We start from the raw sequence: 72,089 nt of genomic DNA on the forward strand, positions 1-72,089 counted from the left end.
AAGTTTCGGCTCATTTCAACATTGAAGGAAATGACGGTACAGGTATTTGGATTCAAAGTAGACATGAAATTTGAAACTGAGACTTCACTATATTTCTGTCATCATTTTAATGCACACTGTAAAGTTCTTAAATGCTAATTAAGTCAGGATTTTACACCCAAATTAAGTTGCAACATAATAATTGTTAGAAAACCCGAATCGGCAATGCGAATTTAAGATTAGCCGATACTTTAGATAGCATGGAAAAAAGGTGAAGAGTGTAACCTAAGTGTGTGGCCAAGTAGGTTGCCAGGCGATTTAATAAATTGCATGTCTTCTACTCACCAGTGTCTACCTCAACCGTTTCATTTTGTTTTAAAACGAAACACTTTTATCATGAGTTACATTAGCACACATTACATGAGTGACAATTTATATTATGATAGAATATACTATGATCTTTAATAGAAAAAGTGCAGACACTCGAAGATTTCAATAGATTCAGTGCTTGATCGTGCCGTGTGTGAAGTAATGAAATATGAATTGGTTTTAACAGGCGCGGATCCCAGGGGAAGGTTATAGGGGCTATAGCACCCTTCCTTTGACGCTCTGCTATACAGATAAAGTCCCTACTTTGATCATATTCTGGTTCGGCGGCTAGGTTTCAATATTATGATCAATGATGTTAATGTGTGGTCAGAACTTGCTGTTCTAGAATTCTCAAGTTCATAGCGGATAAAATAGTATTTCTGCACTTTTTAAAGCTATTTTCAATATTTGTATGTATCTTGAGACAAATCCTCCTCGAAAAATTTGCTTTATTGGATACTGTATTTCTGACGATGCTTCCATTATCAAATAGTGTATGTAGTTTTATTTAACATACAATTGCATACGCAAAACAGTTAAAAACTTTCTCATTGTTTTAACTTTTCTTGAGTTGATTTTGAGCTTAATGTCCTTTTCAGCAGCGAAGCTATATGAAATGTGGACCTACTAATTAACGTTGAATCCGAACCACATGAACTCCCACCGGGAAAACCTTGGTCTTCCATGCTTTAACTTTACTCGAATCTGGACTCAAACACTCTCAAGCAGATTTAAGAGGGTGCACTTGCTATCCCTGAGTTTTTCAATGAATGTATTTTTTAGTAATTATATTAATTTTACTTTTGAAAAGGTGTAAGTATTTCGCTTTTTTTTAAATTTCCTTGAATTATACGTAGTCAGTGTTGAACAGAGGTTTCATTTTTATACGTGGCAATAGTAACTTCCATGGTCCCCTCTCTTCTACCTCTAGACACAGAAATATTGCTTTTAATAACTGCCAAATTCCGATTTTTATCAATAAAGAGAAGCTGTTCTAGAAAGGACATACGTTTAAAGAATCATTTTTGCTTCGGTAAAGCGAGGAAAGTATCTTTAGCTGTGCTTCTAAAATATCAAGGTGCATGTCCTTTGAATACATTTAGATTAAATTGCGGATATGTGAACAGATTTTCCATTAGTATTTTTAATCAGCAACTGTTAAATATCCTACAGCAGAAAGAAAATATAGTTCTCAAATCTTCTGATCATGGTGTTTAAGACCAAGTCGAAGGCTTCAAAGTATTTTCCTGAAAAAAAAAAAGAAAAACGTTTAGGTGGGACAAAATCCCCTCCAAAACTGATCGTGAAATATCAAAAGTGCTAATAACAGTATGTCAGAAGTGCTTGAAGGACATGAAGAATTGAAACGACACATTGTATAGGGACAATACGCAAAACATAAAAGAATACGGTTTTTTATTCTGCGGAAAAACGGTTTTAGGAGGCAGAAGCCCACATCTAAAATTTTGAAATTTGAGCCCCAAAAGGCAAAAATATATTGTCATATCATTGAGATAATATATTGTCACATGACATGGACTGATTGCAAAGCCTAGCTACCGAAATATACGTTCTTCTATCACGCTGTAAAAGCTACAGATGCCAGACGGAACAAACGCTGTACGATGCTACTATGATAACCGTAATGGGGTTAGCCATACTGAGAGCTTTATACCGTTCTACCTGAGTTGAAGCGGCAACGCCGAAATCTAGTTACAATGAAGAATTTATGGTAGGGACAAGTAAACCCTTAGATCTTGACCTTCGAGGAAAAAATTGGTTATGTTTTGTCGCGTACTATACTAAAATTATCTTCCTCTCTATTCTTTGAAATGTTCGAACGGTAAAATATTTTTGTTCTCCTTCTTTATAAGAACAACACCAATGAAAGTAAAATAGACTACCGATACCACTGCACTTGTAGTTCACGTAATGAATGTATTGATTTGGAGCTGTCAAAATCTATGACAAAATCTTCCAGGTGGTTGCAATCAGTACACGTGATTTCTCTGAGGCTTTTCTCATCTTCCAAAAACTGTGTCTTCCCGTTTGGCCTATTCCCATTTTGCCTCCAGATCTTCCAGCAATTTATATAATTATCTCACTGTCATCTTACCTGTAAGCAAAACGATTATTTCCGTTTCGCGTACGCACACTAAACGAGAGATTTTTAGTGTTGTTGGTGTTGTTCTTATAAAGAAGGAGAACAAAAATATTTTACCGTTCGAACATTTCAAAGAATAGAGAGGAAGATAATTTTAGTATAGTACGCGACAAAACATAACCAATTTTTTCCTCGAAGGTCAAGATCTAAGGGTTTACTTGTCCCTACCATAAATTCTTCATTGTAACTAGATTTCGGCGTTGCCGCTCCAACTCAGGTAGAACGGTATAAAGCTCTCAGTATGGCTAACCCCATTACGGTTGCCAGCGTTTGTTCCGTCTGGCATCTGTAGCTTTTACAGCGTGATAGAAGAACGTATATTTCGGTAGCTAGGCTTTGCAATCAGTCCACGTCATGTTTTAGGGATGACGTCCCTCGGCGAGCACACTATCTGGGGAATGGGAAGGAATAAAAGACAGGGGAAAGAAGAAAGCGGCCTGGGACTTGTTAGGTCCCACCCCGGCATTTGCCTGGTGTGAATGAGGAAAACCCAGGAAAGCCTCATTCAGGATGGCTGACTTGAAAAAGCTTTTTACATTTTTCGACCGATTGCTCCCACCGGGAATCGAACCAGCGACCGCTCGCACCAAGTTTTTTAGGCTAAAGGAGACGGATAATTAATAAAAGTTAGCTAGCTAGTTAAAATTTCAATTATTTTCTAACGGGACTCGAACCCTTCTACATACACCAAATGCACACACGCTAGCCACTAGACCAGCAGGAAAGGATAGAGCTAAATTAACAATGTCATACAAATTCTTCCTGTGTATAATGTTTTGTTTTCTTCAGATTTGTTCGAGTCTTACCGAGTCACATGTCTGACTGATTCCAGGTCACAAAATTCTTAACCAGTTTCATCCCTACTTACCAATACAACGTTTGATCCAATCCCGACAGATGAGAATTGACTGTAGTGAGATAGATATTCTTTTCTAAAACCGGAGTTCAATTTTCAGCGGAAGCCCCCCATGCGGTTCGGTTCCCAGGTTAATGCTGCAGCTCTATGTCTCATATGTCTTCGCTACAGAACGGAACGCTAAACTCAAACCAACTACTACAACCAATAACATATATTCTAGAAAGGCTCTTCATACCATTTTCTTCATAATAAACTTATCTTCATGTCAAACAGAACAAACATTTATACATAACAATAAATATTGAGTAAAACCTTCAGCAGTGTTCAAAAATTAAAAAAAAAATTAATATATGGGCTTCCACCATAAATAGGTTCTGGCAAGCCAAGTGTGCTATTTTTGACATTTTATTTTGACACTAAAGATGAGTAACATTTGTTAAATGTTGACGTTACTTTTCTTCCTGAGCTATATACAAAGGAAAAAATATTTCTTGGCCTAAAATAAAGCATGTAGTAATAATGTAATTAGATATGGTGATTTATAGACAAAACAGAAAGCAGGAGCTTGTTCAATAAAACACTCCCTGGATTTATTATTAGTTTGGTCATTTGTAAGGACAATTTTAAAACCATGGAACTTGAAACTTGTGCTGAGTTCTCCAAGATTTAAAGTTCTTAATATATATATTTCAGATTTTGTCGATAATCAAATTCAAGTTATATATTTGAAGGTGGAGTGTCCCTACCTATTGAATGAATTTGTGTTTTAGCATATAACGACAAATATTTTCCTTACCTTTCAATACCTTGCACTTCATTGCAGTTTACTTTATTATAAACTATTATTTAATTTACTACAGAGTTTGTCACATTATCTTCTACATTTACACGTGTAAATATATTCGTTTGTTTCAATTATTTATGTGAAGAAATGTAGCGTACTGACATTTTGAACTGCGCTCTCTGTTTTGTTTAGAACTAAATATGAGTATTTTATATGTAAAGAAAAAATTAATTTAGTTATATTTAGTTTCAAAAATAAAAAAATTATAAAGGACAATGTGCTGACCACACTCAAAATAACTGAAACCCATCTCGTTGATCATAGCCGTTTATGGATTAAAATTGAAAATAATTCAATATAGTTTTCAGCTGTAAATCTCGTCATAGTTTTTATTAATATTAAAATTTAGAACGGTCGTTACGTTTCTAAAATTCTACTTCATCTTTTTCGCTTAATAACAACAAGAACAAAATTTGCAGAATGTCGAATCAATTACAATTGTAATCATATTTTTCTTTTAACACAAGCAAAGCACGAAGTTTCGAACACAGGTCATCTGGGTGGTAGTTCTGCACGGATCCAATGAACTACGGAATAACGTAGCAGAAACTCCCTACTCTGTAAATATATATTGCTAATATTCGTAAGTTTCAAGCTTGTAAAGAAACGTAGCTGTTTTATCTTTCTATTAAAGTTTACGATATTTCTATCGTGTCTTGTCTGAGCTGCAAAACGAAAGATAATACATTTATCGATTTATGGTTAGGGATTGGTCCTTTAAAACATTTAATTATTTAGATAGGTGATAGAAAGATACTATCCCCTGAAAACCATGCATTGTCTTTTGTGACAGATGATAATACTACTTCAAGTTTGACTATTGAATTCATATAGTTCGGAAATCTTCGTTTCACACTGTGAAACGATACTCACTTCTTTTAGTTTGGTATTGGTACTGGTAACTCGTCTAATATATGCAACAAGTTGACACTCTTAGTCATAGATTAGAAACTTGTAGCAATACACGTTGAAACCGAACTTGGCTAACTTCAGCTCCTTCTGGTTTGAATAGGAATTGGTGGAAAATATTCTTGGGATGCTGAATTCTTGGAGGAACACTTTCCTACGATCCTGAATTGATTGTAAAAAAGTCGTATCTTGATATCTTTTATTGTTTTGGTTCCTGGAAACAAGAATTGAAATGGGAAATAATAGTTAATTTGAACCACTTCCTCTTGATCGTAAAAAAGCCGTATCCTGATATCTCCTATTGTTTTGATCTATGGAAAAAAGAATTGAATTAGGAAGCAATAGTCAATTTGAACCACTTCCTGTTCCGGTAGGGTGTTGACAATAATTATGGTATATTGCATTGAAACGCTAAATCGTTTGGACAAAGATGTTATCGCTATCTGTTACTGTTTTCGTTCTATGGCGAGGAACGTTCAAACAGAATATGGCTAATTTTAACAAATTCTGCTTTGATCAAAGCTGCCACGGAGAAGAAGGCTATTCTTGAGACGATGAATCGATTGCAAAAAGCCACTTTTTAAAAATCTTAGATCATTTTTGATCTACGGAAATCAGTATTGGAACCGGAAGTACTAGTAAATTTGAACATTTACCAGTTCTGGTAGAGTTATACGGATAGTAACGATATGTTTGTTGAGAGGCTGAATTGTTTGCTTCAAACTGCTTCTCGCTATCTGTTGTCATTTTCGTTCTATAGCAATAAACGTTGAAGCCGTTATTGAAACCAGAAGTTATAGTAAATTCTAACTACAGCCGAATTTATTGGAGTATTGTAGACAGTCATAATATGTTATCTTTAGACTCTAAATCGTCTGCAGAAACCACTTCTCAATATCCTTTATAATTTTCTTTATATATCGACAAACGTTCAAACCGGAAATGGCTAATTTGAACCAATTCCGGTTTGAGTAGAAGGTTAACGAAGGAAATAAAATCTATTCTTTGGACTCTGAATTAATTGCAAAAGACCACATCTTGAAGCATTTACTATTTCTATTAGGCGGAAATTGGAAATTGAAACCGGAAGTAATAGTAAATTTCAACCATTTATGGTTTCGGTAGAATACTTTGGATATTCTTGATATTGGCTCTAGATGGTAACTCGTTTTCAAAAATCAGTTCTCACTGTGTTACCGTTTCATGCTATGATGATAAAAGTTGAAACTGTTGTTGAAACTAAAAGTAATAATAAATTTAAACCTTTTTCAAATTTAGTAGAGTATTGTGGATGAACCTATACTCGCGCAATTGTTTACAAAAAAGTTTTCTCCCTGTATGTTGCCGTTTTCATCTATGGGTTAAATGTTAGAACCGGAAATTGCTAATTTGAACCACTTCTGGCTTGAATATAGAGTTAACGGATGAGATGGAACCTAATCCTTGGATGCAGAATCAATAGCAGAAAACCATTTCTCTATATGACTTACTGTCTTTGCTCTGGTATCTTGCACGGGCCGGAAGCGCCCGGTTCGGCTCGGAATATGCCCGGCCCGGCTCTGTCCTGCCCGTTTCAAGTAATATATAACTGGACCGGGCCCTAACCGGGTCAAACCGGGCCGAACCGGGTTGGACACATTCCGAGCCGAGCACAAATGCTATAGGGCCGAACCGGGCCTGGTCACTCTGAAAGACAAATCGGAAACTAATGTTGTCAGCCTTTTTTTAATGTCCTCCACTACCCCTACATTTGCCGTGTTCATTCGTACGGTCATACTGTCAGCCTATGTGAATCGTAATATGTTTGGGAAACTGACTCTTTATTCAAGACTGCAAAGTACTCTAATACTACTACTATTACTACTTCTACTATTACTACTTCTACTATTACTACTAGGACCACTGCTAATACTACTACAACTGCTACGACTTCGCGTCAGAGTTGACATGTCTGGTGGTACCGAATTTACCTTCTAAGTACACAAAAAACGGAGAAATGCTAGTTATTATGGCCGGTCTGCATAGAATGTGAACCAAAGCTTGATCTACTTCTTCTTGCCTTTCGGGCGTCAAATTTCAAAATTTTGGGTGGTGGCTTTTGAAACCCAAAACCGTTTTTATGAAGAACATAAAAAACCCGTATTCGTTTATTTATTTTCGTATTGTCCATATGCAAAGTTATGTTGCAATTCTTCATGTCCTTTACACACATCTGACATACTGTTACTAGCACTTTCGATATTTTGTGATCAAATGTTTGGAGGAGTCCGTGCCCACCCAACCTTTTTTTCGAGGAAAATACTAAACCCGTATTCCCTCATTTGATGTCCTACAATATCTGTGCAGAATTTCATTCACTTCAGTTCACTTCATTTTGCCTTTCGAGCGTCAACTTTCAAAATTTTGGGTGGAGCTATTGCCACCTAAAAACGTTTTTCCGTAGAAAAATAAAAATCCCGTACTCGTTTATTATTTGCGTATTGTCCGTACACAAAGTTTCGTTGCAATTCTTCATGTACTTCACACACATCTGACATACTATTATTAGCACTGTAATATTTCGTGATCAAAGGTTTGGAGGGGTCCGTGCACCACCCAATCCTTTTTTCTCGGAAAATACGAAATCCGTATCCAAACGTCTGCAATAACTATGGACAATTTCATCCACTTGATTCACTTTTTCTTTCCTTTCCGGGCGTCAACTTTAAACATTTTGGGTGGGGATTTTTGCAACCTAAAACCGCTTTTACGCAGAACATTAAAAATCCGTAATCGTTTACTCTTTGCGTATTGTCCATACACAAATTTCGTTGCAATTATTATATCCTTTACACACTTCTGACATACTCTTACTAGCACTTTTGATTTTTCGTGATCAAATGCTTGGAGGGGTCCGTGCCCCACCGAACCGTTTTTCCAGAAACATAGGAAACCCGTATCCTCATTTTACATCTGCAATATCTGTGCACAATTTCATTCACTCCGGTTCACTTCTTCTTGCCTTTCGGACGTAAACTTTCATATTTTCGGGTGCGGGCCTTTTCCCCCTAAAACTGTTTCTCCGTAGAACAGAAATCCCGTATTCGTTTATTTTTTGCGTATTATCAAAATACAACAGTACGTTGTATATTTGTATATTTTTACTACTTGTAAATCCTTATTTGGGCGTAAGATATTTTAAAATATGTACTAGGCTGATTATGTAATTCGAAGAAGAGAAAGAAATATGTTAATTATAATATCGATATAAAAATATATTTATGTTTTATAAGTTTAAATAATTGGACTTTGGAATTTCGTTGTCAGACAACATTATAAATAAATGGATTTTTATTCAACGGAGTTTGACATTTTAATGGCTCAATAATCTTAAAAGAACCGTTTTAAATTGGTGCCGAAACCCGGGAATAGGTTGTATTGTTTAGAAGTAAAGTAAAAACGAGCAACATTGAGCCTGATATTAATTGTACCATCTTAAGAAGTGGCAAGATAATATCTCGAAATATCATGAGTGCTACAGATAGCCAAAATATACATACTGATATGAATTTTCCAGAAAACATGATGGATGTTTTAAAGGGAATATCGGAACAAATAAAGGATCAAGCTCGTGATCAAGCTCAACAGTTTGAACAGTTAGATAAAAAGATGAATCTTCAAGCTCAACATTTTGACGAAAAGCTAGAGCAATTGCATAACGTAACGATGGTAAATGGGATCAAGTACAGCAGCAGTTGATCCAGATGAATCATCAAGTGGATGCAAATTTTGAGCAATACCATAATATAGTGGAACGAAAGGATCAGCAAATGAAACAGGTTGAAGAAATGTCGTCTCAGGTTAATATGAGTGCTTTAAATGAATCTGCACCTTGCACAAAAACAACGGAGAAAGCAAATTTTGAATTTACTTTAGTGAAATTTACTGAGTTTTCACAAAAACATACTGCCGCATTGCTTGGAACAGACTATCCTAACTTTTCTTTTCAGTCGAATGTTTTTGATTGTCTTGTGGATGCTGCGTGTAATGATGATTTTGGTATGCATCAAAGTGTGAAGTTACAATCCTTTTCGTCTTGTGAATGCTATTGACTACTTGAATTTACAGTATCATGTTGAGTATGTATCATGTTATGATATTAATCCTGAAGATGAAGTAATGATAATAGAATCATTTAATGGTATGTACATGATATTAAAAGCAAGAAGAAAGTTAATTCCAGTATCTGTGAAATTCAGAAAGAAGACGTGTGTTCCCACCAATGTTTGTGTTGATTGGCTGATTGAGTTGAATCTGTTGAACTGTACATTTAATAACAAGACTAATATGATAATAGTGAGCAATCCGACAATGTCCTTACGGAACATAATACAGTGCGTTGATTTCAATCATCTAAGCATGACATTACGAGATTTTGAAAATCCTTCAATGGTCCAGTACAGTGATAACTTGAACCAAACTAACATTAATCGAAACCAACTTCGATACATTCATGTGAAATTAAAGAGTGATCCTAGTGTACAAGATAATGTAAAATACACATGTACTGGTAAGTAACCAAACCTAACAACAGAGATGGAAGCCAAAATGATTGGCGAAGAGAAGATTGGATTGACAGAAAGAAAAGGAAGTCAAACAGAAATTATCCGCCTGACAACAAAGCGGCTACTTCTAAGAAGCAAAAAAGAGATACATCGGATGCTTCGAGGGATCTTCGCGGAACAGAAACCATGGCAGGTCAGACTACCGTGGATGTCATGTAAAGAACAAGTACAGATCCATTAGGAGACACGATATTTCACCAGCAGTGAAACGAAGGAGAACTGAACCTAATTTTACCGATAATACGACACAGTCTAATCACAACAGAAACAATATTCATAATGGGACAGATTATGTCGCACTGATTGAACAACATTTTGGAGTTCAAATTAATGGAAACAATGAAACTGATTATTCACATCTTGTGACTGATTCATTTTCGCAAAATGCAGAAATTCAAGTCCCGGAACTTGAAACTTGAAGAACAGCAATTTGGTAAAATTAATATTCAGACTAATGATTTGGTATTCTTAAGATTACATCCCCAGAGTGATGCATCATTGAAGAGGAAATTTTGTGATTTGTTTGCTGGACCTTATTTATGTACGAAAAAAATTAATCCTAAAGTATTTGAACTTATGGATATAAAAAGGGGGAAAATTTTTAGGATTACGAAATATTGATGAAATTAAATTATGGCAACCTACTGAAAACACTAGAAAACGATGGATGGATTTAGTCAAAACTTTAGTTCATCCAGAGATTATAAGGAAAGTTAATATAAAGAATACTTAACAGAGGGAACTTAATTTTCAAATAGAAGGAAAACGAAGCATTTCATGGATATGTAAGTTTGTTTAATGTATTTTATTTTATGTTATTTAATCTTTTAGTTCATGTCTATAATCGCAGTTACTCAATTTATGTCAACAAATGTCTTAATATGTGTTTTCTTTAATATTCGTATTTCCTAATATTCATGCGTTTTCCTATGGTTGCAAAACGCAATATTAATCGCATTATTCATGCTTCATGTTATAGAGTATATTTGAAAGCATCTTTGCAATGCGAGAATATATATTGAAATTAATAATTTATGTTTTCTATAAGGAATTTATATTCGAAATTAAATATTATTATGGATTCAATTTTAATTTGCCTAGAATACATATATATTAACATCTTTAGTTATTATGCCTAAAGTCAATGATTTAAATTTGTTATCAATTAACCTTTTTATGGCCTTTAACGGACTTAAATTAAGTGACCGTAATTTTTTGTGTGCCTTGTAATCAATTAATAATAGTGTTTTTACTGTAAAAATAAGAAAATGCATGTGTATTATGATATGGTATATTTTGTATGTACGAGGGGCACATAAGAAGTACCTAAGGGTAACGGTCCAGAGTTCTTTTTCTTTTTATTGAGCAAATAAATAAAAAGGAAAAGTCCGTCGAGCGCCATAATATACAACAGTACGTTGTATATTTGTATATTTTTACTATTTGTAAATCCTTATTTTATTTGGGCGTAAGATATTTTAAAATATGTACAAGGATGAGTATGTAATTCGAAGAAGAAAAAGAAAACGAAATATGTTAATTATAATATCGATATAAAAAAATATTCATATGTTTTATATGTTTTAAATAATAGGATTTTGGAATGTCGTTGTCAGGACAACATACATAAATAAATGGATTTTTATTCTACGGAGTTCGACATTCTAATCTTAAAAGAAGCGTTCTACATACACAAAGTTATGTTGCAATTCTTCATGTGCTTTACACACATCTGACGTGCTGTTACTAGCACTTTTGATATTTCGTGATCAAAGCTTTGGAGGAGTCCGAGGCCCACCCAACCCTTTTTTCCAGGAAAATACGAAACCCCTATTCCCTCATTTTATGTCTACAGTATCTGTGCACAATTTCATTCACTTCGGTTCATTTCTTTTTGCCTTTCGGGCATGAATTTTCAAAATTTTGGGAGTGGGATTTTGCCCCCTAAAACAGTTTTTCTGCAGAACATAAAATACCAGTATTCGTTTATTTTTGGCGTATTGTCCATACGCAAAGTTATGTTGCAATTCTTCATGTCCTCTACACACATCTAACATACTGTTACTAGCACTTTTGACATTTCTTTATCGAAGGTTTGGAGGGGTTCGTGCCCCACCCAACCCTTTTTTGCAGGAGTATACGAAACCCGTTTTTTTGCCATTTTACGTCTACAATATCTGTACACAATTTCATTGACTACGATTAACTTGTATTCGCCTTTTGGGCGTCAACTTTCAAAATTTTATGGTTGGGCCTTTTGCCCCTAAAACCGTTTTTCCGGAGAAAATATAAAAAACGTATTCGTTTATTTTTTGCGTATTGTCCATACGTAAAATTTCGTTGCAATTCTTCATGTCCTTTACACACATCTGACATAGTGTTACTAGCACGTTTGATATTTCGTGATCAAATGCTTGGAGGGGTCCGTGTCCCACCCAACCGTTTTCTCCATTAAAATACGAAACCCGTATTCCTTCATTTTACGTCTGCAATATCTGTGCACAATTTCATTCACTTTGGTTCAGTTGTTCTTGCCTTTTGGGTGTCAACTTGGAAAATTTTGAGATTGGCTTTTGTACTAAACCTTTACATTATGTAACTTTTTCTTTTTTATGAGATTTTTTTTCGGGATGGAAGGAGGGAAATGGTTTCCTCTGATATGTGTTTATTGCCATTCATCTTGTTTGAACTGCTTAAGTAAGATCATTTTGTAACTTCTGATGCCATCCAACTCCGTCACAATAATAAAATTGTCATTCTTAACAATTTGTTTTATTCTCTTATTTGCAGTTTGCCACACTGATATATTTATTACAAAATTGAGGTTTGCTTCAACGCCTTTCGAATTCGCAACCAACTGATCCGCCGAGCTTTCTGGGTTGCCTGCTTTGCAGGAAAAGGAGAATTGCAGGTGGTAATGCACTTTTGGAGTCGTGTTTAGATAAATATGTAACAAAAATCTCTTGAAAATATAAGAAATATGTAATACTTACAACCACACCAACTGGGGTTTGCAACTAAAAAAAGGTAATGAAGCTATTATAAATGCCACACGGACATACATAAAGAGAAATGAAAACGCAAACAAAGTAATCTTAAAAATTGATTACAAAAATGCCTTTAATTTGGTGGAAAGAGATTCAATGCTAAAAGAAGTGAAATCTTTTATGCCACATTTGTATCCTTTTTTGGCAAAGCTATGCTTATCCATCAATATTATGTTATGGAGAAAGAACTATCTCATTGCAAGTAGGATGCCAACAGGGAGATCCTGCAAGTCCAGTGTTGTTTTGTTTGGCTATTCATCCGATAGTCCAAGCGCTTTGTTCTGAATTGAACGCCTTTTATCTGGATGATGGAACCCTAGGAGGATCGCTGAACATAGTCATAGAGGACATGAAGCATTTAATTGCAGAATCTAAGAAAATTGGGCTAGAGGTGAATCCATTGAAATGTGAACTCTATTACACATCGGATAAAATAGACACAGACGTAGAAACCCAATTTAAAGAGCTGTTGCCAGGCACACGTATTTTACAACCAGATGAATTATCGTTATTAGGGTCTCCGCTCCACGAAGAAGGATATGATCTCCATTTTGAGAAACATATGAATAGTTTCAAAGTAATAACTGAGAGACTAAAAAATTTACCAAATCACATAGCTTATTTTCTTCTCAAAAATTGCTTCGGCATTCCAAAGCTAACGTACTTTTTAAGAATTGTTCCAACATGGAAAAGACCATCTAAATATTTACAGATAGATATTTTTTTGAAAAAGGCATTACAGCTAATAACCAACTATTCCCTAAACGAAACCCAATGGACACAAGCAAGCCTTCCAGTCCGCCTAGGAGGTCTAAACATACGGAAAGCATCGGACTTGAGCTTACCAGCCTTCCTTTCCTCTTGCCATGGGGTGCGTCCACTTGTCTCCAATATTTTAAATAGTTCAGTTGACAACGTAGATATACATCACATGAATGAGGCTTTGGAAATTTGGAAGGGGATCTACAATAGTAAAATTCCTGAGACAAAAGAATTACAAAAAAGTTGGGATGCAATATTATTACAGAAAGTAATAGATAATGCAGTAATTCCTGAAAGTATAATTGACACTGTACGTATGAAAGCTTTACGGGAAAAAGAGACCGGTGCTTGGTTGCAAGCCACGCCATCTAAAACAATTGGAACCTTTTTAGATAAAGTTTTTCAAATATGTGTAGCTTTACGTCTGGGGGTAAATATCTGCCATACATTTACTTGTACATGCCAAAGCAGAATGGATGAAAAAGGGTTACACGCACTAAATTGTACTAAAAGTGGAGGAAGATTAGTACGCCATAGTGAATTGAACAACATAATAAAATGAACATTGGCGAGCATTGATTTTCCAAGCATTTTGGAACCATCAGGAATGTTTCGAGAAGATGGAAAGCGGCCAGATGGAATTACCCTAACTCCATGGAAAATGGGTCAACGGTTGATATGGGATGTCACATGCGTGGATACCTTTGCACCATCTTATTTGCCATCAACACAAAACGAAGCAGGTAGTGCAGCTGAAGTGGCCTGCAAGAGAAAACACTCCAAATATTCTAAACTGAAAGAAGAGCATCTTTTCGTTGCTTTTGCAACTGAAACTATGGGGGTTTTCAGCAAAGAAGCTCACAAATTTTTGGAAGAACTGGGTTCCAATTTGATTACTAAATCAGGCGACGCCAGAAACCAACAATTTTTAGTACAATGCATTAGCCTAGCTATACAAAGAGGCAATGCGATTAGTATCTTAAGCTCCTTCCCTTCACATAAGTTAGAAGAAATCTTTTATCTTAATTAAACATAAATTTTCCCTTATAAATTTTCAAAAATAATTCATTTTAGTGGCTCATTCTTGAAAAATATTTGATGTACAGAATATCCATTATTTAACGGATTCATAAGATCATAATGCATAAATAGCTTATATTTTTCATATCTGTAATTTCTTGTTCTGTATCTTCATAATATCATTGTGGCATTAGGGTTTTATATTTCCCATCTAAATGTACTAGAAGTCTTTCACATGTACTCTAAAACTCTTTCTGTGATAGAATTAATTTTCATGTTATTTCGTAAGCTTTGCCATTTTGTAAATCATATAATTTAACAGGTATTAAAAAATAATAAAATAAAAAAGAAATATGTAATATTATATAAGAATGTGTAATATTACATATGTTACATATTTATGAAAACGTAATATTAATACGCTTATGAGTATGCAATATTTAAACGAATTTTGAAAATAAAAAGAAGTGAAATGCTTGAACAGCTGAGACAACCATACGTCACTGACGTGACTGATTGCAGGATAATAAAAATCAGACTCGATTGAAGGAAGATGTGAATCGGCTAGAGAGAAACAGGAAAGCCCCGAGAAAAGCAATGCATACGGCATTTGTACGTCAGAAATCTCATGTGGTGTGGTGTGTGGACCAGCTTCAAATCTAGAACCTTTTACACTAAATGCGCATCCATCACCACGGCCCAATCTTGAAATGAATTATACGCAATATACAAATTTCAATACTAAAAGCAACTTAAGACGAAATGTATTTTTTTATATATATATTTATTTCATGCAGGAAAAAGCAGTCCTATATATTTTAAAAATACCAGCTAAACTAAGATTGAAGAATACTTCCACTAATGAACATTTTTAATTTGAAATAAAGTACTTACAAAAGATGTGCCTGCAATTCAACTGTGTGTTGTTGCACAATGGGTTACAAGGTACATTTCCAAATGATCAGAAGTAAAATTTTGTCAACAATCGGATAAAATATTCTTGTATGCCAGTGTTGGGAAGTAACGTAACGCAAGTAACGCGTTACTTGTAACGCGTTACTTTTTAAGTAACGTTTCCTAGTAACGCGTTACATTTTTTCCAAAGTAACTGTAACGGTAACGCGTTACAAATTTTTAAGTAACGTACCTAGTTTGCGTTACTTTTTCGCGTTACATTTCGGATGAGTAACTACAATATATGTATTTTTTTTTTCGGAAAGAAATGCTTCTTTCCTGTAAGTGAATTTCTCAGAATGAAACAATCGACGTATGTCAGTGACCGACAGTGACAGACACAGAGAGAAACATAAGTTCGTAGTGCCACTTGCTGTTTTTAGAAGATGAGGACAGCCTTAGGGAAATCACGTGTACTGATTGAAAGCACCTGGAAGATTTTGTCGTAGATTTTGACAGCTCCAAATCAATACATTCAGTGAGTGATCTATAGGAGTGCAATGATACCGGTAGTCTATTTTACTTTGAATGCTGTTGTTTTTATAAAGATGGAGAACGAAAATATTTTACCGTTCGAACATTTGAAAGAATACTTTTTTCTTAAGAGCTGAGGATGATGGTGGACAGAAGTTAAAAGCAAAGTGTCTGAAGTGCCCCGGAGGAAAATATTTATCAACAGCTAGGGTGCCATAATTAACGATTTACAGGAAGGGGTTAATATGAATAAACTGTGTTTAGATGAGCAGGCCAACTTTATTACTAGAAAATAGTTTGCTGATGGTATGTAATAGGGGGTCTATTGGAGTTCTTTCAGATCAGTTTGCTTATCCTAGAGTCCCGTTGATTATAGAGTAGTGTAATGTTTCTCTATATTCTTTATTTTTAATTTTACATAACATTGTTATTATTATATGATTAGTTTAGCAGAATAATAATAAGCAACCATTTTTTCTAACGCATAGGGATGAACACGAGTCAAGCTAAAACTCGACTCAACTCGCATTCAGACCCTCAAGTCAAGTGTAATATCCTCGAGTCGAGTTCCGAGCCGATTCAGTTTCTCGCGTCGAGTTTAGAGTCCAGTCGAGTTTGATAAATGGCTCGTTCGGTTTTAGTCGTCTTGAAATCATGGCCTGATTACACTGGAAAACGAAAGCCATGGAATACTTTTAGTGTTGCTCACGAGAGGGGACATTGCTCGCATCTCGTCTCGTCTCGATAACGAAAACACAAGAGATTTTTTTATAACAAGCTCAGCTCGGCTCGGCTCAACTGAGAAGATGGCTCGAGCCGGCTCATTGGGGTGAACCATCGGCTCGAGCTGACTTGGTAGGGATGAGCCATTTGCTCGGTTCGGCTCAACTGAGCCGAGTCGGTTGAGTGAGCTATTGGCTCGGCTCATTTCTCGGTTCGGGTCGATAGTGAATGAACTATGAGCCGAGCTGCTCGAGTCGTTGACAATTCTAAACCCGGGTCGAGCAGTTCTGAAGAATTTGGCCAGTGCCCTATAACTTTTAACAGTGTTTGGCTCGAGCCCGAATACTCAACCTAGACCCTCAATCCAAATTCAGAAGCTCGTGAATGTCCTTGAATCCTAGACTTCACGACTACCGAGGTTGGCAATCAACTAGTTTTCTAGTATTCAAATATAAACCGCCTATCTTTCTTTTTATATACAGTGTTGTTATAATTAATAATAATAATAATTATTATTATTATATAAGTTGTAGTAGTAGTAGTGTCATTGAAAATAATTATACTGTCTATGTAATATAACTTAGTTGAAGAATGTACTCGAAACTACACACCGGATTTGGCTCGAGTCGACTCAGAACTCGACCCCAATTCGAGTCGAGTTGGAGGAAATTTTTCGAGTCGAGTTCTCGGGTCGAGCTCAAAGATGTCTGTTTCTAGTCGAATCGTGTGTCAAAGAGAACTCGCTCCTGTCCATCCCTACGAGTAACGCTGTATGACATTTTATCAAAAATGTTACATTATATGAAAATGTTCATATATCAAGAAAAAAATTGTCGTGCAATAATAATAATAATAATAATAATAATAATAATAATAATAATAATAATAATAACGGTAGTAATAGTAGTACGGAAAATTGAAGTCATATTTTTTCACATTTTTAAAGTTTCGGACTAAAAGTAACGCGTTAGTAACGCGTTACTTTCGAAGTAAAGTAACAGTTACTTTTTGAGGGCAAGTAACGCGTTACTAACGCGTTACATTTTAAGAGAAAGTAAAGTAACTTGTAACTCGTTACATTTTTACAAGTAACTTACCCAACACTGTTGTATGCAGAGAATGATCTCTCCACATCACATGAGGTAATAGGAGCATATTTCAACAGGGGGATGTAGTTGGGGGAAATATCTTCAGAGAGGGGTTCTTGTTTCACCATTGAGAATCTCACACACTGCCAATAGGCTGTCGTAACCCGGGTTTCTTTCCAGCACTGCATTTAGTTTCTTTCGAACTTTTTCTCCCACATCTCCACGCACACCTTGCAGCAGTCTCTTTGCATCCTCTATGATTTCCATGGATTCCGAAAGAGGCCGCCCAACAGTCTCTAGCTTTTTAATGCTTGTAGGTAGCCAACCAAAATTGCTCTCTATGTATGCGATATCACTTGCTACTTTTGAGTCACTAAACAGTTTCTGAGCAATGCCAACTGACACAGCAGACTCCGATGGAAATGAATGAACAACAGGCTTAATTTTTTGAAAATGTTCATTGTAGAAATGTACTGCCTATATTTAAGTGCCCCATCGCGCTAGCACAGGCTCCGGAGGAAGTTGATCTCTGTAAACTTGAACACGTTGTGGCGCCTTAACAAACATTTTCTTCGTGGAAGAAACTAGTTGATTTACTTCGCAAAAGTTGTCTCTCACCTCTTCAGCAAAAAGCTGAAGAGCATGGGCCATACAGGTGAAATGAATTAAGTGAGGGTAAAAAACTGTAAGTGCTCTAGCCGCTTTTAACATGTATGCTGCACTGTCTGTATAGAGAACAAGGACTTTTTCTTCCTGAACTCCTTTCGTCCGCAACACTTTAAGACCATCGTTTACAAAGCGAGCAATCGTGAAATGATTCGTGTGTTCTAGCAATTTACTCGCAATAAGATAGGATTTAGATAGAGCATCTTCACTTAACTATCCAATCATTAAATTTGCTACATAACGTCCCAAAACGTCAGTTGTTTCGTCCACAGAAATCCAAATATATGAACTACGTATTTCTGCCCTAATAGTATTTATAGCTTCTCTATAACAAACTTCAAGACAACACTTTCGAAGAGTGGATTCGTCAGGAATCCGACGCCCGCAGTACTTCTCCAAAAAAGCACGGTATTTTGGCACTTGAACTCTGTTCCAAGGAATATTTGCTGCTATCATTGCTTGGCACAAGTCCTTGAAAAGCTCACTCACTGAAGTATCTTGATGCATTTGTGTCAAGAGCACTTGTCTTTTTGCAGTTCGCAAATTTTAATTTCTTGCATGGAGTGCACTTCGTACATGTTGTTCTGAGATTTCATTGAACATCCATTTTTTTAATCACACACTTGGCAGAACACTACCGTCTGCAGTAAACGCATCATCGATAGTTACCCACGACCGCAAGTTCGTGGATAAAGTTGAGGCAACCGAAGCCATTTTTTAATCCGACGGTTAATACAGAACACGTGCGTTTTGCAACTGCAATACTAGAGTACTGTCCTCATGTCATTCAGTTGAACAAGCGAAGTTCTTTGAATGCCTGCTATGATATTGCCATTGTCGCCAGCTTCTTGGAACGAACTCTTGCAGTAAACCCTGGAAGCACACTAGCATACAGTTTTAACTTGAATTGCAGGATTTGCTTTCATCTTTTTCCCGTCCGACCTCCGATAACAATCAAATAGACTTCATTTTAGGAATTTCCTGGCCAGTTGCCTGTCAGGCACGTGATCTGTCTTCCTCTAAAGTTGAGAATAAAGGGCGCTGCTAATGTACCCCGGAGGGAGGATTTTTACTTCTTTTTTCCTATATTTCTTTTGTTACCGACAAAAATTCTGCGAAACATGGTTTGACAAATAAAAAGAAAGGGATATTTCTCTTTCGGTAAAGAAACGAAAAGATAGACATGACAAAATTGAATCTAGATGCAAGCCTTGCACAGTTGGAGAGTTTATTTTTTTATTTATTTATTTTAAATTAAAATTTCAGTAAACGCAAAATTTTAAGAGTTTTATGTAAAAAAAATGTAGAAACCATAGAAATATGTAATATTGGTCAAAATATGTAAAAATATGTAATATGAAACTTTAGTTGAAGCACTCTACAGGTGTGAATCACAAACATTTAAGGATTTGAACTTACATATGAAGGAAAAAATATGTAATTACATACAAATCCGGGCATTACATATGACTATGTCCTTTTTAGATGTGATATAGATCTACTAATATTGCTAGTTATAAATTTACATACGGTACATATAATTTTAAATTGAAATGCTCGTTATATATATTTTTCTCCGAACATATATATGACTTTTAACATCTGTATCTTTTTAAAAAGAATTCTATTAAGTTTCACGCACTCTTTAAGCGCACATTTTGATTGCCATTCATTCTGAGTGCAAAATCTCTATTAAAGTTTTGAAATGAAATGAAAATGATATTTTTTATTTGACGTCCCAGGATTTGTTCTTAGTAGATGGATGATTAATGAAAGGGAGCGATAATGAAATTAAATTTTGTGTGCTCTCCTACCGGGAATTGGGTTCAAGACTTTGTATCTACCACGGGCGCATGGGCTAACCACTAAACCAGCAGGGAGAACGCAATATATATATATATATATATATATATATATATATAGGTTCTACAGGCTTTTGTTAGTTACTTGTAAATCTGGGGCCCCGCAAAATGGCCCTGATTCTTTTTTTTTTTAATAGCGTGTGTAAATAGAATTCGAAACCATGATAAAATAACCGTTATTACCCGAATCTGTTATGTTATCCACTAGATCAAGAGCTAATGTATATTATTGTCTTCGTTTCTTTCTGTTATTGTTCTGTCGACAGTATACTTTGCACAGACATCTTTATCATGTAGTATGCCAATCTTTGACCTTTATCATCTTTTTGTTATGTTTTATGGTTGTTCCTACAAGGCACTTGAATATTTACTTGATGGCACTCTTAGGATGACCTATTTCTGTTAGAGAATACGCACGTTGCTCTGGAACAGAATGGAGGAAAAGTACACTTTCCTTGTAAGGATGTCTGAGGGACATAGGAATCTAGGTTCAATTTTTGGACAGACTCTCGAAGGTAGTCTAATTTTTTGTGATCAGTTCATATTGAAATAAGGTGGAAGATAATTTCCAACGAATGTTTGGAAAATAATGATTATCTTAATATGTATAAAATAACGTGTATATGTGTCTCTGCGTAAGTGTGTTTGTCAGATTTTCTCATAGAAAGGAATCACCCAGAGCCAGTAAATTTTGTACACAGATCTTAAGCAGATCTAACCGCGCACGATGAAGTTTTCTGGATTTTCGAATCGATGCGGGATTCCGGGGTCAAACTTTGTAATACGTATACTATATAACGGTAACAATAGTAATGTGAAGTAGGCAACCCAACATATTCCATTAGCTTGCATATATTTCAGAACTGAATTATTTTGAATAAGACTTATGACCGTGCCAAGAACGTGCATGTCAATTGGCCCGAGATCGATTGGGGCAGTATCAATAGCAGTGCTCCTCGTTACATATTGTATGCATTTCTTTACTCCTAAAGAATTTGCATATACATTATTCTTTTCGTGTTAAGAACGGGTTAGTTATAAATGAAAAAGACAGAATATAATAAGCAATTTTATTAATTTTAGAAAGAGAAAAAGGAAAGATAGCTTCGAAGTTACTGCCCTGCATTTACTGTATTAATATAAGACTTCCGTCGAGAAAAAAATCAGTAATTCAATAAGCATCACTTGTCTCTGAATATGAAGAGTAAATTATTCCCAATATTTTTATTTCAACTCTTCAAAATGTACTATTGTATGGAACGACTATTGTACTAAAATCCTTATTTCTGACATGTGCTTCTGTCTGGAAATAGAGATAATTTGTTCGTTAGATTCATGTTTTCATTTTTTTTAAATCCATTTATTTTTCTTGGCGTCCTTTTACTAACTGCTCACAAACACTGATAATACTTAGTATTACAAACATTGCGTTGCTTATCATATTCTTGTGATCTTCGTATGAGTTTCGTATTTCAACTTGCGTCCTTCGAAATGTGTCTTTCTATATATCTTTTACAACTGTTTTCTTTAACCAAATTCAATATTACCTATAAGTCAATTTACCTTTCGATATTTTTCTTTTCTGAATTATACAGTACATTACACAAAGTAAATATTTCGCTAATAAGTTAAACAAGACTTGTTTCTCAAGAGGATTCTTTTTTGTAAGTACTTTCAAGTTAGTTCTTTAAGGTTCATTACAAGACTACCTTTCTCTCTCACTCTCATCTGGTAAGGCAAAACATTTTGGTTTTTGTTACCAGATGGCCACAAAAGCAATATTCAAGAACAATTGAAATCTTGAAAGCAGAAGAGAGAAAAGGAACATATTAAGGTGTGGTTTCCTTCCACTCTAAGCTTTCCATTCCATTCTTAACTTTACTTCTCCCCTCTCTTGTAAGATCTTTAGCAGCTACTACATGTCGACCACACCCCCTCTATTTCTGTTTGTTCTTCTCTTCTCACCAAGACAGTCAGTTATCCCTTTTCAACAATCATCCACGCAACACTGTTTGTTGACATTGCGGAAACCGTTGACAGCGCCATCATCTAGAGTGTGGTTGGGAACGGAAACAGACACCCTGGCACCCAACGTTGTCAGCTAATCAGAAATAAAAGTAGAAAATCGTCTATTCTCCATCAAATTAACACTTTAGTTAATTTGAAATGTAATGTTGTTACTAACAACAATGCATCATATTAGTAACGATTTTTATGAGTTTTCGAAATGTCTTGGACAGAGGAGTTAGCCAAACTAATAGATTTTACTTTTGGCTGAGAGAGAGATACCAACAGATCCACAACTCAGAGCAAAATTGCACTCCATAAACTCACAAACTATGAGTTTTTATGCCAGTGGTAGATTTAGCTTGGGGCCAGGCGCCTAGACTCCCCAGATTTTCTGAGCGACAAAAATAATTCAAGGTACAGTATTATTTATACATATTTTGAAAGTTTATAGTAAACTCATGATATACCTATCATAGTCTAAAATCTGTCTCAAGTCGGCCATACATTGAAGTATTTTTCAGTCGTAACCATAAAATTTCATACGCTAATCTTGTTAGCAGCTGTCAATACGTTAGTGTATGGGACCTGGCGTAAGTTTACGTACCGAATTTTTAAGGAAAACATACACGAGCGTATTTTCGGCGCGTAATTTCGGTCCGTAAAGTTAGCCATACATTGACGTATTTTTCAGTCGTAACCATAAAATATCATACGCTAGTCTTGTTAGCAACTGTCAATACGTTAGTGTGTGAGACCTGGCGTAAGTTTACGTACCGAATTTTTATACCATGGAAAAGTCTGGCTGCTTTTAATTCGAGCGTAAATACGGCGCATAAAAACGGCTCAGATGAAAGGGTTTTCGAGCAGCAGATGGTCTCTTACGCTTTCCACGCCTTCTCCCTGGTCTGGTCTTATTGTTTTCAGAAGAGAAGACCTGTTCTTGAGTTTTCCTCTCGAATCGTTGATCAGGTTTACTCACCAGAATTCATCATTCCAATCAGTGTTGGGTAAGCTACTTGTAAAAATTTAACGCATTACAAGTTACTTTACTTTGTCTTAAAATGTAACGCGTTACTAAAACGTTCCTTGCCTCAAAAAAGTAACTGATACTTTACTTCGAAAGTAACGCGTTACTTTTAGGTCCGAAACTTTGAATATGTGAAAAAACTTATTACTTCAGTTTTCCGTACTACTATTACTACCGTTATTATTATTATTATTTTTATTATTATTTTTATTATTATTATTATTATTATTATTATTATTATTATTATTATTATTATTATTATTATTATTATTATTATTATTATTATTGCATGTTCTGAATCGATTTAAGTACATGCAAGGACAAATTTTTACTTGACAGCTATATGAACATTTTAATGTAATGTAACATTGACTAAAATACCATACTGCGTTACTCGCAGGGATGGGCACGAGTGAATTCGAGCAAGTTATCTTTGAAACTCGATTCGACTAGAAACAGACATCTTTGAGCTCGACTCGAAAACTCGGCTTGAAAAATTTCCTCCAACTCGACTCGAATTCGCGTGGAGTTTCGAGTCGAGACAAATCTAATGTATAGTTTCGAGTACTCTCTTCAAGTATCTTACATAGACAATATAATTATTATGAATGGTACTGCTACTACTACAACTTATTATTATTATTATTATAATTATTATTAATATTATTGTTATTATTATTATTATTATTGTTATTATTATTATAACAACACTGTGTATTAACATGAAAGATAGGCGGTTTATATCTGAATACTAAAAACGTATCTGATTGCCAACCTTGGTAGTCGCGAAGTCTAGGAGTCAAGGACATTGTTCACGAGCTTCTGAATTTCGGTTGAGAGTCTAGGTTGAGTATTCTTGCTTGAGCCAAACATTGTTAAAAGTTATTGGGCACTGGCCAAATATCTTCAAAACTGCTCGGCCCGGGTTTAGAATTGTCAACGACTCGAGTAGATCAGCTCACAGCTCATTCGCTATCGACCCAAACCGAGAAGTGAGCCGAGCCAACAGCTCACCCAACCGGGTTGGCTAGACCCCATCGCTCAGTTGAGTCAAACCGAGCAGATGTCTCATCCCAACCAAGCCAGCTCGAGCCGATGGTTCACCCCAAACGAGCCGGCTCGAGCCATCGGCTTAGTTAAGCCGAGCCGAGCTAAGCTTGTTATGAAAGATCTTTTGTAGTCTCGCTATCGAGACGAGACGAGATGCGAGCAATGTCTCCTCTCGTGAGCAACACTAAAAGTATCCCATATTACTGCTTTCCTTACATTACTCATGGCTTTCGCTTTCCAGTGTAATCAGGTCATGCTTTCAAACCGAGTTAAAACGAGCGAGCCATTTATCAAACTCGACTCGACTCGAAACTCGACGCCAAAAACAGTGAGTCAGTTCGGAACTCGACTCGAGAATATTACTTTTGACTCGACTCGAAACTCGACTTGGATTCGAGTCAAGTTTTAGCTTGACTCGTGCCCATCCTTATGCGTTAGAAAAAATGGTTGCTTATTATTCTGCTAAACTAATTATATAATAATAGACTAACAATGTTGCTATGTAAAATTAAAAATACAGAATATAGGGAAACATTACACTACAACTGACAAAATGAGAACACATGAACTGGAGGTGAATCAAAACTTTCCAGTATCTCTGAAATCGATACATGCTTTTTAAAGCTAGTTGTTACAAACTCTATAATCAACGAGACTTTAGGATATGCAAACTGATCTAAAAGAACTCTAATATTACATACCATCAACATTACATCAATAAAGTAGGCCTGCTCATCTGAACACAGTTTATTCATATTAACTCCGTACTGAATGTCGTTAATTATGGCACCCTAGTTGTTGATAAATATTTCCCGCCGGGGCACCACTTTACTTTTAAATTCTGTTCACCATCATCTTCAGCTTTTAAGAAAAATATTCGTTCAAATGTTCGAGCGATAAAATGTTTTCGTTCTCCATCTTTATAAAAACAACACCAATCAAAGTAAAATAGACTACCAGTACCATTGCACTCGTAGTTCACTCACTGAATGTATTGATTTGGAGCTGTCAAAATCTAAGACAAAATCTTTCAGGTGCTTGCAATCAGTACACGTGATTTCCCTGAGGCTGTCCTCCTCTTCCAAAAACAGCAAGTGGCACTATATTTTGTTATATAAATAAACAAATCAAATTGTATCTATGAATGTATTTGCAAGCCTACCAACATAAAGTTCGCAAGGCGAAACGGGAAAATGCACATCGAGATTTCCCGTTCCGCCTTACATTAAGATGAAAAGTGATAAGAGGTTTTAATGCAAATTTCATTGAAACTGTAACAAAAATCGTATAATTATTAAATAATTCATTTTGTTCTGGTCAGAAAAATCTGTTTTAAAATGCTAGAGGTCATAAGGCGAAACGGGAAAGGCGAACAGTGCAGGAAGCGTCGGTCGCTGACATCGTTCATGCTCCATTGTTTCATTCTGAGAAATTCATTTACAGGAAATAAACATTTGTTTTCGAAAAAAAAATATATATATAGATATCGTAGTTACTCATCCGAAATGTAACGCGAAAAAAGTAACGCAAACTAGGTACGGTACGTTACTTAAAAATTTGAAACGCGTTACCCGTACAGTTACTTTGGAAAAAATGTAAGGCGTTACTAGGAAACGTTACTTAAAAGTAACGCGTTACAAGTAACGCGTTACTTGCGTTACGTTACTTCCCAAGACTGATTCCAATCTAGTTTCAGTCTTTCTATTCAATGCACGATCTCGGCTAAATTAATATTTTCTATTGCACAAAACAAGACATTATTTCCTAATTAAAATCCATAATTAATCTTCATTGCATGGAGAAAAAATATTTGAATCCCATATTTCCTAATTTGAATTCTCAAATGATAAGAGCTCCTCCATGGCTGTATAGTCAGCGTACGCTTCCTCGGTGCGGGGCGCCCTGTTCGATTCTCGGCGGGAGCTCATGCGGTTCGGATTCTACTTCTCATATAGGCTCACCAAACTTATCGAACCTGATGCCTTTCGACTAGGAACTTAATATTAAATTTAATATTTGGACATTTTTTTCACACTGGTAAAGACGCATATAAAGATGAAGTCACACCTTCAGAGTTACCCATGTTGTGATACTGAAATGAAATCTTTGAGTTTAACTTCCCACGATTATGCCCTTTAGACTAAAGGATACAATGATTAAGGCAAGTGAATGATGAGAAAATTGGTGGAATGAAATGTGGTAGGAATCGAGAGTACCCTGAGAAAACCTACGGACATAATGTCGCCCACACAAACTTATTTGCACTGGGATTGAACCAGGGACCTCATGCACCAGAGATAAGTGCTTTAGCACTGAGCCGCCGTGGCCCCCTGTTGTGGTATTTAAAAAAAGTATGATTGTCAATAGCATTTGACCAATCCTCGCCGAAGTGAAAATGATCTATAAATCATATGTTGCTCCCACTAGTGAGTACTGTTTTCCTATCTGGTCTATGGCCTGCCCTACTCATTTAAAAAAAAATAAATTCCGTAATTAATTTCTTTTTAGCCATTGTATCCTACCGAGTACTTCACCTCTGAACACTTCCAAAAAATGACATTTTAAAATCCGTCAATATCAAACCTCCCCTAGTGAGAAACAAAATTTGACCTAATATTTTTGCAAAAAATTGTAAACAACCACATATCATGTGAACAGTTTTTAAGTCAGATCAATTTTCGCGTACCCGCTAGAACAACACGGTCTACTGATCTCTTTAACACTCGAGCTGCGAGAGTTAATATTGTCCAAAGGTCACTTCTAAACCGAATTGTCAGTACCTATAATCAGTTACCAGGAACTGTAGACGTTTTTACAAGTGAGTATACTTTCAGATCATCTATAAATAAGCTATTTTTGTAATGTCGCTGTTGTGTTGTACCATCTTGACCTCAAATTGATATTAAATTTTTATGTTAGCAAATTGTTAAAATTTTTCAGTGTAAAATGGCCTAGCGCTGTATCTGAAACCTGTTATAAATAAATAAATGATGCCACGTTATTTACAAAAAGAAAAGAAAAGAAAAGTGAATTATAAGGTTAGCGCAACCATCAGCAATGTTTCTTCCAGGCCAGGAACTTGCTTCCCTACAGTTGAACACAAATAAACCTGATCCCAATAACAAAGATAAATTACATTTTACTCTTGTGCAGGACAGTCCTTCACCAAATAATGTAAATATTTTGTTTTATCCCACGCTTCCCTAAAAATATTATTCGAAGAAAACATCACCAGCATTAAGGCTATAGTTACCAACGAAGTAAGTTTAAATAGTAATAATCCTGACCTTGAACAAGATACTATCCGATATTTCCCTGACAACACGGAGGAAAAAATGCGTTTGAGTATCGAAATTCGATAACAATTCTTGCTATTTTGACAATGTGCTGCTTGTTATTTTAAGTACTTTCTCAGATTTATAAGAATTTATAGCGAAATAGGTTCAGAAAGTAACTATTTTTTCACGCGATCTTGACATTACTCGTAAAAAAAATTAATAAACCACGATATATAATGTTCCTTTCTTCGTATATTATTCCAAACCTCAGTTTGTACAATATTTAAATCTAATAATAATCCTATTTCACCATTAATGCTTACATACTAAGTCAAATAGCAAATCGTTGAACCGCTCGTTTTTGTGTGGTTGCTTCCCAGCCGTAAAAGTTCTGGTTCAATTCGAGGTATCGGCTATGTTGAATATTTTTCAACATTGTATTATATCTCATCATGATGGGGACATGTTTACGAATACTTACCTGAAAAGTACAATAGATATAAGTCCAAAAGAGATAATAACTAAGACCAAAATTGAAAATTACACCAATTTACAGGAAATACACTAATCAATTTATATTAACTTATTAAAGCATTTCTCAATCTCAGTGCTGGGACTACTATCAAACCTTCCTTGATAAATGTTAACTTAAAGTATATTGCCATAACATATTATATAACACTCAATACTTGTCATTTAAATAATTTATTTCACGACAACTCAATCATTTTACTATGTTTATAAGTAGTATGTGCATCACTATTAGGAGAATTGACATAATTGACAGAATCTGCTACTTAATAGGGTATATTTTTCATAGACATTACATATTCAACATAGTAGAAACTCATCTTCAAGACTGCTTCATGTGGATGTTTCCATGTTGCAGGCTATTAATTAAACATTTACATGAACTATCACCTAAGGCGTTTTTCAGAAATTCGAAAAAAAAATCTCCCTCAAGAGTAAACTATCCGTTGTGAATCTTTTCAGTAAAAATTAGTTATGTCATATTGTCAGGTTATTAATAAACCATTTATTTATGAAGTACGAACAAAATTAAAACTCGTGTTTGAGAAAATATCTCGAAAAAACTCACAGATAAGAGTAAACTACCCTTTTTGTATTTTTACCACAGAAATAACTTACACCAGATAACAAAAGTGGTAATGAAATATTGATGTACGAGCAGAATCGTTAGAGTCATTTTCGATAAAATCGCGCTTCTTTTTATTTTCATCTATCAGTGAACTTCCTTTAATTTGGGGGATAGTAAGAAAATTCGAAAACTTTCCTTGGAAATCTGATAAAAGTATTAAGTTTAGAAACTTATCACTCGAATTTAAAGAAAATTATCTGATGTTGAGTTCGCTCTTACTACTACTCAATTGATTTGCATGTATATGTGGAAACTTGCAAGTTCGGGTGGATTTTACCCTCCTGTCACATACCCGCCAGCAAGAACGAAGAAAAAGTCATTAAGTGATAAAACATTTTTTTTAATATAGTAAATTACTAAAGACTACATTTAAAGAAAATAAGACAATAAACAGCGATAAACTGGCAATAAACGAAAACCAGAGTAAAAATAAATTTAACCTGACCCCGCATACTAACACCCAACATTTAAATAAATAACTATTAAAATTATATTTAACAACTAGATAAAAACTAAATGACAAGATAAACTTTGAAATAAAAAAAGGTAGGTGGAAGCAGCGGGGAGGATCCCTTCAACTTACAACAGCCGAGCTAACAAGGATCAAACTATTTCTAAAGAATGGGACTGGAGGTGGTTGTATAAGTCTTGTTTTTAATTTCTGGCCTATTTTTGAGCTGTGGATAAGGTAGTAGAAATTGGTATCCCGTGAGGTAATAATTTATGCTATTTGTTACCACTATACTCTTCGTTAATTCCCCCCCCCAAAAAAGCTGCAATCATTAATAAATCATATTTTCTTTAAATTGAATTTATCATTCAGTAGCCCACTTTTTTAACGACCAAAGTCAACAGTCTAAAACATTGCATAACAAAAAAAATCAATTATTCAATTATCGAAACACTCCTTTACTTCCTTATTCTTTGTAAACTGCAGTTCCAAACAATAGACTTATTTCGGAAGGTAAGAGGAAATAACACATCAAGCTCGTTCAGATTGTATTAAATCATCATTGTGTCTGTTTAGAAATTTAAATTTTTGCAGTCTACATCGTAAAAATTGAATATAACTTTTCCCCTGTCTTGTGTTCTCCTCCTTCAAAGTACGATTTATATAAATATTTAGTCATCTCAGATCACTAAGTACAATGATCGAAGACTGTATCAAAAATAGGCCAAATGGATTGAGCTGCTTGGACGTAATATAGATAAATGTGAATTTTTAATTCTCTTCGGCGTGGCTCCCAGTCTGTTTATTATATATTGTGACTGCCATTTTGACAAAACTATGCTGCAACAGTGTATTTCAGATTATGTTTAGTGTAAATAGTATATTGTGAACTACATGCTTTCTACTATGAGCAATGGGGAAAAAAAAAACGCCCTTGCATTTGCTTGACATGCTGTTGTGTGTATATGGTCGTATAAAGTTATCTACAAAACTTGTAGGTGTGATTCGTCCAGCTGATTATTTATTAGTGTAATTATCAATAATCATTATTGTATTTTTTCTCACTTAATATCGTGTAACTTCTACAAATTTGCTAGAAACTCACACCAACATCTATACATAGCAATTTACTTCCTTTGTGAGTCTCCTATCCTTTACTTGTGTGAGTAAGGAGACATGCACGGTGAGAAGGAGATTCATGGTCAAAGCAGAACACGCTGAGTAGGCAGCGCAGGCTCAGCTAGTCTATATATTAAAATGTTAGATTTATATGTTAGTCTCCAATCTTTCGACAACGAGATCTCGAAAACCACACGTGCTAGAAACGTGATGTTTTCACTGGTCGATTCCAAATTTTGTGTAGATTGTCCAGTTCTACAAATAACTGAATATTTAGAAAATGTGGCCGTTATTTCTTAATTACATTTTTTAGTGGTAGGAACTGTTGAAATTTTAAGAAAGTAAAGCACTATTTCCTGTCAGTTATACATTCCAACACAATACAGATGTACATAGGGATCGTATATCTCTCAGGCATTTGTTTCATGGCCAAATGATAATGAAAAACGAAGGATGACAATTTCTTCAGGCTAAGATGAATCTTTATTGTTTGGAGTGTTTTGCCCATTGAACACCCTATATCACTAGCACTATAACTAATTGTAGGCCTATATGTAATATATTTGCTTATTACATACTGCGTGCAAGAAGAAAGTAAACACTGACCATACATGAATTAGAAACTCCAACCGGAAGTAGGCTGTCTTACAAACGGTGTGAGATGTTGAAAAAATAATTTTAAAAATCTTCCTTTTATGATACCCCTTGCCGATTTTTATCAAGATGTCTTTCATTTGTGTCTGTAGACATGTACAGATGTTGTGAGGAATGACAAGGAGATTCATGCTCATATGTGAATGATGCGTTGAGTAGAGAGCGCAGGTTCAGCTAGTCTATCTACTGTATTAAAATGCTATAAGAACAGCAAAAGCGCCTGAGCTCCAACCTATAAACGTTGATTTCAAACCTTTGATTTACGGTTATTTGTGATTAGACGTTTAACAGAAACAAATATTTTAAACTATGTGTACTTTAAATAAATTATTTATGTATACCTTTCTTCATATAAAGTTTACTCTTTTTAAATTATTGTTCAAAGCCTTTGTATTTTAATAAGCCTTTTCGAAAATCAATGCTAATGAATTGTGCTACCATCTTTGGAATTCTTTTAAACTACACGTTTGTGGGCGTTTATATGTTTGTGGCCAATCCTTTCGACAATGAGATCTCGAAAACTACAGGCTCTAGAAAGACAACGTTCTCACTGATCGATTGCAAATTTTGTGCAGATTGTCCAGTTCTAATTGAATATTTAAAAAACATGGCCATTATTTCTTTATTACATTTTTACGGGTACACTGGAAGTGTTGAAAGTAAAAAAGAAAAAACCTAAAGCATCATATTCTACACATTATAAATTCCAACACCATATAATTATATACACGGGTTGCATACCTCTCAGGCGTTTGTTTCATGGCCAAATGATAATGAAAAACGAAGGATAGCCATTTCTCCACTCTAACAGTAAGTTGAATCTTGATTGTTTGAAGTGTTTTGCCCAATGAATATTGTATGGAGTGTTTTGCCCAATGGAGTGTTTTGCCCACCATATATCACTGACATTATAATTAATTGTGTGTGTAATGTACTTGCTTATTACATACTGCATGCAAGAAGAAAGAAAACACTGATCATAACATGATTTAAAAACTCAAACCGAAAGTAGGCTCAAATCTTGGAAACGGTGCGAGATATTGAAAAAGTAATCGACAAAATCTCCCCTTTATGGTATCTCTTGCCAATTTTTATCAAGACGACTTTCACTTGTGTCTGTAAAGGTACATGTACAGATGTGAGGAATAACAAGGAGATTCATGCTCATATGTGAATGATGCGCTGTGCAAAGTTTATACGTTTATCTCCAATCTTTTCAACTATGAGATGTCGAAAACCACAAGTGCTAGAAAGGTACCGTTTTCACTGGTCGATTGCAAATTTTGTGCAGATTGTCCAGTTCTAATTTAATATTAAAAGAAGCATGGCCGTTATTTCTTTATTAAAATTTTAGGGATACACTAGAAGTGTTGAAATTTTTAAAAAGTAAAGCATCATATCCTATGTGCTATACATTCCAACAACATATTTGTTTATAGGGGTTGCATGTCTCTCAAGCGTTTGTTTCATGCCCAAATGATAATGAAAAACGAAGGATAACCATTTCTCCAATCTAACATGAATCTTTATTGTTTCGAGTGTTTTGTCTAATAAACACCACATATCACTGGCTTTATAATTAATTGTGTGTAATGTATTTCCCTATAACGTACTAGGGTGGGTCGTTTTGCCACTTTTTTTTCGGAACGAAATGTGATACCTGGCAAAAGTGGCCCACTCACATGGATATTACAGGTATAGATTTTTTTTTTTTAAATCAGATAATATCTTCTGTGAGAACTATTGCCTCAAAGTTTCAAAATTTCACTGAAAATTACAAAAAATACCAAAATTGTTCATTATTTTTAGTTATATTAAAGTAAACATATATTTGGATTTATACATGCCAGATGCTATGAAAACTGACATTCAAGTCTCAAAATGCCAGTTATATGCTCCTGCAGTGAGATAGGGGTCCTCCTCTGGGGCCGGAAAAGGGGGCAAATTCAATACAATTAAGCGTTTCTACAACTATTTTCGTCCTTGCCTTTTCCTTCGACTGATGGTTCATAGTGATAGCAGAGCATTGTTATTTTTCACCATGACACTCCCACCCCTCCACCTCACAATACTGCAACGCCCTTCTCCAGTCCCGATCTATGTAACTCAGCGTCACTATCAAGAACGAGGCGGATACGCTTCAAACTGGGCACCATTTCTCAAGCGCCGTGTTTTGTTACTATTGCCTTCAGCTTATATGAATTGGTCGTTACAGATAATAGTTTGCTAACCACTATTTTCACAGAAAATTCTGTATTTCTTTTTTAAAAAGTCAATATTATTTATTATATCAAAAATTACTTCAGTGACAATGAAGCAGACCTTGAAGAGAAAGCAGAGAAAAGCTCTTCTGAGGAAGAGACCAAACTCAGAGACAGAACATCTAAACTGAAGCTAGATTTGACTGAAACTGCTATGATTGCTCAGAGATACAATGTAAGCGAAAGGGTTGCGGCACATATAACATCAGCTGTGCTTCAGGCAGCTTTAAAGGCTGGAATTATAACTTCTCAACAATATAGCGACATAACGCTGCTGTAATTGTGAACAGGAGCAAAATAAGGCGTGCGAAACTTAAAGTTGCTCGGAATTTGAAAGAAAGTTCTTGAAATGATGATCCCATTAAAAGCCTATACTTTGACGGTCAAAGGGAAGACACTAAAACACACGTAGGCATTGTTAGAGAAGAGCACTCATCACTTGTGGCTGAACCTAACTATCAATACGTTGGTGACGTGACCAGGCCCGTAGCCAAACCAAAAATTTAGGGGGCCCGGTAGAAGTTAGGGGGGGCGACCCAATCATATTATATTTCATCACCATATTATAGTTCATTTGCAAGCCTATCGTGAAACTTTTATTGGGGCCAGCCAAAGTTTAGAGGGGACCCGGCCCCCTAGCCCCCCGTGGATACCGGCCTGAACTTGACTTCATCCTCTGGCTCTGGCCTTGACGAGACCACGGCTATTTTCGAGTACATCATAAACCAAATCGAAGGTAGCTTTGATGAAGTTGAGGTTCTTGAGTGTGATGAAACAAACACTAACACTGGTTGGAAGGGAGATATTCGCCGAAAATTAAAGGAACTAACAGGCTATTTGTCTCTTGCATTTTAACGAAATGCCGTTCCGAGCTCTCTTCACGCATATTGACAGCGCTAATTCAAGCCCCTATTCTTACACAGGTCCCATAGGTTCAAAACTATCTTACTGTGAAAACTTCCAGTGGTGCCATTCAAACCAATAAAATGTGACTTACCTCATCATAGTCCAGGAGAGCTTAGAAAACTCATTAAAGACCTGAGATGCTTACTCAAGTCTTCCATTGCTAATGGTCCTCGTCACGTCTTTGAGACCATTCACAGGTCTAGATACTTACGAAGGTAATACCAGGCTGTAATCCATTCATCCATTCAGACGAATGCATTCCTCGCACTCCCAGAGAATGTTCTTCTCGCCATGATGACTGGTGGTCGACTTGCTGTCCGACAAGATGCATTACATAAGATTCTTAGTGCTCGAAAACACGAAGCAGAGAATCTTCTTAACACTATTAGATATAACATCATTCCTAGACTGAATTTTGAGGCGAAAGATTCACTGAACTGATCTTTTGGGCAAGCACTGATGTTTCAATAACTGTACCCCCAGTTCTAAGGACGGTATCAAACAAATAGCTCATGGACAAACTTTCACTTTCTGACAACTATGTGCCAGAATAGTCCTTCACCGTCTATCCATGCCACACGATGGCGGTAGAACGGATAGTGAAAATAGCTACTGAAGCAGCCTCTCGAGTATGTGGCGGTGATGCTAGAGACGGGATGATGAGGTGAACCTAACAGTGACGAAATGGATTACATCATCCGTCCCTATATATGGTTGGTTGGGTAGGGCTGGAGGAGAATCCCTTTGCAGCCACCTCCACGTGGTAGGCTCTGGGGCGCTTGGACAGGCTATATGCCCAGGTGAGCGAGGACCTGCACAACCGCTTAACTGTACTGAATTTGCCCCCTTTTCTGGCCCCAGAGGAGGTACCCCTATCCCCTCAAGGGCACATAACTGGCATTTTTGTACTTGAATGTCACTTTTCTAAGTAACTGACATGTATTTAACCAAAAATATGTTTACTTTAACGTAACTAAAATTCATGAAGAACTTTGGAATTTTTTCTTATTTTCAGTGAAATTTTGAAACTTTGAGGCAATAGTTCTCACAGAAGATATTATCCGATTTGAAAGAAAATCTATACCTATACTATCCATGTGGGTGGGCCACTTTTGCCAGGTATTACATTTCGTTCCGAAAAAAAAGTGGTAAAACGCTGCACCCTAATAACGTACTGCATGCAAGAAAAAAGAAAACATTAGTCATATATGAATTAGAAACTTCAGCCGGAGGTAGGTTCAAATCTTGCAAACGGTGCGAGATATTGAAAAAAATAATCCAAAAAAAATCTATCCTTGCCGATTTTTATCAAGACGTGTTTCACTTGTATCTGTAAACAGATGTGAGGAATGACAAGGAGATTCATACTCATATGTGAATGATGCGCTATGTAGAGAGCGAAGGTTATACTAGTCATATAATTAGTTTATAAAACTGTTGTATTATTTGTGATGAAGTTTTTGCTTGTGAGCATATATCCACGATCCTTATAAAGCAGGGCAGTTCTGTTTCACTATATAATTTTATGGCATTTCTAAAAAAAAAACTTGTCAGTCATTTTTTGTAGTAGTTTATAGTTTAACAAAGTCCTAGCTCTGGTTGTAATGTACACTCTAAGATCTATAAATATACATATTTGTTGCGTTATCATTGTTAAAGTTTTATTCGATCTCTGGTTATATTTGTTAAAATAGGGGTAAACTATGAATCAGATTAGAATGTTTCAAACCGAATTATGGTTAATTTCATTTGGAAAATTATCAGAAATAAATCCGTATAGTTAAAGACGCATACAAGAATTATATTGGGAGGGACATTGCTTTTAATGGGGCAAATTCAATGAGAATAAAATATATTGAAATTTGTAAAATTAAAATCCATTTCCTGGTCCAAACCTTTCTGTCTCTTCTATGTTTTCATATTATACTTTTCCTTAACAACACAATGTTTACAGCACCTGCACTTAAAGTCATGGCTTCAGATAGATCCATCTTGTTCAAGCAACTTGAGTAAACTGGAAAGCGACCGCGTGCTCAAACATCAGGCAGGAGGAAGAGCGAAAAATGACCGCTTCTTTTTCTTCTTCTTTTACGCGCTTATTTTTACGCTAGGTGTATGGGCGAACTTACGGACCGAAATTTACGACATCAATTTACGGACCGAAATTGCGCGCTGAAAAATACGCTAGTGTATGTTGGGCTTCAGACGGGACTGAAGTAAGGCTGCGATCAGCGTTGGGTAAGTTACTTGTAAAAATGTAACGCGTGACAAGTTACTTTACTTTCTCTTAAAATGTAACGCGTTAGTAACGCGTTACTTGCCTCAAAAAAGTAACTGTTACTTTACTTCGAAAGTAACGCGTTACTTTTAGGTCCGAAACTTTGAATATGTGGAAAAAATCTTATTACTTAGTTTTCCGTACTGCTATTACTACTGCTATTATTATTATTATTATTATTATTATTATTATTATTATTATTATTATTATTATTGCACGTTCTGAATCGATTTATGTAAATGCAAGGACAAATTTTTACTTGACAACTATATGAACATTTTAATGTAATGTAACATTGACTAAAATGCCATAGTGCGTTACTCGTACGGATGGGCACGAGTAAATTCGAGCAAGTTTTCTTTGAAACTCGATTCGACTAGAAACAGACATCTTTGAGCTCGACCCGAGAACTCGCCTTGAAAAATTTCTTCCAACTCGACTCGAATTCGGGTCGAGTTTCGAGTCGAGTCGAGTCAAATCTGGTGTGTAGTTTCGAGTACTCTCTTCAAGTATCTTACATAGATAATATAGTTATTATCAATGGTACTACTACTACTACTACTTCAACTTCTTCTTCTCGTATTATTATTATTATTATTATTATTATTATTATTATTATTATTATTATTATTATTATTATTATTATTATTATTATTATTATAACAAAACTGTGTATAAACATGAAAGATAGGCGGTTTATATATGAATAATAAAAACTAGTTGATTGCCAACCTCGGTAGTCGTGAAGTCAAGCGTAAAGGACATTGTTCACGAGCTTCTGAATTTGGGTTGAGGGTCTAGGTTGAGTATTCGGGCTCGAGCCAAACGTTGTTAAAAGTTATAGGGCACTGGCCAAATATCTTCAAAACTGCTCGGCCCGGGTTTAGAATTGTCAACGACTCGAGCAGATCGGCTCACAACTCATTCACTATCGACTCAAACCTAGAAGTGAGCTGAGCCAACAACTCACCCAACCGGGTTGGCTAGACCCCATCGCTCAGTTGAGTCGAACCGAGCAGATGGCTTATCCCAACCAAGCCAGCTCGAGCCATGGTTAACCCCAAGCGAGCCGGCTCGAGCCATCGGCTTAGTTAAGCCGAGCCGAGCTAAGCGTGTTATAAAAAAATCTCTTGTAGTCTCGCTATCGAGATGAGACGAGATGCGAACAGTGTCCCCTCTCGTGAGCAACAGTAAAAGTATTCCATATTACTGCTTAGCTTAAATTTCTCATGGCTTTCGCTTTCCAGTGTAATCAGGCCATGATTTCAAAACGAGTTAAAACGAGCGAGCCATTTATCAAACTCGACTCGACTCGAAACTCGACGCCAAAAACAGTGAATCGGCTCGGAACTCGACTCGAGAATATTACTTTTGACTCGACTCGAAACTCGATTTGGATTCGAGTCGAGTTTTAGCTTGACTCGTGCCCATCCCTATGCGTTAAAAAAAATTGTTGCTTATTATTATTCCGCTAAACTAATTATAATATTAATTCTGCAACTATAATAACAATGTTGCTATGTAAAATTAAAAATACAGAATATAGAGAAACATTACACTACAACTGACGAAATGAGAACACAAGAACTGAGGGTGAATCAAAATTGCCAATAACTCTAAAATCGATACATGTTTTTAAAGCTAGTTGTTCCAAACTCTATAATCAACGGGACTTTAGGATATGCAAACTGATCTAAAAGAACCCTAATATTACATACCATCAACATTACATCAATAAAGTAGGCCTGCTCATCAGAACACAGTTTATTCATATTAAACCCTTACTGAATGTCGTTCATTATGGCACCCTAATTGTTGATAAATATTTCCCGCCGGGGCACCACTTTACTTTTATATTCTGTTCATTAGTAGTGTACTTACGATTTTGTTTCGGTGGGGCTTTGCCTGAAAATGTGAAAATTTTGCAAGATATTTTATATACTTTACTATAGTAAGTAAGATTTCGGGGGGGGGGTTAAGCCCGGAAGCCCCACCCCTAAATACGCCACTGCTGTACACCATCATCTTCAGCTTTTTAGAACAAGTATTCTTTCAAATGTTCGAACGATAAAATATTTTCGTTCTCCATCTTTATAAAAATAACACCATTCAAAATAAAATAGACTACCAGTACCATTGCACTCGTAGTTCACTCACTGAATGTATTGATTTGGAGCTGTCAAAATCTAAGACAAAATCTTCCAGGTGCTTGCAATCAGTACACGTGATTTCCCTGAGGCTGTCCTCATCTTCCTAAAGCAGCAAGTGGCACTATATTTTGTTATGTAAATAAACAAATCAAATTTTATCTATGAATGTATTTGCAAGCCTCCCAACGTAAAGTTCGTAAGGGGAAACGGGAAAATGCACATCGAGATTTCCCGTTCCGCCTTACATTAAGATGAAAAGTGATAAATGGTTTTACATGCAAATTTCATTGCTAGAGGTCATAAGGCGAAACGAGAAAAGGCGAACAGTGCAGGGATTGTTGGGCACTGACATCGTTCATGCTCCATTGTTCCACTCTGAGAAATTCACTTACAGGAAAGAAACATCTGTTTCCGAAAAAAAATATTACATATATTGTAGTTACTCATCCGAAATGGAACGCGAAAAAGTAACGCAAACTAGGTACGTTACTTAAAAATTTGTAACGCGTTACCGTTACAGTTACTTTGGGAAAAATGTAACGCGTTGCTAGGAAACGTTTCGTAAAAAGTAACGCGTTACAAGTAACGTGTTACTTGCGTTACGTTACTTCCCAAGACTGGCTGCGATTCACGATCTAAAATTCACGACCTTAAGGATCGTGTGAGAAGTCAGGTTGAAATTTTCTGCTGTCCTTATTTGGATCCTGACTTGGAAGAAATAGAAGCAGTTTCTATTTTCTTCTGGACTTGCATACAACTACGAATCAGAAAAGAGTAGCGCCTGACGACATTCAACTTTATTTCTCGCTGTAATTTCAAAATAATACTGCCTGGACAAGAGAAGCATCAATAGTATTAATAGAGTCATACGAAAAATATGATTTTTGTAGCACTATTTATATTATTTAAAAAATCCAAGAATAAAGACCTTAGAGGAGGTATGCAGTGAAGGTATCCGTGTTCGTGGACTGTATTATTTTGAACACAAAGTTCGTTGCACAATATACTATTTATTATATTGTAAACACACAACTAAATACAATAATTGCTATGCATAAGCAACTACACACTATGCAGTCACACACGCCACGTTGACACTTATAAAAAACTATCAATCATCCCGCGTTGCCAGATACAAAACAAAAGAATAATGAAATGCGGCCGAACATACCGCCCACCTTGAAATATCATTCCAACAGTACATATTATTCTACACATTAAATGGAATAGGAGAAATTTTTACAATTGGTCGTTTAAAGACACCTTTGCTAGTTTTAACAGTAACAGTTCTAACAATATTATCTACACCAGGATGAACAGCAACTACTCTTGCTAAATTCCAATGTTGAGGAGATGTCTTATCTTCTTTCACTAATAATAAATCATTGACTTTGATATTAGCATGTTTACATCACCACTTTGGCCTTTGTTGCAGCCGAGACAAATATTCTGTTTGCCAACGGTTCCAAAAATGTTGGACCAATCTTTGAGTTAATTGCCAGCGTGACAAATGATTGATTTTTAATTCACACAAATTTGGATCAGGTATTGATACTAGTGCATCGTGAATTAAGAAATGACCAGGAGTTAACACCTGATAGTCATTAGGATCAGAAGATAGAGCAGTTAATGGTCTAGAATTTAAACATGCTTCAATCTGACACAAAACGGTATACATTTCTTCAAATGTGAGTATAGTGTTACCAACTACACATCTCAAGTGGTACTTGACAGACTTTACACCAGCTTCTCATATGCCTCCAAAGTGAGGTGAGGATGGTGGATTAAAATGCCAATTTATAGATTGCATACTGAGGTAATTACATACAGACTGTTTTGAATCACCATTCGTTACAAGTTTCAGTAAGGATTTTAATTCTCTGTTTGCACCTATGAAATTTGAACCACAACCACTGTAAATATCAGTAGGTTTTCCCCTTCTAGCTATAAAACGTTTCAAAGCTGCAATAAATGACTCTGTTGAAGCATCACTTACCAATTCTAAATGGATTGCTTTGACACTGAAACAAATGAAGAGTGCTACGTAACCTTTGAACAATTTTGAATTTCGACTTTTCATATTTTTAAACATTAGTGGACCAGCATAATCTAAACCGCAATGCAAAAATGGACGAGTTGGTGTTACTCTACCAACAGGAAGTTGACCCATTAACTGAGAGGCTGTTACGCTTGACTGTTTGTGACATATTACACAACTTTTTACAATTTTACTTACAAAGTCACGGCCACCAGTAATCCAAAACTTTTGTTGCAAAACAGATAAAAGTAACTGTGAACCTGCATGAAGATGCTTTATATGTTCAGATTTTACAAGAAGTTCTGTAATTCTAGCATGTTTTGGAAGATATGATAGGATATTTAAAATCATATGTTACACTAGCATTTTGCAAGCGTCCTCCAACTCTCATGACATCATTTTCATCAAGAAATGGATTTAAACACAATAGTTTGCTATTATAAGGCAGAGGTTTTTTCATACGTAAGTACTTTATCTCAAGTGGATATTCAGATTCTTGAGCTTGTTTTATCCAATGCATTAATGCATTTGACAACTTCTTCGTAGTTAATGGTCCACTACATTTTAACTCCTGTTTACTTTTACCATTCCTAATAAATCTTTTACACCAAGCAGTAACACGAACTAACCTAGATTATGAAAATTTATCTACTATTGTACAGTCAGCCTTGATGTGCATGTTAACAGTTGAAGACTTTTGCTCACATTGGACATAATCTAGATTTTTGCAATTAATATTTACAATAGGTAACTCTGATTCCATCAACCACTTTGGCCCATTCCACCATAGTGAATAAGACTCTAATTGTGACGGATTCAAACCACGAGAACTACAATCAGCTGGGTTGTCTTTGCTCAATGTGTGCGTCCATTTAATAAAAATTGCTGATACTCAGATACTCGGTTAGCCAGAAATGTTTTCCATTTACTAGGACATGAAGAAAGCCATGCTAACACAATAGTAGAATCTGTGTAACAGACAACCTGTTCAAACTTGATTAACATTGCCTTAATGACCGTATTGACTAATCTACATAACAATACTGCAGCACACAATTCTAACCTAGGTATTGATATTTGCTTTATAGGGGCAACTTTGGTCTTTGCAGCAATCAGGTATACTTGCACATTTCCAGATGTATCTATACAACGTACATATGCTACTGCAGCATACGCCTTTTCACTAGCATCTGAGAACCCAATTAGATCATATTTCACAATATTTTTAGAAGAAATACACCTTTTGATCTTAATCTGTCTCAACAATGGCAATTCTTAACAATATACTTCCCACGAGCGAGCAATATCATTCAGAAGTACGTCATCCCATTCAATTTTTAATTTCCGTAATGATTGTAGCAACATTTTTGCAACAATGGATACTGGAGATAACCATCCAAGCGGATCATACAATTTTCCAATATCAGATAGTAACATTCGTTTTGTCATTACTGACTTATAAGTGGGAACAACAATAGAAAATGAAAATGAATCACTTGATGGATTTCACTGTATACCTAAAGCTTTTACATTCTCATCTTCATTAAAACAAATTAACGACTGAGTTTCTCTTAAATGAGAAGGTATACTATTTAGCACATTCATGTCGTTGGTAGACCATTTTCTTAATTCGAAACCACCTTTGTGTAATAATGCTGTTAATTCTGAGTACAATACCATTGCTTCACTACTATCAGCTGCACCTGAAACTAAATTATCAACAAAGAAATCATTCATGACTAATTCTGCGGCTCTGGAATAACAATCTACAGCTAACTGTTGCAAACACATTACAGCCAGATATGGAGCCGAACTTGTTCCATAAGTAATAGTTAACAATCTAAAATCACTAATATGTTGGTCAATTGTTTCTCTCCACACTATTCTCTGGTAATCAGAATCAATTTGATCTACCTTAACTTGTCTGTACATTTTTGCTACATCAGCACACAATGCAATTGGATGAGTTCTGAACCTTAATATTAATGGGATAATATCATCTTGTAATTTTGGACCTATCATTAAGTTGTCATTGAGAGATACTCCACTGCTAGTTTTAGCACTACCATCAAATACAACCCGCAATTTAGTGGTAGAACTACTTTCATTTAAGACACAATGATGCGGCAGATAATAAGATTCAGATACAAGCTTATCAAGTTCTACATCAGGAATTTTTTCCATGTGACCTAAGTCTAAGTACTCCTTCATGAAATCACAATATTGTTTACATAAATCAGGATCTTTCTGTAACTTACGTTCTATCTGGCATAATCGCTTTACTGCTGTGTCCCGTGATACCCCTAGAGGCTCAACATTTTCTTTAAAAGGCAATTTTACAATATATTTGCCATCAACATCACGTTTGTAAGTTTTAGCAAAATACTGCTCACATGTTTGCTCTTCAACGGATAAATGTTGTACAGTTGGCAACTCTTCTACTTCCCAGAATCTTTGCAATGTTTTATTGAGATCAACAGAAACAAAATATGACTGAACATTTGATGTGTTATTCGTTAAGTTAATCTGACCACACAATACCCAACCTAACACCGTTTCAATGGCAGACGGAGCTCCATTCGTACCTACGTGTCTCCCACTGAGCAACAATAATGGGGAAACATCAGCACCTAACAACACATCAATAGGGCCGCTTTTATTAAACTGTGGATCTGCTAAGTTTACTTGTTTCACAAATTCCCAATTACCTATATTTTGAATAGTTACTCTGGGTAAGTTGCTTGTGATTCTTACGACTACTATTGCTTCAGTATGTATATTATCATTACTGTACAATGACTGAAAACACAAACCAACTATTGCATGAGAATTTCCAACGTTAGAACCAGTAACACCTGATATGCTCATGTTTATTTTCTCTTTGTTTATACGTAATTTCTGGACGCAACGTTCAGTTACAAACGACAATTCACTGCCACAATCGATAAGAGCACGAAACTGTATCAACTTATTTGCATTATCTTTGATATTTATGACAGCGGTGGACAACAACACCTGACGAATTAGTTTTTGATTTATAGAATGAGAACAATTTACATGATCTACTTCATCCTTTTCTTCAAAATGCAATAAAGTATGATGTTCTTTGTTGCAAGTGTGGCAACCCTGCTTCACATTACACTTATTTACGGAACAATTTAAGGTCAAACAATTGAAACAAAGCGAATTCTTTTTCACAAAACTATGCCTATCATTCACTGACATTTATGAACTTTTGACACTTGTATAGCTTGTGGTTATTTTTATACATGATACACGACACAATTGGACTTGAATGATGCACTAACGTGTTGCCTTTTTGTTTGTTTTTAAAGCAGACGTGTCTGCCGGTGACCTTGCACTAACTGCAGCTAATGCTTTGGCACGTTGTAATATGAACTCTTTCAGCTGGTCGAAAGTTGGTTGTTCGTTTTTCTTCAATGAAAGCTCCCATTGTTTTCTGGTGTTCTTATCTAGCTTCTCACCCACATGGTAAATTAAAATCACATCCCAATGTTCCACTGGAAGGCCCAAGGATTTAAGTTCACACACACACTGAACACTATTGTCAACCAATCTTCGTAACTCACCTGATGACTCATTCTTCACAGCTGGTTGAGTAATGAACTTGCTCAAAATATGATTTGCTAGCTCTCTTACATCTTCATATCTTGATTTAAGGAACTCCCATGCTACTTTATAGTTATCATCACATATTGAAATAGACTGCAACAATACAGCAGGCTCCCCTGATACAGCCGTCTTCAAATACTGCAACTTTTGAGCATTTCCTAACCGATTGTTATTATGAACACCAGCAACAAATAAGTCACGAAACGATAGTCAATCCTGCACTCTACCACAAAACGTAGGAAGTTCTAAGTCTGGCAACTTCACATCTGTGTAGTGTTTATTATATGTATTCACCTGTTCAGTGTTAGGTGACTGCATATTGTACAAAATTTCTAAGACTGAGTCCAACTTATTTTGCACTTCATTAAATTCTCCGTCATATGTTTCAAACTCACTTCACCACCCACAGAAATGAACTTTGTAATGAGCTCTGTGCAATCGCCATGTAATTGCGTAGCACGTTCAGTGTACAGCTTGGTACTGAAGTTAGGCTTGTCTTTATTCTCGTTCACTTTATGTGTCAACCTTGTTATTTCACGTTTAAGTACAGTTTTCTTACCTATGAGCTCTTCCATTGTTATAATTCTGCACCACTTTGACAATGCACTACAAATGAAGATACTGCGCCACAAGTTTGCAAACCACACACATGCACAACTGGAACAAAATCCGGCCCGGAGGACCATTTTAATGTTCGTGGGCTGTATTATTTTGAACACAAAGTTCGTTGCACAATATACTATTTATTATATTGTAAACACACAACTAAATACATTAATTGCTAAGCATAAGCAACTACACACTATGCAGTCACACACGCCACGTTGACACTTATAAAAAACTATCAATCATCCCGCGTTGCCAGATACAAAACAAAAGAATAATGAAATGCGGCCGAACAATCCGCCCGAACACTACAGGTGTGAACAAATGCAATTACATCTTTTAAAAAATAAAAATAGGTGATTTAAGTATATTGTTCAATTTGTATATCAAAAAGAAAAAAGAAAGAAAAAGTAACGTGTTAAAAAGCGTACAGGTTTACTTTTGGCGCACCACTCGAAATAATTGTTCAAAAATTAGAATTATTTCACTAATTACCTTCTTATTGTTTTCTAAATGATTTATGCTGGTTGACATAAATATATCCACATGGCATAGTTAAAATTCAAAGGAGTATCATAAGCAATTGTTGAAAAATTATAGTTCTTTTACGATTTGCGTATAAATACAGTGTCCGGATGCATGCATAAAAACTACAGCCCAAATACACAAAACAACCTGTGCTAGGTCGCCACGAATGCTATCTAACCGACTCATAGCAGAGCGAAGCTGTAGGGCCCAAGAGTTAGCGAGAGGGTGCGTCTGAAGGGAACAGGCGCGTCAGGGAAGGTGGCTATCTGCGTAAGCGAGGATAGAGAAAACGAGTGGATTTGGACAATGATACGTGTTTCAACAGCATTTCTCATGGTTTCATTCTAGTAGCGTTCCACTTGTAAACAAAATAAAACTTTTGTAATCTGTGCAGAAATTCACCGCCGGTGGAAAATAGTGTCTATACAGGCATCTTTTTTATCAAGTCACTTATTTTATCCGTCGTAATACACTTGTAATAATTTTAGACTAATAATCCTACATTTGTAAACATAAAATTCAGATGTAAGTTTTAATCAGCAGCCAAAAACAGAAACAATGAGAGTTAATTGTCATCAGTGTTATGTGGCTTTCGTGAAATTTTAGGGAACAGGTCTACAATGCTGGTACAATACAAAAATTTCGGGTGCAGTGCATGAGTTGAGTTCCCGGCGGGTATAAATTTACTTTATGGGCTATGTGGGCCTTTTTTGTGGGTACTGAGCTGAGTGGATGCACTCAGTACCTATACTAGAAAATTACTCTTTCTTCTTTATTTTAGCTTTCCGCGCCTGATAACTGCCCTTATTTACATATTTGGACAAGTCATTTGATTTTCAGTTCTACAATCTGATGGATCCAAGGATCTACAGACCATTTTTCAGCTGATACAGACTTTCCTATGTTCGTATCTTCGCTGCTGAATTTTCGGAGTTACTAATTTCAATAGCGTATGGAATTCTGAATAATCCATTCTGTAGTTTATATATAGGAACGAGGATCTGTAAGTAGTTCATTATTCACTATTGAAAATACGGTGCTTTCCTGTGCATTATTGCGGCGAAGAATTCACTCCCTGGTCCACCAGCTCCTTTTTACTCTTCCTGTCTCTCTCTCGTTTTCTTGGGGGAGGAGAGGGCGGATTTTGTGTCAGCAACAGAGCAGATATCGCTGCTATGGCTATTTCATCCTCTTCGAATGAACTCATATTGTGAAATAGAAAAACAATAATATTTACAATTGGGACAGTTGATTGCCCTGTGCGTAACACGTTTTTCGTCTGTTTCAATGCAGCAATCACGAGAGGTTTTGCTGGTTAAACCTACCTAGTTTTAAGGATCATCTGAGACCCCTACGTCACCTCAGGATAAAATAAATTGCATGGAAATTTGAGTTAAGCGACACTGTTAAGTTGTAGCCTGGGTTGAGGCCTTAGTTCAGATCCGTGTGAGACGGGCTTAAGTCTCTGGCTGCTTCCTCCTCTATTTTTACCTTCTACAGCCGCCACTGTCTTATTCATTTTCTTTATTATAGCAAACTGTTTAATTAATTTAACTGCTATTTTAATTTAATTTAGCTGATTAAAGGTATACTCAGTTTCATAGATTACGACAGGAAGAATGAAAGAAAAAGCATGTAGCTAGAAAAGATTTCTACATTTTGCCTTTCGCAAAAATTTCACAACATACGTTATGTTTGCTAGGCCGTTTCTTTCGCCTCGTAGTACTTACTACGCCTATATTAACACTCCCAATGTGTAATATTAGAACGCAACCTTTGTCTATTATAAGTAGGAGATCAAACATGAAACTCTCTCCTTGTTGATATTAGTAATAGAGAAAAAGAAATGCCTCTTTTCAACAAACTCAAAGGGGCAACAGCTAGTATTACCAACAAGTTGATACAAAAAGTCGCTAAATGGAAGATGAAATGACTCCAATTTTGAGTAAAAAGATGCTTAAAAAATTATTCGTGGGATCACGTCTCTCTTATATATATATCAAATGGCGGATCCAAGGAGGGTATAACCCCCCTTCACGCTCAGGTATACATTGGATAAAATGGGCTTCAATCCTGCTTTACACTGGATAAAGCGACAAATTATGGTTTAGCCTTTCCCTTGATCATATCTTGGATTCTGCCACTGTATCTATATCTATATCTATCTATCTATCTATCTATCTATCTATCTATCTATCTATCTATCTATCTATATATATATATATATATATATATATATATATATATATATATATATATATATATATATATATATATATAAAGGTAAATGAAAGAAACATACGTAATAGTGATGAGCGCAAGAGTCTTGGTCTTGCAGTTTTTGCAAGAGTCTTGCATGCAAGACCAAAACCAAGACCAAGGGGTGCAAGACCAAGACCAAGACCAAGACCAAGACTCTTGCACAAGTACCGACACTACTTGATTTTTTTTTTTTTTTTTTTGTATAGAATGTAAAAAAGAAGGGGATGGATTTCTAGGCTTCAGTAAAAATGCTGCTTGAGTGAATGTGTTCCCAGTAGTTTATGCAATCCGTGTGAGTCGATCTGCCCCTGTGGCATATAGCTACAGTATGCAGTTTTCTGAATTGGTTGTTCGCGTTTTCTGTAGATATTGCTCGTTTCCAAGCCACACAGGTGTCATCTAGCGCCATGTGAACTTTTTTGGTAGACAAACACTGTGTGCGTGGATTTTCTCGGTGTTTTTCTGTTTCCTCCTACTTTCTTCATTCCACAATTTCAGTCATTTCTCATCATTACCGTCTCCCTTAGCCTTAATGCATAATCTTGGGACGTTAAACTAGATACTTCATTTCATTTCAAAGCATATTAGTAGTTTTTTTTTTTTTTTTTCCAAAACTAAAGAGACATGTAGCATTGAACATCGGTAATAGCGTAAACCATAGGTATCGACTATATGGGTATGGCCTTGGCTCCGAGACTCAAGCATCTGTTGGAAATTTTTAATGTGTGCTCAAAAGTTAATATCGAAATAACATTTTCATGACATTGACAAAAACTTAGTGCATGTGACCGCAAGTTTGATTTTATGGACGGATGATTGTACGTTGAATAATTGTTTATTAATATAACTTTTAGCCTCCTTAGGTATACGGCACATCGAGGATTGAGAGATACAATATTATAATACAACAATAAATCTATATTATAAAATTGAAAGTGACTATTTTTGTGACTTCTAATCTCTTGAACCAGCCGACCGATCAAATTTTCTCGATCAAATTTTCAACATAGATGAGGTTTGGGCCTGGGAGTGTTTTCGTCATTTCACTTTGACGGTAAAACATAGGGGAGGGGAGAAGGGGAGTTATAAAATAATAAATAAAACTTAGTAACTCTTGGACCAAACGACCAATCTCGATCAATTTTTAACACAGATGAGGTTCAAACCTGGAATGTCATCTGTCAGTTCAGTTTGACGGAACAACGTAGGAGAGGAGGAGGAGGGGGAGATGTACAAAAATTGCTATAAATAAAAATAAAAGTGACTAAGTTTGTGACTTAATAACTCTTGAACCTATCTCAATCAAATTTTCAACATAGTTGAGGTTCGGACTTGTGATGTTTTTTTATCAAATCACTTTGACGGTAGAACTTAGGGGAGGGGAAGGTGATGGAAAATGAACAAAAATAAATAAAATTTAATAAATCTTGAACCACCCGACCAAACTCAATCTCATTTTCAACATAGGATCGGACCTGAGATGGGTTCTGTCATATCATTTTGACGGTGCAGTTTAGGGGAGGAGGAGGGGAAGATATTTAAAAATAATCGAAAATGACCGATATTAAAATGGAATCTATAGGTTTGGGGTCGCTGAGCTAAACAGTGACATTTCCGATGCTGTATGAATTCAAATTCAGCCCCGTTGCTTGGCGGAGGGAAGGGAAGAGATATAGAAATGATCGAAAATGACGAATACTAGTGTCGAATCCATAGTTTTCGGCGCCGCTAAGGTGAACAGTGATACTTCCTATTCTGTTTAAATACAAATTCAGCACTTCAACTTGGGGAGGAAGGAGATATATAAAAATTATCGAAAATGACTATTATCAATGTCCAACTCATGGTTTTGGAGGTCATTGGGATGAACAATGACACTTCCGATGCCGTGCCTCGCAACATGGGAGAGGAGGAGATATTAATTGAGAATGACCGATATTAGTGCCGAATCCATAGTTTTCGGGGTCTCTAAGATGAGCAGTGACACTTCTAATGCCGTTTAAATCCAAATTCACCCCCGCAACTTGGGGAGAAGGAGAAGAGAGAAATATAAAAATAATCGAAAATGATTGATATCAGAGAGAGCTTTACTAATAGTAAAAAGTGACTGACTAACGAAATATATACTTTTTTTTTTTTTAGTTTAACCCAACGAAGCGGGTAATTGATATTAGTAATCTATATTCACAAGTTAGACTTCAAATAACGGAGTTTGATACCCTTATTTTGTATTTCTAATACAGGTCGAAAGTATTAATATAAATTGAGCTTATACTAGACATAGACAGTTGAGTCATTTTCAGTTTTCACTCAAATTATTCTAAAATATTAAGAGGTTTGATTATAATAATTATTATTTTAATTTTCTCTCCCTTTTTTGGTCAATATTGTTAAATATATCATCATCATCATCATCATCATCATAGCTATTCTGCCATTATTGACAGGTTACTTGCTGCAACTGAAAAGGTTCGACATTCGGTGGTCCTCAGCTAGTCTCTTCGTCTTGACGTAATAATTTTCTGTTTTAATACCTTTCTTCAACTAGTCTCCTTCGCTCCCTCCTCTCTTTCCTTCCACAATACCCTCTAGCACGTCCCTCATAATACAGTTCCTTCTCAATCAATATCCTAACCAGTTCCTCTTCCTCCTCTTAACAATATCTAAAATTCTTCTTTTTTCCCATACTGCTAATATTTCTAACACTTTCTCATTCGTCTTACGTTCAACACAGCTGTCCTTTTTTTTTTTTTTTTTTTTTTTTTTTTTAGATGCCCACATTTCGAAAGCCTGCAATTTTTTAAATCGCTTTTGCGTAATGTCCATGTTTATGCCCCATAGAGTACATATTGGAATCAGTAAAACAAAATCTCAATATTTAACTGGAAGCTTGTTTAATACAAGGATTAGCTAATCGTGGTTGAAAATAAAAATTTGACGCCCTTAGAGTGTAAAAATAATTTTGCAATTCATGGTATTTCAATAATCTATGCCGTCTTGATTTTCTTTCATGCGTCTCAGGCGTAGCCTTCCCAGTTTGAGAACCAGTAGAGTGTTGGATCTGTTAAAAAATATAAACATATTACTAATCGTTGTGATTTAGGCATATCTTATAAATAGTGAAGAGTGGGCACCCATTAAAAAAATAAAGGTCGTCACCTATGTTGTACACTATCATCATACATACACGAAGTTAAACTATATTACATTTAGAAATATACATTGTATTTCCGTTACTATTGGCGCATTGTAGAGTTTATTATCCCTTATATCCATAGTAAAATTCACCTATGAAAAGCTTGAGATTTCTTAAATGCAAGACTTGCAAGACTCTTGCATGCAACCCGGTCTTGGTCTTGGTCTTGCATTTGCTCATCACTAATACGTAACTAGCAATAAATTTTAATACAATATATAGTTTTTTACTTTATGATCAATTTCGCTTCAACGAAATCAAAAATGAATTTTTTTTTTTTAGAAAAACAAGCAAAAGTAAAAGTTTACGAAGAAAAAAATCTACATCCACTTCACTTTTAGTTAGTTTCTACAGATAATCAGTGTACGAACCAAGCAAAGGTATTTTGCTATGCACATATATTAAAATTAGAAGGTTCTATAACTGAATATATATTATTTATTAATAACTGGATCAAACAATAATTATAACTGTAGGAACACATTAAATTCAAACTATGGAAGCGGTCGGTATTGTCTACTAAAACACTGTAGGCACGACGACGACTACACGTTCACATCACGGGACGCGCACATACAAAAGCAACTGGTCTAACGGCTCTTTTTAAAAACACACTTGTCCGCCCAAAAGAAAGAAATTCCGAGGATTGGCAAAAGTGAACCCCGGAGCCCTCTGCAGGAGGGAAAAATTACTATTTAAAGACCAGATTTTCAAGGAAGGGCGATCGGCCCGAACAATCAGCTTGCTATCGGTAATATATTATTTGTGTCTCTAAACGGAAGCTCTGCAAACTAAAAGTTATTAAAGGTTCGAGTTCGTCCTCGTTAGAGGGCAAGAGATAAAATCAATCGAAGCAGTCATCACTTACGCTGATTCAAATAAACAAGAGGAAAATAAACATATATCTGAAGTTATTCGAGCTAATAGTACTTGATTACAGGGCAATCGCCAAACTATCATTCAAAATTCACCAAAAAGTCGTTAATCGGAAAAATTATCTTTCGTCGCCATACTTGAAGTCGAATTGCATTGAAGTCGATTTAGCGACTTTTTGCCCAAATTGGCAACACTTGCAACAGCGGTTCGATGTTGCCGACTGTTTGTGGTTTCTGACACTAAGTTTGCAATGATTTATTCATAGTTGAATCAAACTATGGAAAAAGGTCCCAGTCAACAATTTTGTTGTTGCTTATGAGGTTTTTGTAAAGTGTGTGTCAGTTACTTTACGAAACAAAGAGAAAAGATACAGTACTGTACTTCTTAACCAAGCACACTATTCAATCTAACAATGGAAAGTACTCGGTGCGATGTAAATATACACCATATTACAGTAAATCCAACATTAAAACGAGAACTTTTAAAAAGAATTTCTGCTCCAGATTTTGTACGTTTCTTCCAAAGATCGTTAAATCGAGATCCGTGAAACTGAGCTATAAGTATGTCGTATTGAGCACTATAAAAGAAAAACAACAGAAAGTAGGGCTATATTTCAGGAAATTTCTGCTTGTATTGTAATTTCCTTAGAATAATAGTTCCTACTTCACTGTCTTCAAAATGAATAAAGCTTGCGAATTATACATTCACACCTCATGTATGCAAAATTCAGGAAAATTTGAGAAATGTACTGCTTAGCAATTCAGACGCACCTAGCGGAGACTCAGAGTCACATAGAGGAGGGTTACCAAAGAGCACGCACGCCCTAAGAGCGCGCAGTGCCAATTACGCTGAACTGGTAACACACAGAATTGTTATTGCTACGCTGTTTGATGCGTCTTTGTGTAAGTGTTGATACGAAGAAAAGGGAAGTTAACGGATCGCTGCAAACAGAAAATAAAGCTAAAAATAACTTTTTTGAACTCTTTATGTAATATTTTAATACTCTTAGTTAAGAAATTATTCTGATATAGCAGCTAACTACAGTACCCTTGTTGCATGGTAGGAAACATGAATGCAGATAGAATTGTTTACCATGGCTTTGTTTCGGGGGTCTTGCATGTGTAGCCACATGGATGAATTTTACTCGAGTTGACTGCTGTTTCCCAAAGAGTGCGGGTTAATGAGTTACCAAAGAATGCGCACGTACTCTTTGGGAGAATTTCTTTGATAGTGTGTGTGGATAGTGGCATTCATATTACAGACTGTGGTTATTCTCATCAGTTACTCTCGGAGTGTAATATGATGTTTGAATGGATTGTAGAATTATTTGTAATTGTTTGTCTTCGATTCAAGCACCAACTGTAAATCATATATAAGGAATATTTTAAATTCACAAAATTTCTTAAATTACAATGATGATGTGGTGTTCTGCCCGAAGGTAGGCCTTTGGTCCATGGTAGTTTGCCATTGCCTTTCATGGTATGATGATAGGTATGGCGTCCTAAGAAGTGAGGAAATGATCAAAATAAAGATTCTGGAAGTGTTCTGGAGGAAGATGCTGAGTGAAATATGGCTTCGATTACGATTGTAATGAAACCACGAACTAAGAATTAAAAAAGACATACACTAAAGGTGTTGTTCAGGATTTTTTTCCAGTTGGTGGAATAATGTAAGAAACCACGAACTAAGAATTTAAAAAATCATCATTAATTTTACTCATGAAAATCATAATTTGTGGGTGAAACTAAACGAAGATTTTTTAATGTTTTAAATTTTATGTACGTTCATAATATATTCTTTAAAACCACATGGACGTGTAATCAAGAAATTGTTGGAAGCAAAAGCAAAATAGTTTAGAATCGCCTGTATACGAACAATTGGAAGCAAACCTTAGGGTTAATTAAAGTTTACGAAGGGGTTTAGGTTTCAAGTATGATAGGTGTTAAGTGCGCCCTCTTAGGGACCGCAAAACGCACTCTTTGGGACACTGGTCCTTAAGAGTACGCATTTGAGTTTTTTAACTTTTTAACGTATATCTCCATTTCTACATCTAGTAGTAAACTTTTCTATTTCTTACAATGTAGCCTAAACTTCAATTAAAATTTTGTACAATTTATATAATTTTTGCTTCATTACTTTCGGAGCTATTTGAAAATGAATATTAAGTGCGTGCTCTTTGGTAACCTTCCTCTACCTGCACCAAAGGTATCCAAAACGTATTTCATGTCCCAGTCTATATTTTTATCAACTTCCGTTGTTGTAGCTACTATTGGTATACATGAAAATAAAATATATTTCAAATTTTGAAAAATAAGAAAAGAAACATAATCTTAGAAAAAGTTTGCTCGTACAATAATATCTTAGGTTCATGATTTGTATATGATTTTCTTTCAAACAAGCAAGTTTCAAATAATGCCACAAGCACGTGTCATGATCCAGAACTTCGGGAGAAAGTCGGGAAAATTTTTAGTTAAAAGGATACATTTATAAGTTAGGTGCCCCTATCGAAGGTCCAATGTATATAACATGTGCGTACTTAATTTGAATTTTGATAGGCAAATTACCTATCAAAAAATTTGCATATCAAAATGGAAATTATATATTATTTATAACCTAATATATTAATATTACGTCAGCTAAGAATGTTATTCATGTAAATTAGAGTATTAAAGCCAACATTATTCATATTATAAGGGCAAAACATATCAGTTTCATTGGGAAGATATTGGGAGGATTCGCAAACGCAACGGATTTTTTTCTTTCAAAGTTTCAAAATCATTTTCCAGCTCCTATCCAAACTCTTAGCCTCCAGCGAAATACTCCAGGACAGGAGAGAGGGGAGTACAACTGTTTCCATCTAAACATGACACTCAGAACCACAGATGGTATTATTTTAAAGCTACCTATGATAGGAAAATGCTACTACCTCAACTCCGAGGTGGTTAACTACAAGTTAGATATACTTTAATACAGCGCCGAGTAGACGAGAACATTTCTTTTGTATTCTAGTAACATTCTTGTGTTATTTTTCTGGGAACAATAACTTGTGACTTTTGATGTTGATGACGTTTTTTCGCACCTTCTTCGTCTCGCTTCGCTACCTCTCTGGACGGACCAAGACTAGCCAGCAGTCTTGGGAAGTAACGTAACGCAAGTAACGTTTCCTAGTAACGCCTTACATTTTTCCAAAGTAACTGTAACGGTAACGCGTTACAAATTTTTAAGTAACGTACCTAGTTTGCGTTACTTTTTTCGCGTTACATTTCCGATGAGTAACTACAATATATGTATATTTTTTTCGGAAACAAACGTTTCTTTCCTGTAAGTGAATTTCTCAGAGTGGAACAATGGAGCATGAACGATGTCAGCGACCGACAATTCCTGCACAGTTCGCCTTTTCCCGTTTCGCCTTATGACCTCTAGCAATGAAATTTGCATGTAAAACCTGTTATCACTTTTCATCTTAATGCAAGGGGGAACGGGAAATCTCGATGTGCATCTTCCCGTTTCGCCTTACGAACTTTACGTTGGGAGGCTTGCAAATACCTACATAGATACAATTTGATTTGTTTATTTACATAACAAAATATAGTGCCACTTGCTGTGTTTGGAAGATGAGGACAGCCTCAGGGAAATCACGTGTACTGATTGCAAGCACCTGGAAGATTTTGTTTTAGATTTTGACAGCTCCAAATCAATACATTCAGTGAGTGAACTACGAGTGCAATGGTACTGGTAGTCTATTTTACTTTGAATGGTGTTGTTTTTATAAAGATGGAGAACGAAAATATTTTATCGTTCGAACATTTGAAAGAATACTTTTTTAAAAGCTGAAGATGATAGTGAACAGCAGTGGCGTATTTAGGGATGGAGCTTCCGGGCTTAAGCCCCCCGAAATCTTACTTACTATAGTAAAGTATATAAAATATCTTGCAGAATTTTCACATTTTCAGTCAAACTCCCCCCTCCCCCGAAACAAAATCGTAAATACGCCACTGGTGAACAGAATTTAAAAGTAAAGTGGGAAATATTTATCAACAACTACGGTGCCATAATTAACGACATTCAGTAAGGGTTTAATATGAATAAACTGTGTTCTGATGAGCAGGCCTACTTTATTGATGTAATGTTGATGGTATGTAATATTAGAGTTCTTTTAGATTAATTTGCATATCCTAAAGTCCCGTTGATTATAGAGTTTGGAACAACTAGCTTTAAAAAGCATGTATCGATTTTAGAGTTATTGGCAAATTTTGATTCACCTCCAGTTCATGTGTTCTCATTTCGTCAGTTGTGGTGTAATGTTTCTCTATATTCTGTATTTTTAACTTTACATAGCAACACTGTTACTATTATATAATTAGTTTAGCAGAATAATAATAAGCAACCATTTTTTCTAACGCATAGGGATGGGCACGAGTCAAGTTGAAACTCGACTCGAATCCAAGTCCAGTTTCGAGTTGAGTCAAAAGTAATATTCTCGAGTCGAGTTCCGAGCTGATTCACTGTTTTTTGCGTCGAGTTTCGAGTCGAGTCGAGTTTGATAAATGGCTCGCTCGTTTTAACTCGTTTTGAAATCATGGCCTGATTACACTGGAAAGCGAAAGCCATGAGAAATTTAAGCTAAGCAGTAATATGGAATACTTTTAGTCTTGCTCACGAGAGAGGACACTGCTCGCATCTCGTCTCGCCTCGATAGCGAGACTACAAGAGATTTTTTATAACAAGCTTAGTTCGGCTCGGCTTCACTAAGCCTTTGGCTCGAGCCGGCTCGCTTGGAGCGAACCATCGGCTCGAGCTGGCTTGGTTGGGATAAGCCATCTGCTCGGTTCGACTCAACTGAGCGAAGGGCTCTAGCCGACTCGGTTGGGTGAGTTGTTGGCTCAGCTCACTTCTCGATTTGAGTCAATAATGAATGAGGTGTGAGCCGATCTGCTCGAGTCGTTGACAATTCTAAACCCGGACCGAGCAGTTTTGAAGATATTTGGCCAGTGCGCTATAACTTTTAACAACGTTTGGCTCGAGTCCGAATACTCAACCTAGACCCTCAACCCAAATTCAGAAGCTCGTGAACAATGTCCTTGACTTCTAGACTTCACGACTACCGAGGTTGGCAATCAACTACTTTTTTAGTATTCATATATAAACCGCCTATCTTTCACGTTTATACACAGTGTTGTTATAATAATAATAATAATAATAATAATAATAATAATAATAATAATAATAATAATAATAATAATAATAATAGAAGAAGTTGTAGTAGTAGTAGTACCATTGATAAATAATTATATTGTCTATGTAAGGTACTTGAAGAGAGTACTCGAAACTATACACCAGATTTGGCTCGACTCGACTCGAAACTCGACCCGAATTCGAGTCGAGTTGGAGGAAATTTTTCAAGGCGAGTTCTCGGGTCGAGCTCAAAGATGTCTGTTTCTAGTCGAATCGAGTTTCAAAGAAAACTTGCTCGAATTCACTCGTGCCCATCCGTACGAGTAACGCAGTATGGCATTTTACTCAATGTTAGATTATATTAAAATGTTCATATAGTTGTCAAGTAAAAATTTGTCCTTGCATTTACATAAATCAATTCAGAACGTGCAATAATAATAATAATAATAATAATAATAATAATAATAATAATAATAATAATAATAATAATAATAATAATAATAATAATAATAATAATAATAATAATAGCGGTAGTAATAGCAGTACGGAAAACTGAAGTAATAAGACTTTTTTTCACATATTCAAAGTTTCGGACCTAAAAGTAACGCGTTAGTAACGCGTTACTTTCGAAGTAAAGTAACAGTTACTTTTTGAGGCAAGTAACGCGTTACTAACGCGTTACATTTTAAGACAAATTAAAGTAACTTGTAACGCGTTACATTTTTACAAGTAACTTACCCAACACTGCTAGCCAGAAACATAGTGATACAAAATTTGAAAATGTGAGTTGGCTGAGTTGTTTATTAAATTTGATCGAACTACAAAGGTTCTTGGATGCATCGAAATATCAATTATGTTTTCTCAGAACGGTATGTCCCATGTCCGGACGTCTTATATCCCGTAATTGTACTATTTACAGACAGTTCTTGAGCCCACTCGGGCGATGTTCGTCCACAAAATGGATGACATCCCTCTTTCGTCAATGCACCAATATTTTTTAAAAGTGTAGTACCCCTCCACATGACAATGTAAATAGGTTTTTATACTATAATTCTCTTGTTAAATATATTTTGTAAATGTTATAATGCTTAAACAGTAACTATAATACATGTCTAAGCAGGGATGGGTGTAAATAAGTTGAAATTTGTATTGTATTTACATCCCTTGTGATTGTTTTCTGCTGGGCGACCTGCCTGTTTTTTCACATAGGTGTCACCACCTGTCAAGCTTGTCATTTGTGGAGTGGGGAAGTTGAGGGTTTTTAATTGTGTTTTTTCTTTTTATGTCATATGTATATTATATAGTATTGTTAGTGTGTAATAAGTAGACTTCGGATCGATATGCACTAAAAAACTGCAAAAATATGCATGCAAATATTCGCTAAAAATCACGAAAATATGCACTGAAAATATGCAGATATGCACTAAAAATTGTCAATATGCACCAATCAAAAGCTCAAGTTAAATGAGAAATTTTATTACCTTAGAGTAAAAAGTTGTATTGCTTGAACTACATATACTTGGTGTATAACTACGTATGATGCATTTATGCTACAATACACAACTGTGTAGTTTCCGGTGATTTCTTGCAAAAACCTGCATTTGTCGGTTAAAACATAACTGTACATCGAAAAGTTCCTTCCGTGTCACAGGTCGTTAAGGGACAGTATTTCAAAAAAGCATTGTTACTTGCCGATAAATCAGGAATTCGTGCGACATTGTTCCCAGGAACACTTTATTTACATTAAACAAAAATTTTATGCCTAGATTTTTCGCGTCTATTGAATGTGAGTTTCGAAGAAATGCTTGTCCGATTGGTCTTGGTGGCGTCTGTTTCGTTATTGAATCAAACATCCCAAAAGGACTGCAAAGTCCTAATTATTGCTCTTCTAATCTAGTTATGATCTTTGAAATTGAACTGAAATGAGTATTGATAAACTAAAAGTCGCTTTTAATGTTTTCAGCTCCGCAAGCGTCCAAGGCTTCTTGAATACATTTCATTTCTCCGAGTTAAGAACAGCTCACAGTCAGTATGTGAAATTAAAATACATCTCCTTATATATATATATATATATATATATATATATATATATATATATATATATATATATATATATATATATATATATATATATATATATATATATTATACAAATAAAAAAGAATGCACCAAGTATCTGTGAATAAAAATAAATATACTCAGAGAAATAATTAAACGTTTCTGGCTTAAAAGCATATAATAAACCTGCGTAGCAAAATTGAACAGGACTCGCAAAAATTTACGTTAAATGTTCTAGAGTTAACGGAGATAGATCTATGCTTAAAAATAAACAAGGCACATACATACAATAGAATAGTGAGATAAAATGTTGTACATAGGCCTACCGTATTCAATTACAGCATTTATTTATGCTACAAATTAGGGGAGACTAGGGAGGTATGAGACAAAATTCGCATAAGATTTTTTTCCTTTGTAACCGTGAACGATACTTACATGAATTTTTGCCTTGTGTTAGTTTGAAGTTTCAGCTATATAAGTAAATTTTATTGCGTTCCGTTTTGCGTTACGGAGAAAATTATTCACATTTTTCTGACACTGTCCGAAATGTCTCAAAACTCCCTAAGTTAGGGAGGTCTGAGACATGCGCAAGGGAGGATTGAGACAGTAAGCAAATTTGCATATATTGACAAAATTATGTGGATTTATTACCAAGCAGACTTATTTTAAAAACATATTTTAGATTTAGAATATAATTAAGATAATTCTTTTGTACTAATACTAGAACGTGCTTTCGAGACCAAATATAACCTAGACCTTTATACATGCAAAATTAACTATGTGACCATCTTCAGTTAGAGAATGTAGATGTGTGAGAGAGAAAAAGCAAAATTAAAATGTTTGTATGATAATATACTCTATAATATGTATAATTAAAAATTCTAGAAAAACAATGATAAAAAAGAAATCCTGTAGCCCATATGTGAAACATAAATGAGGTTCCGATTTCCAGTCAGGTCCTTGCTTTGTTTAAGAAATCATCGAAAACTGGCAAAAGCTATAGGATCGATATGAATTCCACAAATGAGACAATTTGTGTGCGTTCACGTGGTTCACAAAATCAAACGCAAATATTCTCAATTCTACAAAATAAACCGAACCTTACTTGCTATACAAGGGCCTACTTATAAACGGGCGTCTTTAATGTTAATTATTATCGCAAATTAACGTTTGCGAAAGAAATTGAGAAAATTGCATATTTCTTCAATCTCTTAGTTCCTCCAGAACACAAGGGAGATGGCAGCTTATACAAAATGTCATACAAGGGCAAATTTGCCAAATCTGGCACATTGAATTTGCTCCTCCCCTTATGGCGTAAGAAACTTATTTCACATTCTTGATAACCATGGAAAGCCATGTCCAACATAATGAACGCACGTGTTCTTAGTTGTAAAATTTACGACAAGGAAGTCACCAACTTCAATATCATCCATACAGTTCACTTCCATTCCGTAGTTCTGTTCACCACTATCCTCAGATTCTATTTCATCACTTGAATCACTTCAATTTCCTCACTGACACATCCAATGGCTGAAGTCTGTGACTTGTGTGTGGAGGAATCGTTAGCAATATTATATAATTATCCTTGACTTTCTGGATGAAAGCTATAGATATATGATTCTTGTGGTTATCTAATAGTAGCAGAACTTTTCTTTCCTGAGAACAGCCTGAATGTTTAACGAAATGATCAAAAAATATGTAAAAATTTCCTTTGTCATCCAACCAGATACGTGAGCGGCGCCTGAACTTCCAGCTGGAGAACCAGATAACATATGCTGTTTAAAGTGAAAACAAAAAACGGAGGAATGGTGTTTCTTGTTGCGTTTACTGCGCAACACATTGTAACTAGTAAACCTCTTTCAGCAGATGATGATTTACTAACTTCTTTAGCTCATTTGTTTGCAATTATTTTTGGAGGTTTGTGGCATGTTGTAACTGCAGTTTCATCAACATTCCATATTTGATGAGGCTCAATCTTTTCTTTCATCAACACTTGCTGTAGATTAGTAAAGAAGGATAAAACATTAGCTTTATTGAAGCTAGTAGCTCGAGATAAGCTTGTGGCTTGAGGAGTTCTAAGCGATAGATTGGGATATCTATGCATAAACCCTAAATACTAATCATAACCTGCTCTTCGTCTCTCTTCCCATTGAGGCGGCAATTTCTTCTGATTAGCTAAAGCATATTCGTAAGCCAGCTCACGCACAACCAATACCAAAAGTCCGTAATGGGTCTTTGCTGCAGCAAGAAGTGCTTCTTCTCTATCAGAAATAATCTGGGAACGCTTACTGTTCAGAACATAAGATATAGTTTCATAGGGAGCACTTTCTTTTGCTTTCTTCACATAACGAGAAAAAGTTTGCTTATCTACTGCAAATCTTCTTACGGTTGATCGTAGACCTCTGCCATTAATTACTTCACGCACAGCAGCTTCCATGATATGTCCTGGGACTGTGACGCGTTTAGTTCGTTTCTTCCATCGAAAAGGCATTGTAGTAGGTTTGTAACACCGTTACCTGTAATGAAAAAATACAAAATTGCGTCAAAATCGTTGACTAAGGCTAGAGGACTAATTTAAACAACTGTTTAGCCTGTATGGAGAACGGCTTTTAAAACTATTCTTTTAACCTATCTGGGGAACGATTTATGAGTAAGAGAAATCATTTCCCCTGTAAACTTGTGAAAATAAAACAAATCATTTTAATTTCCTGAGGATCCCTCCTGTAACTTTTAGATTGGAACAAGACTAGAGACTTAAGACTTTAATTTTAATATTGCAATAATATGAATAAGTGCTGGGCTCAGTATGAGGCAAAGATCCTTGATTTTCAATTCCAATCAACCAGTTTCACTGCATCAAATCACAAAGTGATAATTGCTTTCACATATATGCTAGTTATGGCCTGTTAGTCTACTTACATTAACGCAAAAGTTTGACTGAAACTCCACCTTCGGTAAATAAAGGAAATATCTCGGGTGCTGATTAAAACATCTATAACCAAAAACACTCAAAAGGCAGTCAGCGAAACCCCGACACGGAAAACACTGACAAGGCGAACGTTGTATATCTAAACGAATCTATCTTGAACTAACCTTCCCTTCCCTTCCCTTTTCTACTTTAACCCAACATAACCTAACTGAAATTTTTGACCTGCCGGTGTTTGGTGGTTCGTTGTCTGTCTCTCGGATGACCTATGAAAATGATAAAACGAGGAATCATTTTCAATTCACAGAAAATTAACTATTGCTCCCTATCTAACGGGAACTTTTCAAATAAATGCTTACTAATCAACTCTCACATTTTTATTTTCTCTTCCTGTTTACTAGGATTGCATCAAATTCAATATTATCTTACTAACAAAATAAAATAAATAACAGACATATCAATCAACAAACGATGGGAGGTTTGAGACAGTCATTGGTAGGGAGGCTTGAGACGTCTCAATCCTCCCTCCTAAAGGTGTCTCAACTCTCCCTTTCCCGCCATTTCACAGTTTTTCCTTTTTTGTGTAAATTACTTTGTTCTAAATTACATTCCGAGTGTTTCGAAAGATCATTGAAATTCGTGTCTTTTAATGTACATATAGTAATAAAACAGAATCCAGTTCAATATTTGTTAAATACATTCAATAAGTAGTAGCCTACATTTACTCGACCTACCTGAAAACAGTTTTTTCACTCTTCGCTCTAAACTGTAGCGTCCACCTCTTTTGATTCCAACTCAGCAAATGACTATCGAGGGCCCTTATCTCCTGCAGGAAGAACAACTTCAGTGTTGCCAAGTGAACAGAATTATAACCATTGTCTCATTCCTCCCTTGTCTCAAACCTCCCTAGTTTACTATAATACACATAAAACTTACAGTGAAAAAAAAAAGCCTACATACGGTTTCAAAGGCCAAGACAAAAAGTAGATCATGCCCGTTTCAGCGCTCCTCTCTCTTCTATTGGCTCCCTCTTGATCTATTGTGTATATTACGCTAATTGTTCCATATCCCTAGACCAGCTAGAGAACGAGTTATTGGTATTTGAAAATAATGATGTAAATTGCACTTCGTTCAAGAACTAGGGCCTTACATGGCAGTGAACTAAAGGTTAAATGTGTAGGGTAACAAGTAAACGAAGACCTTTACAGACAACGTAGTTCTTGTCCCTAACCTCTCACAGAATGTCTAAAATTTTTCTAAACGCTGCATTCCGGAACTTGAAAATTTCCGTTAAAAAGTATATTTTAACATTCATTGTTCGCAACACAGGTTCCGCCTAATCAAGAGAATTTAACACTTTTTTTTTTTAAGATTTAAATTCATAGGACTGTCAAATATTTCCGTTTATTAAGCGGTCTGTTGAAGGCAGTTGTCACTGTATTAAAAGCTTTTTTTTTTTTTTTTTTAAAAAAAAGTATGTTCTTGTTCAAAAGAAAATAAATTCACTTGAAATTACTTTTTGTATCCAATTATATGTAAATTCTACAATATTTTATTCTAGCGTAACACTGTCCGTTTCAAACAGCAATAATTTACAATCTATAATATTGATACTTTAAATGGAATAAACTGATTTGAGCGAGACATGGAGCATGAATGGGAAGAAGGTATAGTTCTTGAAAACATAACATAAGACTTACAAGTAACATTTCCGAAGTGTAACACTCCGATTTTGATAAAATTTGGCAGGTAGATACTACACATGAAATAAACGAATACGTGTTTTTTTTAATTTTCTGCGAAAAAACGGTTTTGGGGGCAAAAGCCCCCATCCAAAATTTTGAAAGTTGACGCCCGAAAGGCAGAAAAGGAGTGAACCGAAGTCAACGAAATTGTACACACATATTGTAGACATAAAATGAGGGAATACGTGTTTCGTATTTTCCTGGAAGAAACGGACACGGGGTGGGGCACGGACTCCTCCAAAACTTTGATCACTAAATATCAAAAGTGCTAGTAACAGTATGTCAGATGTGTGCAAAGGACATGAAGAATTGCAACGAACCTTTGTGTATGAACAATACGCAAAAAATAAACGAATACGGGTTTTTAAAATTTTTTTGAAAAAACTGCTTTAGGAGGTAAAAGTCCTTATCCAAAATTTGGAAATTTGAGGCCCGAAAGGCCAGAGGAAGTGAACCGAAGTGAATGAAATTGTGCACAGATATTGTAGACATAAAATAAGGGAATATGGGTTTCTTATTTTCCTGAAGAGAGAGAGAGAGAGAGAGAGAGAGAGAGAGAGAGAAAAGAAAACCGTTTAGGTGGGACACTGACTCCTCCAAAACTTTGATTGTGAAATATCAAACGTGCTAATAACAGTATGTCGGAAGTGCTTAAAGGACATGAAGAATTGGAACGACACATTGTGTAGGGACAATACATAAAAAATAAACGAATACTTTTTTTAATTATTATCTGCGGAAAAACTGTTTTAGGGAGCTAAAACCCCCACTCAAAATTTTGAAACTTGAGGCCCAAAAGGCAAGGAGAAGTGCACCGAATTGAATGACAATGTGTACAGATATTGTAGACTTCAAATGAGATAATATTTTCCTGGAAGCAAGCGGTTGAGTGAGGCACGGACCTTCTAAACCGTTGATTACGAAATATCAAAAGTGCAAATAAGCATACGTCAGAAGTTCCTAAAGAATATGGAGAATTGCAACGAAACTTCGTATAGAGACAATTTGCAAAACAACAAATGAAACGTGTTTTAATCTGTGCGGAAAAAGAGTGTTGGGGCCTAGGCCCCATCCGAGAAAAAAGTAAATAGTATTGTAATAGCGCAGGAAGGAGTAGACAAAAGAAAATGAAATTATGTGTAGATATTATATAGACCCTATGTAAAATAAGGCCTTTCGTGTTTCTCAAGTGTCCCTATCCGTTTTGCTTCAAATTTGGCACATCAACAGCAAACTGGAAATAAATCGACACCTGTTTTTGTTTATGCGGAAAAACATTGTAAGGGTTAAAGGCGCCTCCTGAAATACTATAAAATACGCTATTCTGTTTGTGCTTGTAGTTGATTTCCCAAATTTGAAGAAATCGGATGGAGGCACTTGTGAAACACGAAAGGAAACATTTTACATATTCAATATCTACATACAATTCAATTCGCTACGGTGAACTCCTTCCGCCACTCAACGCCTCGGTCCACTCAAGTTTTTTTTTCTTTTTTCTTTTCAGGAAAATACGAAACATGTAATCCCTCATTTTATGTCTACAATTTCGTTGACTTCGGTCCACTTGTTTTTGGCTTTCGGACGTCAACTTTCAAAATTTTGGGTGGGGGCTTTTCCCCCCTAAAGCAGTTTTTCTGCAGAAAATATAAAACGTATTCGATTATTTTTTGCCTATTGTTCATACATCAAGTTTCGTTGCAATTCTTCATGTAATTTACACACATCTGACATAATGTTAATAATACTTTTGATATTTCGTCATCAAAGGATTGGAGGGTTCCGAGTGCCACCCAACCGTTTTCTCAGGGGAAATACGAAACCCGTATTCCCTCATTTTACGTCTGCAATATCTGTGCACACTTTCATTCACTTCGATTTACTTCTTCTTGCCTTCCAGGCGTCAACTTTCAAAATTTTGGGTGGGGACTTTTGCCAGCTAAAACCGTTTTTCGCAGAAAAAAAAACACGTATTCGTTATTTCATGTGTAGTATCTACCTGCCAAATTTTATCAAAATCGGAGTGTTACACTTCGGAAGTGTTACTTGTTAGTAGGAAACTTACCTTTCGAGAAAACGAGGTACGTATCAAAGCAACACAAGTTTATACTTAAATACTCTCATAAACTCCTTAAAGAAAAACTTAAGAACTTATCTCCTTATCTCAGAAAGTAACTGCTGTGACAAGTTTTAGATTTTGTAAAGCAAATATTTTAATCAATTTAGATCTAATTTTTTAAAAAAAAGGTTGTTCATTTCTTCCCGAAATACATTTTTCAACAATTTCTTTGGAATGAACTCTGTCGAATATGAAAACACACACACACACATCTGGTTTGTTTAGTGGTTGTATAAACTCCTTACCAGATTTCAAACTGCTGTGAAAATATAAGCAGGCCAAAAAATAGAGTGCTGCTGAAGTTTGAACTTTTGCTGTCGAACAAAATACAAATGTCTCTTCTGAAAACGAGCTTACTTCTTTGAAAATATTATTTGTTTAGCATACACTTTGCAAAATATATTTTTTTGAATAGTTAATGTCTCTTAACTTCAATCCAAAAGATAACTTCTAGAAGATTTTTCTGGCCCATTTAGTTGTAGTGCGACATCTTTGTCCATTTTTGTTCACATAAGAAAAAATTGCATTATTCAAATTAACAAAAGAGGGCCATTTCAAAATTTCGGCCACTTCGATCACCTAGTGTGACAGCTTCAAATTCGAATTTTAATTAGTTCAGAATTTTGACCAATTTACGTCCATTTTTGTCCACTCAAGAAAAACTTTGGTTCCATTCTAATGAACAAGGGGGAAGGGGGTTTCAAAATTTGTCCACGTCGATCACCTGTGATGTGACATCTTAAAATTCGAATTTTAACAAGCTTATTTTTTTTTCGATTTTTGCGCATTCATGTACCACAAACAAAATGTTTTGTACCATTAAAATAAACGAGGGAGGATCATTTAAAAAACTGGGCACTTCGATTACCTGTTGAGCGACATCTTCAAATCCGAATTTTAATTAGCTCCGAATTTTGTCCAATTTCCGTGCATTTTTGTACGATCAAAAATTTTGTTCCATTCAAGTTAAGAAAGCAGGGCCATTTCAAAGTTTTGGCCACTTCGATTACCAGCAGTGTGACATATTTAAATTTGAATTGTAACTAGCTTTGAATTTTTCCTATTTTTTGTAGATTTTTGTACCACCAACATAGTTGAAATTCAAATTTGAAAATGTGTCACTACAGATGATCCAAGTGGCCAAATTTTTAAATGACTGTCGATGGTTTATTTCAATGGTACAGAATTTATTCTTCATGGTACAAAAATGTTCAAAAACGGCCCTCCCTCGTTTATTAGAATGGTACAAATTTTTTTTCTTTGGGTGGACAAAAATGGGCAAAATTCTGAGCTAGTTAAAATTCCAGGATGTCCCACTACAGGTGATCGATGTCGCCGAAATTTTGAAATGGCCCTTTCTCGTTTATTTGAATGGTACAATTTTTTTCCTTGGGTGGACAAAAATGGAACAAAATTCTGTGGTAGTTAAAATTCAAATTTGAAGATGTCGCACTACAACTAAATGGAAATATGTTTCTTTTAGTATTCTTATATTGTCACAGGACCACACAATTTACGAGATGGGCGAGGTGTAAATTTTATTGTACATGATTTGACACTATTATTTATATCTTCTTCCAAAAGGATGACAGTCATGCATCATTACCGGGAGGATGAATCACTCACCCTTTCTTATTCTCCTTTCGAACCATTTCAAGATCTTGAGTCTATATTAGAAACTTGAAATTCTATTTATGAGGAAAGTTATTGGATGTTAAAATTTTTCAATTTGGTTGTTTCTTTAAATATGCATTTATATGCATTAACGACATAAACATGCACTAACCTTCAAAATATGCACATATATGCACTATAAAACTCTGCTATTTTACTCCAAAACACGTGAAATGAATTTCTGTTTAAAGAGCATATCAATATCACATCAGGAAAAAAACATGCAAATATGCAAAAATCCGAAGCCTAGTAATAAGACATCAGTTTGTTCAGAAAAGATGTTGGTTTGAGGTGAGACATTCAAAACTCAAAACAAAAGTCATGTAAATAAGATATTAACATTCAAAGTCATGACCTCATTTCAAAAAGCCGAAAGTATTGTCAGGGCAAAACCGTTGGCCCATAAAAAAAATTGCACACGGAAAGGGAGTCTACCTTTTTGGAGCTCCTGGCAGCTGAATAACTACGGTTGACAGAGAGGTCAGAGGACACTTCGGTTCGAGATCCGGAACTACAATGGTGAAACCCATATTGCCCTTAGTAAATTTTTACAATACTTATATATAGTAAGCTCAATGGTTCGAATACCAGAATTGAGCACGGGAATGAGTTAGTCAATGTATTAAGCATAACTAGTGGATATTAAACTAGTTTCATTTAGTTTGTCGTGAGATAGTCAGGGGTGTTCGTGATACACCGAACTTCTATTATCGAACTACAGTATCCAATGATACACGTTTTACAAGGACAATTGCTGTATATATGTAATAAGTGAAGCTGTTCAGTGTAACGGATAGACAAATAGGTGAATAGTACTTTTTAAACTCTCTCTCGAACAATGTTGGAACTCTTACAGAACTAACCACTAGGGATAGGCACGGCAGAGTTGGCGTGGGTCAATGAAAACTTGACCCACCACCCACCATGACCCACTCTGACCCACTCTGAACCACCACCCCCCGTGACCTACTCTGACCCACCGGACCCACCACCCACCATGAACCACTATCATTCACTATGACCTACTCTGACTCACCAAAATCCATCGTCATCAACTCTGAACACGATCCACGGCCTCTTCTGAACTGACTAAAGTGTTTACACTTGTAATAAAACAAGACTGTGAAATTGTCACTAATCGGAGTTTGAATTTCTAGTCAATCGCTCAAGCACCACTCTGTTACAATAACGATGGATCTAACCTTTATGATATAAAATGGTAAAGTCTTTGTCAGTGAGGAAATTGAAACAGTTCGAGGTGGGGGGAAATTAGTGTGTGCCTAAAATATACTTGTACTAAGAGAGTATTCTTGCAAGTGTTAATTTCTGAACGCATTCCACAAGAAACTTCTATTCGCAGGAAAATACTCCTGTACAATATGGAAAAGGTTATGATTTCTCAGTTCACAGTATTTTTCTCACAAAAGACTTGAAAAATCAGTTGTTCATAGGGTATAAAGGTGCTCGGGTACCCTATGTGAGAACGTTTCCATAAAGAATGCTCATAATTGTAATTTGTGTAATCACTAAAACACCACGTTAAATTTAAGTTACAAACATGCATAATTGCAATTATTATGAATATTTATTCAACGTAGTTTTTGCTAAAGCAAAGAAGAGACTTACTAAAAATTAGATACAAAGTTGAATAACACAAATAGGCCATTAGTAATACAAGTATACATTTTCCGTAACTCGTAATTTGCCACCTTAAAACAAATCTGAAATCGGATGTATTTCCTGTTGGTAACTTTTTGGCGGTAAATCATCCGCAGTGGAATGATGTCCATCCTTCAGCCAAGAAATAACTAGCTCGTCTACTTTGAGCATGTCTAGCGGTGGGCCATTAACATTGATGAACAACAAGTTAGGCAATGTTTGAGTACTTAGTCTATTTCTAATATCAGTCATCTGTAAATTCATAAGGGGGAAATCCCCGTTCTCACTCTGTCGTGGAAATTGATAATACTTCTACCCGATTTCAGCAACTTCTTATCGACAATCTATTTGTTAGATTTAAGTCTGATAATGATTTTTCTTGGTCAGTTTTGAAATACTCAGCAAGAAGTATCATCTCTCTATCACCATACATCTTTTCCATATCGACCATGTCAGTTGGCAATGTCGACCCATGTAGAACAGAAACTTCATCTACTACGCCTTTGATAGGGAATCTTGTGAATAAATTATCAATTAAAGCCTGATAAACTGATGATTTCTTATTCGTTTATAAATTTAATTTTTGTAATTACACATGAAGCTGAAGTTCCCTCCCCCGTCAAAAAAGCGAAAGGGAACGAGGTCCCTGTAAGTGTTCAGAGGTGAATGGGAATTTCCCTCCTTCTTCAACTTCAATTACCACACTGCTGTTTGCCATGTGCCAAATTACGATGAATTTCAATTAAATTACCATAGTAGAATTATTTCCTTGTTGAATTATCAATACTTTTCAGTGGAAAAAAGGATGAAATTTCAAAGTTCCAAATCAAAGTAAGTAGACCAACGTAAAAGGAAAAAAGTGTAAAATTTTCCATACAATTATGCGTCAACTTCAAATTTCCGTATAATTAAGCTTACAGTACAAATTTTATGCCTATTTTTCTCACAACTTTGTGGGTTGGTTGCCCTGTGCTGTAAGCGCTCCATATAATAAACATAAGCTTCAGCAATTATTATAGCAGAAAGCAATGAATATATGAAGCCAGGCACTGTATATTTTGTTTCTGATATTTTTCTTAAATAACAGCGATCGTTTTCGATCATTTTTACAAACTAACTCACTACCAATTTCCCATAAGAGACTTACAACTTGCTTCCAAAGCAAAAATATTTCGAATACTGCCTTCTTCGAATACCTGCAAAAATATTTCGAAGAGACCTTTTTCTTTGTGTGCGGATGTGTAGTTCTCCTTGCGTGTTCTTTCTAACGTATTGTTCAACTTCATCAACTGGGCTGTGCGCGCGTGCGACACTGTTTTTGAGAGGACTTATTTTGCAGCGTGTTTTCTCAAACAATAACGTTGTTTAGATAGCTATGTCCATGTCTGATTGTAAATATAACATTAATCTGAAATTTTTAATCTCTTCCTTGTGTTAAGTGTCGTTTTATTGTTTGAAATGTATAAATTTGTCATAAGAAAAAGAAAAGAAGACAGTACATGGGCAAAAGTAGTGCCATTATTGTAGAAAAGAAGAGAAAAATTAATTCAAATGATAGTTCAGCTGGTGGATTACAACCTGAAACTGACAATGGAAATTCGAATTTCCGTACCAGGTCACCATCACCATCAGTGTCTTATAGGAGAAACCCCTCAATCCCCATATTTAGCAAGTGGTTTAGATTTTCTCCATCCTTTGAACTTTTTGAAACCCAATCAGCCTTTAGTGTTACCTACAAATTTTCCACAACAGTCTCTGAAAGGTAGAACATTGAAATTTGTACCAACCCGATTCCAGATTTCCCTGGCTGCACGTTGATCCAAACAAAACTAACAGCATTTTCTGTTTTTACTGTATGGACTTCTTCAAAAACAATAAAGAACAAGTTCATACTAGAAACATTGAAGACGCTTTCACTATTGTAGGATTTTGCAACTGGAAGAAGATTACAGAAAAATTCCATATAGGCCTACACGAAACTTCAGAATTCGCTACACGCAGATTAAAAATCCTATGGAAAACCAACTAAACAGATGATCGACTGGACGCCAGGAGAAACCTGAAAAAAAAAAAATAATTTCAAGTACACGCTATCTTGCAAGACAGGAACTCTCATTTAGAGAGCATGACTCCTGGTCCGGGAATTTCTTTCAGTTGATAAGCCTTCACTCTGAAGATTTTCCATAATTGAAGAGCTGGATAGAGTTAGACATAAAGAGATGTAATTTCATGGATGGTAAAATCCGGAACAAAATTCTGGAAATCATGGTCCAAGAAACTGTTTTTCACATATTTCATAAGATGGTCTCAATACCCTTATCTGTTCCCTATCATATGTGATGGTTCCCATGATGTGAGTGGTGAAAAACAATTAAATATTTGTGCCAGGTGGGTTGATGAAGATCTTTGTCCTCATGAAAGTATTCTTGAGTTCTATAGTAGTATGTCAACGTGCGATTGTGATACTCCAGCTTCCCATTGTTCAACTCAGAGGACAAGGTTATGATAGCGCTCGAATTATGAGTTGTGCAGACATTGGTGTTCAAACTACTCGTATCATTTGTAAACAACAACCTCTCGCCTTGTACGTACATTGTAGAGATCACTGTGCTAATCTTGTGATTTAGGATGCTTGTTGTGCGTCAGAAGTACTGAGAAACTCTTTGCAGTGGGTGCATGAACTAGGAGTATTGTTTTCGCAGTCACTTCAAGTGAGATCAGGATTTTCTTCTCTGATCGAGGCTAATGCTCGTGGTCCCGTCTCAAACATTGTAAAACATTAAACCCTTGTGTCCCACTAGGTGGATTGTGGACTCACATCAGTCAAATAACGGGAGTTGTTGAACATTATAAAGAAATTCTATACATGTTGGAAGATATGAAGACTGAACGTAATACCAACACTTCTTCAGGATCAGCAGCTGGACTTT

At 35.7% G+C, this 72,089-nt stretch overlaps 1 protein-coding gene across 1 annotated transcript; it reads right to left on the bottom strand.

The window, feature by feature from the left end:
* Nucleotides 1-42,211: 42,211 nt before the first annotated feature.
* On the bottom strand, nucleotides 42,212-43,930 carry LOC145675192 (uncharacterized). The gene has a single exon (XM_081745563.1). The coding sequence runs from the start codon at nucleotides 43,928-43,930 to the stop codon at nucleotides 42,212-42,214; it is 1,719 nt and encodes a 572-aa protein (XP_081601689.1).
* Between the last annotated feature and the right edge of the window lie 28,159 nt (nucleotides 43,931-72,089).

This window comes from Thermobia domestica, chromosome 18, assembly GCF_964235325.1.
Source record: "Thermobia domestica chromosome 18, izTheDome1.hap1.1, whole genome shotgun sequence".
Lineage (NCBI taxonomy): Eukaryota > Metazoa > Arthropoda > Insecta > Zygentoma > Lepismatidae > Thermobia > Thermobia domestica.

Bases quoted from the DNA above. Each gene is read 5' to 3' on its own strand.
- LOC145675192 (XM_081745563.1), bottom strand. From the start codon at position 43,930: ATGTCAGTGAATGATAGGCATAGTTTTGTGAAAAAGAATTCGCTTTGT.